Genomic DNA, 60,627 nt, shown 5'->3' with positions numbered 1-60,627 from the left:
TTTGAAGTAACGTCTGTATTTTATAAAATAAGATAACGCTAATGTCATGGGGTCGATTCCCATAATGACCATTTTTTGTTTCTTTATTTTTAATAACAAATACAATGTGAGTGTTTAGTTTAAAATATTATTTGCACTTATGGTAGGAATTGATTTTAAAAATTATAGAACTTGTTTACCTTAGTAAGTATCACATTTAATAAAACTGGGTGGCTACTATAAATAGCTGAAAAGTGTCTAACATCACATTTAATTTGTAACTGGAATCTGATCCAAGTTCAGTTAAACTGAATGTAATATTCGACTGTTCTATTTTCAAAATGTGATTTGTTCATGTTTAGTCTTGAAGATACTCATACATAGCCAATAACTATAAGAGGCAAACATGTTGATGTATTCGGTGTATAAAGTAAAAATAGTGTTGATAACCTAGGTTTTTAAAAGGTATATGCGTCATTTGGAGACGAATTTTTTGTATCTTATTTTTTTTAACGAAAATTGTAAGCATGAATCGCACTTCAACTTTTATCAATTGGAGTTTATTATAGAGCACGCTACTTTCTCTTTGTACCCAATGGTAGCGATTAATTTCTTATGGTTTTATGAAGAGCATGTAAAATGTAATATATACTTTTAATAGAAATGTACAATATTAAAAAACTGTTAATTGCATGTTTAGTAGATTAATGAAATATAACTTATATAAAAAAATGTTATAATATAAAATTTGGAAATATTTCTATGGATTTTATGCCATTTTTTACTAGCTATTAAAAATAATTTTTAATACAAAAAAAGGCATATTTTTTTTTGTTAATAAAATTCAATAGAGTTCTCTATGTCATTGTATATTTATATATGTATAAGTATTACTAGACTTACAATTTAAATGTCAACCGCAAGAGTGGCATATGTTTTCTTTTACTTATAGCCTACTAATTTAAATCATATATAATATTTGCAATAATATATATTTCAACTTTTTGAATAAATATTTATAAAATAGTGCAGAAAAAAATATATTTATCTTCCGAAAAAAAAATAAATTCAAAGTGTGTTTATATAACCTCGATTGGATAAACTCACATCAACCTATTTATAAACGTATGTTGCTTCATGCGCTTATTTCTACAACTTAAAGGCCCAGAGCATAATATTTGCTTGGGCAGGACTGATCGCTTGTATTTTGGATTTTGCCCTAGAATAGAGAATATTAGTCCCCACATTTCACAAATATCTTATGTCTTATAAAGAAGGAAATAAAGGTGACCGCAGTAATTTACTCAATTGATTTTGTCACTGCCTGCAATATTACAAGTCTTGGCCGAGATCAAACTAAGTTATAGGACATCTGGGACAAATTCGCACGCGTATCTGGTGTATGACAATGTAGTTGAAGCTGCTGCACGCAGTAAAATTAAATCCACCACAGCACACGTAGATGTAGCAGAGACACAGTAAAATTAGCAGAGACTCACTAGAATGAGCGGCGACACAGTAAAAAAAAAAGTAAAAGTAGCAGCGAGACAGTAAAAGTAGCAGAAAATAAAGTAAAGATCTCCTTTCAGATCTTGCGATCTATGAGGCTGATGATGTATAGGTCATCTGTTTCTGTAGCCCACAGTTAACGAGAGTGTCATGTGACCAGCACAACGACGAACTGCCTTTACTTTTCCCCAACTAATGTCAGGTACCCATTAGAGCTGGGTGGATTTAGAGGCGCTCTAAGGATCCCGAAATGAAAAATCCCAGTTTTCACCAGGATTCGAACTCGGGACCTTTCGGCTCGGCACAGAAATGATTTTTATTGTAAAAAGTTTAAATGTAATTTTGTGTGGATATATGACTGTCGAGGAACCATTTAACATTTTGTTTTTTTAGTACTTTAATACTTAGGTCATGGAGCCTCTGAGCCTTGTCTAAATACATAACAGTTTCTTGAGCTCCTTTGTTTATAATCAAATCAGGAAGTAAGGCCTTTATCTAGTGAATAATAAAAACAACAACACAAGATTATAATATTAACAAAAAAAACTTAATGAGTGCCAGCAACAAGCATAAACACAAAACATGAAACAAGTAGTATCGACGTGCAGGGATTTTATCACTGGGTAATTTACACCAGATCAGGTATTACTTCGGTAAACTTCCTGCTCCACTCTTTCCCGTCAGCGGCAATGTTTAGCAGATATAACAAGAGTGACGCACATTGTCCAGCCAGCTTTTGTTTGGACGACCCTTTCTTTGACCTCAATATAAAGCATCATAAATCAATTGATTTGCATCGCTCATGTTTGTGTGTCTATAAAGGTTCAATTAAAAACTTTTTTTTTTCACAGTGACTATTCGTCGAACGATAAACCTTAGCCAAAGAATCGTGTGACACAATGTGTCAAAATAGTGTCATCGATACATCATTAAGGATTTTCTACAAACTACAGTTCTAGATCAACTCAAACACAGTCGATTCTGAATGCAGTATCGTTTTAATTTATAGAGATATCCTACTCTCTGAAACAAATTTTTATTTCGGGATCTTTGGGCGCCTCTGAGTCCACACAAATCGAATGGGTACCTGACACTAATTTGGAGAAAAGTAAAGACGCTTGGTCGTTGTGCTGGCCACATGACATCCTTGTTAACCGTCGGCCTCAGAAATAGATGACCTTTACTTCATCTGCCCTATAGATCGCAAGGTCGTAAAGGGGAACTTAACTTACTTTTTTCTTTACCGCTTGAACCATATACTAGTCTTATAATCAAAGTTACATTAACAATAAGATAGCCAAGGCCATTTAGTTTAAGGGACAAAAAAAAAAAGGTTTTACTACATTTGAATATATGTGTTTGAACAATATGTGCTCTGTGTTCAGAATAATTTAAAACAACTTGTGAAATGAGTTAGTGCAAGAAGAACATTAGGCTACTGTCGACACGACATCACACAAGGAATGACGCCATCAGAGGAAAGTTTTGGTGTCGAACCAGATGGCCCTCACAGAGACCCCATTGTTTAGCCCCAATGTTTTTGCCAGCTCTCAAGACTGCCAACGAATTATTTAGTCCCGAGATCATGCACCAACACATGCTAGGGATACAGGACAAGTGGAAGGTCACAGCACATAAGCATGGATTGACGTAGTGTAAAGGAATTCCTTTACAATATCTTACACTTCTTCTCAACTCACATCTTGCTACAGAACGCTCACCTCATCTCCCCCGCCACGCCTCTTTTGTATACGTGAGGTACCGGTATATAGATCTATGTCGTCCTCGTGTTTCACTTTCGAACATTTTCTGTGTTGAAACATATCTGTAGTTCCTCCATCTATATAATGGTATGGACTACGCAACTAAATATATCCAGTTGTAAAGACTAATATTTCAGAGTTAAGGATCCACGATTAGAATAACCTTAATAAGTCAAACCTACTGGTCTCAATTTACCACGTGACTGTTTTAGTTTTTTTTTATTCATTTCTCAATAAATTTTAACAAAGCTGATATCAGCTCACTCTTACTGTCTGTCTGTCTGTCTGTCTGTCTGGCCAAAAATTTGTACACGTTATTTCTCTGACACAATCTAGCAATTTGAGCTGAAATTTTGCATAACTATTTCTTTTACGGTACTTTTACCTGACAACACAAGAATTAATTGAAAAATTAAGCATTGTTAATGAATTACGTTGGTTGGTATCTCAATGAAGGGAAAGAAATAGTACTTGATTGAAGTGGTAGTATAAGGTGAATTAGCCCCCTTTATATTAGACTGCCGTCTTAGGGAACACAAACATGAAATAGAAACGATAGATAAGTACCGTATACAATCTTCCATGTTCATAGATTCTTCGCAAGTAGAGTGATTACCGCGTTGGCTTGAGGAGCTCGCGAAGGCTTGAGCTACGAGTTCAAATTCAAGTCGTTTGTTTTTTTTTTATCTGTTCCAGATTTATCACATGACTGAGTCAAACTAATTGATACAAATACGCTTTATATAAGCTTTTTTTTTTTTTTTTTTTTTTTTAAAGTATTTTAAAAATATTTTTATTTTTAAAGGAAGAAAGGTAAAAAATAAATACATAATAATAATAATAATAATATTAATAGTGGCAGTTGCAACCTGCATATTTTGTTTACACTTCTAATGCAGTCAAAGCCGTTGTCTGCTGGAGGGTCTATTAAGTTGTCGTCTTCTGTAGCTGTCTTCGGCAAAGGTTTTTCTTTGTGCTTCAAATGTGTGAGCGCTCTTTAAACATAAGTATTAACAATATAGGGAAGTGCTACGTTCACAAAATAAAATGTGTTATTAATATATGAAACCAATTATTTTCATGCATATTTAGCCGTTTACAAACATGCCAACGTAAAACAATTATTATTTAGCAAAGGAGCGTACCACTTCCAGACCCTACGGTCGATGGGGCAGGTGATGGAAAGCCTGAATGTTTCTATGGTCAAAAAATTTCAGGTACCTATTTCAGTTGCAAGATTTGGAAGGTCATCCGTACAGGTCACAACGTGGATCAGAAGCGATGGATGAGAAAGATGCTAGGAGGGAGCCAACTGAGATTTTGTCACCAAGTCTCACACAACAGGGGCGCTCCCCCCCCCTACCCGCGCCCCCCAAAGCGAAGTGCTGACAGAATGTCGTGTGAGATTCGAGGGACAGATCCTTAGGCAAATCGAAACCCATTCCCCGAAGACTGCTATAACATGGAGACTGAGAAGAGGAGAATGAAAACATGGCGCCTAAAATCCGTAAGCACTGAGACGATTGCTTGTTAGCGAACACTGAGGAAAAAGCTTGCCGCCCTGTGCGTCGACAAGCGCGGGGGGGGGGGGGGGGGTAGAACTCAGTCTAAGGTGCGCCCTAAAAATCTTGGAATTAAAAATCTCAGTTTTCAACAGGATTCGAACCCGTCGATTTGGGCACAAAAAAAAAAATCAGCTTTCAACAGGTTTTGTCTTCCATTTATTTTTGAACGTAGCGATGCATGGTGCTGTCTGAGCTCATGAGTTGTTTTTTTTTTAAATACCTAGAATCTGGGTTTTTTAAAACACATGCATGTAGGCGCCATATAAAACGTACTCTACAACCTGACACACAAGTAACAAACACAATGAGAAACATGTGACTCGAGATAACACAATGTTTTTGTTTTATGGTCTCTTGTTGAATTCTTTGGTCTTCTATACATGGTATACACGTTAAGTATTGCTATCTGCACATTTGTTGTATATACAGACGTGAAGAAGCAGAACACACATCTTTCGTGTTGACACATTAATTGAATAACAAACAAATTTGAGCATGAAGGGGGTACAACAGCAATGAACATTATGGAACAATAATATTTGAACGAAATCTTTTTTTTTTTTCATTTCCTGTTAACTTAGACACTTCTACAATCACTCGAGGACTTAGGCCTACGAATAGGGTACACAAGCTATAGTTTGGGATCCCTTCTTTCTAGGGGTCTTCCAAAGTTAAATACATATTAGGAATAACTATAATAATGATTGGAAGGTAAAGGTGAATTATTTCACTATCTATATATTTCTTCAATGTATATTAGTTTAAGTCAGAGTTTAACCTTCTAAGTATCCGAAAATCATATTAGGCATTGAGAAACAATATTTGGATTTACAAAGGGCGCCATATCTCAAATAGCTCCAGGCTTTATCAAGCTTAAGTCCGGAACTGTCAACAGTGATAAGTGACTGGTGTAAAGTTTGTTATCGAATGGAAAAATTTTTGGATCTAAATTGCATTTCCGGAAGAAACTCAGATATATAGGTTAAGTTCTACCGAGTTACGAAATATAAATCTCCGCCAATAAGTCAAGGCGATAATTGTTAACTTAAACAAGTTGAATAAACTTTGCAATAGAATTGCTTTGTCATTAATATTATACATTATTCATATATGTAGCCTATAAAATAAACATTATTAGCTACTTTGTTTTTCTTATCAAGTTGGTTTCAATGAACAGGTCATCTTGTGCTTTATGTTCAAACCACTAAGCGTTTATACACCAATAATATTTGTGTCATCATTTCTCTCTAGAGTCTATAGTTACATGTTCTTATTCAAAACATTGAAATTACCGGTACGTTAGATTTTGTGGATTTTCTTTAATCCGTTTCTTGATTTTTCTGTAAGTTTTAGAATTAAAACAAGCGTGTACAAATTATCTTAGGTGTAGTTTTGTTCACTATTAATACTTAGATTGGTTTTATATTGAGTTGCTTACTAAGAATTATGAAATGACACACTTATGAATAGGCCTACATAAAGCAATGATCTAGTTGGCCTTCTAAGCTGTCAATGAATAATATCTCGCGTTCTTATTTATATATGCTGGGCTTAAACATAAACAAATAAATGTATATTATTAATGATGTCAGATACAATAAGCTAAGGAAATTATAAAGTCATTAGGATTACATGTGACTTCATGTTTCAGTCATGAATTACATAAAAATAACTTAATTTAAGTCATTAAATCAACATCTGATTTGAAGTGCTAGTCCATTAGTGTACACGCACATAGTTCAACAAGTAAACATAAGTTTAAAATCAGACTTTGCTATTAAGCCTGTAAGATGATTATTGCCAAAGATCTTTGGTTGAAATTTTAAAAAAAATTCTTATTAGTAACGATACAGCATCTCAGTTATAAATCATTATCGAAGGTGGTTTGCAAACATGTACACATTCATTTTTGTTCTCTTCATTCCATTCTACAGTTCATAATAGTTCCTTAAAGTTCAAGTTCACATCCACAAAATAAGGGAGCGAATTACATCTCCTATCTCTTCCTCTTTGTTATGGGAGGTTTCAATTCCAAGTGCTGTCTTGAACAACAGCACTAGACTTTGAAGGGGCATAAGTTAGAACATCCACCACCAACAGAAATTGAATCATGTTAAGCAGCATCTTGAACACCTAACATATTTCCACAATGATGTGGTTAATTTGTTTTTGTGGCGAAGTTATAAGAACAGACGCGATATGATATAGCCATATGGGAAAGTAGCTATCATGGACATATTTTAGGCTCATGTTTACAACTAGTGTTATCATTATAATTGCATTTTAAGTCAATACATATCAACACCCCAAAAAAACAATATTATACATAAACACAACTCAAGAAAAAAATATTAAATGAAACACAAAGAGACGCACATAAAGTTATGTAAATGGAAGGTAAATCATGCAAAAAGAACCTTGAAATGGCATATTTAAAATTTCTGGGGAAAAAGGGTGGAGGTCATTTATAAAACCACACTGCAACTAACTTACAAGAAACATGAACTACAATATACACAGAAGAAAGACAGTAGCATTGGGAAGATTGTTGTTTTCATAACATTCCCGTAAACAATTAGACTATAATATGAAACAATAGGTAGGGCCCACTATGCATTGTATTAAACATAGAGACATTGAGACACTCAAGAAGACGTCTAGATAATAATATCTGTGGGCAAAACCATTACCAGTTAGGAAGTATACTAACAATATTCTTACCAATTTTTTTAAAACGTCGACCACACGATCTCAGCATGTAAATGTTAACATTGTATATGTTTTCATTTGAAATAATAACCTTAGAATATTTATCACAGGAATTGCATCTCAGTTACGAGCGAACTTAGATTGAAAATGGATGCATACTTCCGGTAAAAGCGCGAGGATTAAATTCCAGAACAATTACAAGCCATTCTGAAAACGTAAGAAATGTTTTAATTATTTTTCCTTATTTAATTGAACAGATAATCGAGATATAAATCATTATGTCTGAACTTATCAAGAAGCCTTGGATTACAGCTTTTTATTGCAAAACGTAAAATCTATAATATTTTTTAATCGTCAAGCTTGGCTGAAGATTTGTTTTAGAAATTATGTTAATGACTTATCAATTAGCCAACATCGTCTGACTAAATTATCATTTCCTTGGCCATCGTAACCATTTCCAGGGCCATCGTTACCATTTCATAGGGCTATCACTAACATTTTGTGAGCTATCCTTTCCATTTGGTAGGCTGTTAGATATTCATTATTTCAGGCCTATCCACACTATTGGAAATAAATGACCACTGTTTGCAGTTCCACATTAAATAACGAATGTTTGTGAAGAAAGTAGTATTAAAGAAATAAAGGGAAAGGATGAAGTCAGGGTCAAGAAAATCGCGAATAATTAAATGTAATATTTAATATTGTTCTTTTAATTATGTTTCTTATTATGTAATACAATTGATCTTCAAAAGTAGTAAGAAAAATGATTAACATAAACATTTATCTCTCACGTTGTGAGTTTTCAATGAAGCAGCATGAATTTCTTTCTCATTATAGTCTTGAAAAAAATATTTTGCTAGCTTCGTCAATGTGTTGGATCAGTTTGGCCCCACAAATAGGCCTACACTTTGCAGATCAGTTCTTTCTTATGTCTTTATTTCATTTTATCCTTATCCCGTGTTCGAGCTGTTCAACCCTTGTTAATGTCTTTCCAAAGTTTCTTCTGCCAAACTTTTATTCTTTCTCCTGTTACAGTTCCTTGTAGGAAGGTCTTCGAAAATCTAATGATCTCATTTTGGTGCTTGAGCGTTTAAGTCTAATTTTTCGGTAGGGGTCCAAGAAGCATGGGCTATTAATAGAGTGCTCATAACCAGAAAGTATATTTTTGTCATTCCAAGACCTTGATTAATTCGACCTACTGTTATGAGTCTAAAAGAAACCACACACAAAAAAAAAACAACAACAACAACCATTTATTGAAGTGATCCCATCTAAACGACTTCAGTAATACTTTGAATTCTATGACGTAGCCGCTGAATGAACTCTTTAGGTTGTGTCTGTTGTATTTATGTGTTTGTTTCTGTTGTGTTGTCTTTATATGAGAAAAGAGTCCTTGTAATCACAACAAATTTCCGTAAGGATCAATAAAGCAGTCTTAGTCTTAATGAACGTCAGTAATTTATGAGGTAAAATACCGAAAGTTATAGTTTTCATATAAACAGGTATCAGATGAAATGCTTCAATGTTCATTACGAGTGCCTTGAAACTAAATTAGTCCATTCGAATCAACTATCAGGTCAAGATTGTAGACGAACATCTAGTGAATAACTACGAGAATATTTCTTACTTGATACTTAACTTTGACTTTATAACGCTAGTTGGAATAAAATCTTCACATTTACTATAAGCACAATTCCCTAATATATAGACACACAAACACGCACACATGATGAATTATTTGTTTAAAAACTCCAGCACAAATGTTCTTTCTTTGAAGAATATTAATGTCAAAAGAAGAAAAAAATATGTACAAATCTAGAGTTTCGATTTTTTTCAGAGGAATCCATGGGCCCAAGAAATAAGGCAGTGTCTTCAAGTCAAGTAAGAATTTTAAGGATATTGCTAAGTTTGTACGTAGCTATGAGGCAATAAAGCAAATGCAATTTATAATATAATTTGACAGCTAAAATGTATCTTTAAACTATCCATTATCTTCCACTATGATATCAGAATATTGCTTGTTGGTAGAGTTTAGTTGACTGCCTTTGACTAGTGCCACACTTGTGGAGTTTCTTTCTTCGGGGCTGGAGAAATCGGGGCGGCGATGCAGCTTTCCGCTGATGAATGTATAAAGTGAACGTCTGGGCTTCTTCAAAGGGATTCCCAAAGGGTGTTGCGAAATATCGTCCTTGAGGTGTTTGTTTGAGCTTCTGAGAACTAGAAGAGATTGCTCGATGATGATGTTGTCCAAGCGAGACAACTGTACAGACGGCTGGGAAGGCAGCAAGACTGCCGTCTGGTTAGCTTCTTTGGCAGCGATCTCTTGCTGCTGCTGCTGAAGCTTGACGACGATCTTCCTTGTTTGCTCCTGCGTCTTGACGATGTTGTCGAAGTAGCTCTGGTACATGTGGTGCGACCGCTGAGGGCGCTTGCGAGTCTGGCGTGGCTGCGGACTAGGCGGCTGTGGAGTGTTCAGTTCGTCAGTGGAGCTGTAAGGAGTGACGGCAGTGTTGATCTGCACCACCTCACTGAATGTCACTGCAGGAACTTTGGTCTCCATGTGTTCCTTGTAGGAATCAGATTCGTCCTCACACTGAAGCTGAAACGTACATAAAAGACACATATGTATAAGTAGGAAGAAGATTAAATTAGAAGAAAAAACTATTTTTGTAGAATTGAGCGACAAATAGACCATAAATGATTCTAAAACTTTACTTCGTCTGTGACTTCTTAGTTAGGAATGAAACTAAATATACCGGTAATAAAATAAAAAAAAAACAAAAAAAAAAACAACAATGGCACACCGGTACCGAGTGATTCACATTTAATCTAAACATTCATAGAAGTGAGAAGTAGTCATTTTAGTGATTTAATCATTTTTAGTAATTTAATCATTTTTAGTGATCTAATCATGTATTTGCAAAGTTCAGCGAATACAAATGTGAAGTTAAGTGCTGATACAATGAATGATACATACCTATCACATATATACAGCACTATGAAAAAATTATGATAGAAACTATGTATTAATCATTGCGAAATAGTGGACAGTCCAGAGCAGGGCACGAGCTCTGCGCACTCAAATTCAACTAATTCGGCCATGAAGGACAAGGGGAAAACTTTGCATTGCCATCCAGATTCCTGATCTGCAGTGTTCACTAGTATAGCAGTTTTCTTGACAGAGGTCACATATGCCACCCAGACCCGAGCGCACGTCACAACACTTGACTCACACTTCACAGACAATCTTAAAGGCGCCAACACTAAAGTGACGTTTTTAGGGAGTACAAACTTAGTCAAACATAGATATTTGTTGAATTATTTGGAAGCTATTATGTAGTCTTTATATTGAATAGAAATGGGCTACTCCAACCGAGACCAATAGTATGCCTCAACACTGACCTACAACATCGCAACCTGTGGGCAGTGGAGACCAATAGCTCATTGCAACGTCGTACAGAGCTGTGACGTGGCAAAAAGCTATTGGTTTAAGCTGCCCACAGGTTGCGACGTTGCAGGTTATTGGTCAGGCCTACTCTTACGATTGGTCTCTCTCTTACCCGATCCAGCCTATAGTAGACGGATACACATGCCTTTACCTGTTGTAATTTTTCCTGTATGGACTTTTTGATGGACTCTCTCCTGGCAAACTCTTCGACGATCAAGGTCTCCTTGCGCCGACGGTTGACCTCCCGATAGCACATGATGGCGCAGACGCCGAGGATGACAGCCACCACGGACAGGCTCACAACTATGGTCACCGTCTGGCTGTCGTCCTCTCCGATATTCTCCACCGCAGCGGGGCTGCGCTGCTCCGGCGTCGTCGAATTGGAATAGACATCCGGTGGCATTGTTTCTTTTCACGAATCGAGGATCCAGACTTTTTTTTTGTTGCCTATGTGTAAAGTTTAATTTGGAGTTGCTAATTTTGGTATTTTTTTAAAGGTTGTTTTTTTTTTTATCTTCAAAAGAGAGACCAATTAGTACTACGGCAAGTTGACAGGCCTCAAAGTCAGAGGCCAAACTCTTTAGAAGGAATCATGCTCCAAAGTCATTATCACACACTGTATTTCAATGTCGCTGAAAAGAATAACAAATCATATTGTCAAACAAGGTGTTCTAGGGCTATTAGTTTTAAGCATGACAAGATATAGAAAGAGAAGGTCAATAATATGTTTCTAATGTACATTAACCCTTATACATTTTTATATCTATCTATCTATTTATCTATATTATAAAGTAGAATGTGAGGGGTATGTATGTATGTATGTATGTATGTTACTTATAGACATCAAAACCGCTTGACCAATCTTGATAAAACTAGGCAGGAATGTTCCTTGGGTACCAACTTAGACCGTAGTGTATGTATTGTAGCCCTAAAACAAACTTAAGACCCTCAAAAAAAAATAAAGTTGTCCGACTCTATTACAGCTATAGTATTTTATGGATCTAGGCCATGTCTACAATGTTGACATGAGAAAAGATAGAAAGGATTTAGACCTAGATCTAATTTTAAGAAATACACTTTGCGCAGATAGTTTTTTACTTTGACACATGAAAATACAAAAGAAGATCCATTGATTTCATTATATAATAAAATTAACCTTCAATTTTGTGTTTCAAAAGCATTTTTTACATTAATTAGTTCCTTATATCTGTGATTACAGATTTCCTGACGAACATTCTTTCATTAGACAATTCCGTAATGAATCGCGTACTAAATATTAATTCGTTTAATTGTTTACTTTATAATCCCATCCCTAGATCTAAAACTCTAATTCAACTCTAAGATGATAAAACTTCTCTTCGAACAGATAGTTTTATACTTTAACACATAGACATATTAATTAAAGTCCATTCATTTCATATTTTGATCAAATAAACATTCAAATTTGGTTTTCTAAAGCTACATTCGTTTACGAAAGCTGCGAAGCCGAGTTAAAGGCCTAGATCTATATTCATTCATGAATCGCGTACTAAAAATTATTTCGTTTAATTGTTCACTTTATAATCCCATTCATTTAACAAAGCTATCGCTCTTTTCGTTTTTACTAGATATGAATGTATCGGCTTCGGATAAACCCATTTTCACAAAACTAATTTTATTTTCGTAGCGAAAGAGAAATAATGTGAAAGGATCATTAGCTAAGTTTTACATACATCTAAATCCAATCCACTACATTAGTAAACACAAACTTAGACCCGCAGGCCGCGGGTAATGCCAGGCTAGTATATATATATATATATATATATATATATATATATATATATATATATATATATATATACTAGACATATGTTTACCCGCGACCCGCGGGTCTTTATTTGCGCATTACTTTCGATATAGTCACTGAGAGTGTTTTGTAAACAATTAAACGAAATAATAATGTAATAAGTAAAGCGAATGTGTCAATGTAAAAATAGTGTGAATGAAGCTATCAAATCAAAATAGCTAATAGGCTTAATTAAATCCATTTTTTTTTTTCAAATTAAAACATTTGCTTGTAGGCCTACATATATTTGATTAAAATTTGAGATGAATAGACTAAATTTTGTATGTTCATGTGTATAAAGTATAAAGTAGATCTTGAGGTAGACGTAGATCTAAATCTACACTAATTTAGAGTTCTGTGCTGCGCATGCGTGAACTTTTTTTCATGAATGAATATAGGCCTATCTCAACACGGCTACGCAGCTTTAGCGAACAGCGAACGAATGTATTAGAAATGCTTTAGAAAAACAAATTTGAATGTTAATTTGATTAAAATATCAAATGAATGGACAATAATTAGTATGTTTATGTGTTAAAGCATAAAACTATCTTTGCGAAAAGAAGTTTTATCATCTTAGAGTTCAGTAAGAGTTTTAGACCTAGGCCTAGGAATAGACTCAGACCTCAGAAGAGAGATGTGTAACCATTTGGTAATGTCTAATGAAAGAATGTTCGCCAGGAAATCTGTAGATATCAGGAACTAATTTATGTAAAAAATGCTTTTGGATAATCTAGTGGATTGGATTTAGATGTATGTTAAACGTAGCTAATGATCCTTTCACGTTATTTCGGTTTCGCTACGAAAATAAAATTAGTTTTGAGAAAATGGGTTTACCCGAAGGAAGTCGATACATTCTTATCTATTAAAAACGAAAAGAGCGATAGCTTTGTTAAATGAATGGGATTATAAAGTGAACAATTAAACGAAATAATGTTTAGTACGCGATTCATGAATGAATATAGATCTAGGCCTATCTCAACTCGGCTTCGCAGCTTTCGTAAACGAATGTAGCTTTAGAAAACCAAATTTGAATGTTTATTTGATCAAAATTTGAATTGAATGGACTTTAATTAATATGTTTATGTGTTAAAGTATAAAACTATCTGTTCGAAGAGAAGTTTTATCATCTTAGAGTTGAATTAGAGTTTTAGATCTAGGGATGGGATTATAAAGTAAACAATTAAACGAATTAATATTTAGTACGCGATTCATTACGGAATTGTCTAATGAAAGAATGTTCGTCAGGAAATCTGTAATCACAGATATCAGGAACTAATTAATGTAAAAAATGCTTTTGAAACACAAAATTGAAGGTTAATTTTATTATATAATGAAATCAATGGATCTTCTTTTGTCTTTTCATGTGTCAAAGTAAAAAACTATCTGCGCAAAGTGTATTTCTTAAAATTAGATGTAGGTCTAAATCCTTTCTATCTTTTCTCATGTCAACATTGTAGACATGGCCTAGATCCATAAAATACTATAGCTGTAATAGAGTCGGACAGCTTTATTTTTTTTTGAGGGTCTTAAGTTTGTTTTAGGGCTACAATACATACACTACGGTCTAAGTTGGTACCCAAGGAACATTCCTGCCTAGTTTTATCAAGATTGGTCAAGCGGTTTTGATGTCTATAAGTAACATACATACATACATACATACATACCCCTCACATTCTACTTTATAATATAGATATATATATATATATATATATATAGTAGCCAGATTTAACCCGGGGTCTGAGGGCCTTAGTTTAGGTATTACTGATGTACTGGATTGGATGTAGATCTGTCAAACAAGGCGAATGTTCCCTTAACATTTTTAAAAATATATTTTGACACGAAAATGAAAGAAGAGTGCGAAAATGAGTTTACCAGTTTAACCGACACATTGATATCAAACATAAAATACTGTGAAAATGAGTTTACCAGTTTAACCGACACATTGATATCAAATATAAAAAACTGTGAAAATGAGTTTACCAGTTTAACCGACACATTGATATCAAACATAAAATACTGTGAAAATGAGTTTACCAGTTTAACCGACACATTGATATCAAATATAAAATACTGTGAAAATGAGTTTACCAGTTTAACCGACTCATTGATATCAAATATAAAATACTGTGAAAATGGACTTACACAATTTGTTAAGTTTATTTCTTTAATACAGACAATTTTTATTTTTTTATTTTTAGGGCCCCCGTTTGTGTCAGGGACATTTAGCATTATATACATTATCATTCATTTACAATAATGTTTTCCTCTACTATAATTAAATTTCTTTTCTACTGTATATATCTAAGTTTCGACGGCGTTCATGTGTAGAATATGTCAATTAGGAAAAGTTATAACTTAGTTATAAGCGATAAAAATCGCGATAACAGGCAGATGTTTTTCTAGCTTCGAACATTCTTATGTGTATGAATATAAAGAACGTAATATTATTATAATAATATGTATCTGTGTGTGTGTGTATGAATGATTTTACAATTTGGAAAGAACTTTAACAGATAAAAGACAAAAAGTACCGAATCACAGGAGATTTAATATCTTAGATCTGAATGTTTACTGCCCTTGTTTAGGTTGATACAAAGCTCTGGGGAGGTGGGGGACGAAATAACCTAGGGTTGATTTAAATAACCTAGTCAGGGAAGACCTGCCAGGCTTCAGTGGTTTTTCGACTATGGAGCACTAAACGAGAGTTATGTGTCTACACTGGACAATCACAGTAACCCTGGATTTTATGGTTAAGAAAGCTTCAGACTTCTCAATTTTATAGAATTATATATTGGATTGTCACTGTGCAAAAAGTAGTTTTTTTATGCGTATGCTATAGACCTAAAATACTATTGCGTATGCTTAGGGTTTATGTGTTGTACATAAGTGTGTGTGTGTGTGTGTGTGACTATGTAAGAGTAGTGAATTTAGATTACATCACACGAAGATTAATCCGTTGGCTCTGCACAAGTTTGGAACCAGTCTTTTAAAATAAAATAATTTAATGTGGTCAACACAATTAACGACTCGGAGCGCGTGTATTGATACAGTGTCCCTTCACTGTTGGCTGCGTGATGGTCGTTACCTTCGATAAACTCTAGTAGGGAATCGGAGCCGATGACGCCATTATCCAGTTGATCGTTGGGAAGGTTTTTATCCCGTCTCAGGGTTCCCAGCCGTACGGCCATTGACCGATTTAGGGCGACCGAACTACGTAGATGGCACACCGCACCTCGTCCCTGGGTCCCACTCGCTATAAAGTGGCCGAAGGCAGCGCTAACCATGGGGAGTTTTTGTCTCATATTCCTATACTGTAACCGTCACTTTCCGTGCGAGGACCGCCACTCCAGCCAAAGGGACACTGATGTCGGCCCCCTTTGTGGATCGTTTTGGACTAGGTTGCTGGCTTTTGTTCAATTCCGACCCCAAGTGAGATTTTTAAAGGCGCTCACCCAAGTTACCATTCTCGTGCCTTATTCGCTCCCCATTCTTATTCATCTAGTTCCACTCCTGGACATTTCCACGGAAGCGCCACGCCAAGGCAACGGGGGCTGAGTCCTCCGTAAGTCGTCACCAGTTATTAATTACGAAATATCTCAAAAATATCATTTTATTTTAAAGTACGAAGAGTCTTATGGAATTTTAATTTTCTTTACTAATGGACGCACAGACGGACAGACCACACAAAAAAACATAGCCCCATTTCCTCTTTTATCACTTATAAATTTCATCCATCCGTATATATATATGTAATTAAACAGATATCGGCATTCTAATTTTAGACAATGCCTACACTGCTGCCTCTATTAGCCTACTTACTATCTTATAACATGTACGTCACTCGTTTGAAATTGTATAGGTCATACCCCTTCCCATAGTTACATCATCTTTATTTTTTTAAAACTATTTTGTAGATCTCCCCTGTTTCTACTGTAACCTTGTAAGTCTCCGACCATGTCCTCTGACGTCTGCGCCTGTCTCCAAGGTCTTTGTGTGTGTCAACTCCAGCAGACGACAGTCACGGAAATTGTTCGCTTACGTTCTGTCCCGTCATTATTCTATTTTCTTAATTGGGCCATAAGCAGAGAAGATGAAATAACTCTGTCGTGTTCTTGTCTGCATTAACGGAGGGGCGATTACCTCCCTGGCTACCGGTAATGATTGTTTTTAAATTAACAACACAGTGGGGAAAAAATGGCACACAGAGAAGGTAACCGGACATTTAATAGGTAAAATATGAAAAATATATTTTTAAAATAAATCATATTTTGAGTGAAATAGCGTCAATTATTTTGAATCAATCGTTTAATCAATTTTAAATGCATCTAGAATCTAGACTAACAATAATAAATATATAAGATTGAATTTTTTTTCCATTTAGCGCTACTTTCATATCAATAAAAAGTGTGATATTGTCAAATCACTTTTGTGGACCAGTTTTTGTGGGGTTTTTTTTTGGTGGGGGGTGGGGAGATATCTGGGGAATATATAATAGTTATGGACAATAAATAATTATGCAAAATTTCAACTTGATCCGAGAATGGAAAGTGGGAGAAATAGCGTGGAAAATATTCTAATTGGATAGACGAATGAGTTAATATAAGATTTGTAAAAAGAGAGATTTAGATCTTGAAAGAGGCACTCCAGTTACTTGCTTAGGATTTAAACCTCTCCTTCTTTGTGTAGTCTACATTGCCTTGGGCAACATGGTTCTATATAAAACAAAACCAACAACTTTGCGTTAGTTCCCCCACCCCTAAAGGTTGAACACATTGTAACACAATTTCTCATTCGAAAGTCTACGGACAAGCTTTATTTAATTATGCATGCGCTGTGACCTTTGCAAAACGGTCAAGGCTGAAGTTTACAGGGGTTCCCCTCTTCGTCCTTTGAAAACTGTTTTCGTTCACTGCCACGACGACTTCTTTCCGTCGAAACAGGTTCAAGGACGCTTGCTGTACTATACACTATACTATACATTAACAGAGATAATATCTTGGATCAAACACAATTGTTGATTTTTTATTTAAGTCTAAATGTAAACATTGGTTAGTGGAACAGGAAGTCTACGTTACGGCTAATGCCTGAAAATCGCTTGAGTATACCTTCAAGTTCAGTGCTTTTGTCGTTTGGTATTTTCCACTAGATCTATGTACTTTGGATAAACTTTTAAAAAATGTAATTTCTGATGAATTGTTAGACTAAAAATGGCTCTATTTTAATTGAATATCTCATAACTTTCAAAGAAACAATAGGACTGGATAATAATTTAAAATAAAGGTTTGCTATGCCACCGCCTTGTTTTATAAACATGAACCCTTGTTGACCTTTTAAAAATGACTATTTTATTTTTCAATATCGCACTTAAATATGATCCTCGAAAGAAAGCTTTTGTTATAATTGGAATTTTAAAAAAGATTGTATAAATGATTACTACATAATTTAACTTCATACGCACAAATACATATACATGCATATTGTTTTTGTTAACATCGAGGCGCTTTTTACTTTCATATTATATACAATTCACAGAAAACAAGCAAAATATAGAAAATACTTAAAAAAACAACAACAACGTATACAATGGAAAGAACTGCACATTTACGGCTATATGGCGCAATACTGTAAGATTTATTTCCTTTTTCTATATAAAAGAAAATTAATTAATACCACTACTTAATTGGCTACTTTTTTTTTCTTTTTATTGATTCGTGTTTTGTAAGAGGCAATGACTGCGAGTGTAAAGGTTCAACTTAATCCCTGAAGTGGGAGAACTAACGTGTACAAAATGTGTACCAGACTGACGTTGTGAGTTGATAGAAGCTTTGTAAAAATGTAATTTTGGGACTCTTTTTTTTTTTTTAAAAAAAAAGCTTATATTGATTCAATCAGTCTCTCTGTCTATCTGTCTGTTTTTTTTACATACTTTTTCTCCTATTTCCCATTCTCGAATAAAGTGAATCAATAGAAACAAAAAAATATTACCAATTAGTTATTGTTGGTGCTTTATTATTGTGTTCGATATCGAAATAAGGGGAATAAATGCTACTTAAAAAGAGATGAGGATGTATGTATTGATTTAATCCCCTCAATACATTTTGACACGTATGTCTCCTACTTCCCATTCTCGGATGACGTTAAAATTTTGCATAATTATTCATAGTCGATGACAATAGACGAAGCAATCCTAAAAATTGACCAATTAGTTAAACAATTAGTACTAATTAATTAATTTTGTTTTAGAAAGCTAAAAAGGGAGCTAAACCCTGCCATTTTTAGATTAATAGCAGTAATTAGCGGTTCTTTCCCATATAAAGCTCTGGGTTGTTGTTTTTTTCAAGTAATCTTTTTTTATTGCTTGTTTCCATTCCAATTATCTAGAAACAGATTTTGGGTATATAAAAAAAAAAAGAAAAAAAACTAGACAAAAAAAAACTGTTTTACAACTTCAATTTTTGGCTTACTAAGTAAATCTTTCTTAGGCCATTGGAAATCCATAATGCAAAATTATCTCGCGAGTCCATCCAGTGGCAAATTTGATCTCGAGGCCAGGCCACGTAGAGAGAAAGAGAGAGAGAGAGAACACAAATGCACAGGAACACATTAGTTGACCTACACGCGCAGCACACTGCATTGAAATCAGCGTGTCGGTTACAGCAAGGACACAACACATGACAAGTCGGTTAGTTCTAGAAAATGAATGCGATGAGACGACACGAAAAGTCGTAAAGTCACCCCCCCCCCCGAAATACTTTAGATAGCGATACAATCATTATAAGCAGACGTCTGTTAGCCCCGCCCAACGTTGTAGGTAGCTACATACGTTTATGGTTGGTTACCGTAAGTCTGTTTCGTTTTCTTTAGCAGTCACAACAAGGGAAACAATTCTAAACAAAACAATACCACTGGTGTCTCCAACATATATACATCTCTAAAGCATGTCCTGGTTTGGGTCTAGAGTGAACGGAAGAACGTAATAACCTCTAACCTTTTTTTGTTTCGAAGTTTGTAAAAGACGCTAGATCTTTGAGTTGATTGGACGACTATATATTAAGACCACATTAAAAAAAAAAGTATTTCTATATATGACAACGCTATGATGAACCGAGACCAACCGATATTGTAGGCCTGGCTGCAGATTTGTGACGAGGCAACGAGCTATTGGTCTAAAGTACCCCACAGGTTGTGACGTCGCAGGTCAGTTCTGAGGCTACTATAACGATTGGTATCGGTCGAGACCAATAAACTCATTCCCTTACCAAGCCCTTAGCAGCTTAATTCTGTGCTGTTTGCTATCATGTCAAGACGCCTTATGTCTTAACATGTACAAAAAAGAAGGTCCCATATTTGTCTGGTAATGACTGCTTGAGATGTCTAGTAACCTGGACTCAACATCATGGCTTCTCATAAACTTTCAATGCAGTAAGTGAAGAGGTTACATAATGGACACACCTTATGGCACTACTAGGTGAAATTAAAAGGGATAAAGAAGGCACAATGACACTTGAAATCTATTCTATCCAAACCGTTGATCTCATGAATTAAAACAATAATGTTTGACAGCTCATTAGAAGAGTCAAGGACGAAAAACATTTCAGAACGTGCAGGTTGCGAAGGATTGAAGTAATCTCGTACAAAACACGTGCATTCTCGTTCTTCTATATATCTGTTCCGATAGGATAAGTAAAGGAGAAACAAAGTTACGATAAGTCCAGTTTGAGAAACATTGACTTTGGAACTAGCACCAAGTAAAGAAGTCCGAACTTAAAAGACACAAGTATGTTATCTCAGGTCGTCTCCCGAACTTAAAAGACACAAGTATGTTGTCTCAGGTCGTCTCAGCGCTTAAGTTGTTAACATTGATCGTCTCCTAATTTGTTTTCGAAGTGTCCTTTCTATTCTCCTGTTGCTCTATCTTTATTGTTATAAAGGTTTTCTTTGTTAAACTTATTGGAACTATATAACTATGTCTATGAATATGATCGTTTTTATAATGAAGTTTAAATTATAGTCCTTAAATAGAGTAAATGAAGTCCAATCATTATATATAAACCTCTTTTTTTTTGTAACGATGTCTGTTTAGTTAATAATATCCTTATAAACCTTCCATTAGCATAATTCTTATTCTATGTTGTTAAGGTCACGGGTGTAATCAAGTACCTAATGGTGTTTACTATTCTCTCATAATTAAACTGATACAATGTTACTAGACTTAATACTAATATGAATAAGTCAACAGATGTTAACAGTATCTCAAAACACTATGAATTTTGTTGCGATACGAATACCAATTCATTATGGCCTTTTTTTTTTACATTCTTAGGTATGCTACAGATGTTGGAATAGCATCTAAAATAACCCGGATCAGCTAAACTATTAGACCGTGACCAGGACAGTTTTCAACATGCCATTAAGCAGCTTAAAAGGCTGGTTACACATAAAATATCTCTCTTTGTGGTCTTTTACGTCTAGAGAGACGATCTTTTACCTTCGTCAATATTTGAGAGACATGCACTGTCACAAGTGGCATTTAGAAACACCAGAGATTGCAACGTTTTCCGCCTTTTGGCCCGAATCCTCCAAGGCGTCAAATGCTGATAATAGTGCGAATGTCCTGGACTCTGGTCTCGGCAAGACTGCCTCGTTTTTTATTTTATTTGGCAATATAAATATTAACATAGGGATTTTACAAAGGTCTTTGGTAGCAGAGCGGGGTCTAGGGACCTTTGGATTAAAAAAAAAATGCTTGACTTTTGGAAGCATGCAAAGTAGAGCACTGGCAGTACACATATACACCCCCGAAGTCAGAAGAATAAGTAACTAAAGATAACTTTAAGTTTTGAATTTAAATATGTTAAAAATACGTTGCCGCCTTTAAAAGTGTATTCTATCCGGTAAGAAGGACGAATGTCATCGAGCTGTGCATGAAATGTTCCGTACTTATGACTTCGTACTGTCCACAATGGTGTACATAACAGGGCTAATAACATCCTGGTCTGGTAAGGAAGGCGGTTAGGATTAAGTGTAGATTCACAGTCTATTATTATCTTAAACATCTCTGGTTTAAAATGAACTGACACTAGATATTATCTTAAGCCATTTGTTTAGTTTTCAAGAAAAAAAAATATACAAGGTGTTGATGGTCTATTTTGTTGATGATTCTATATGTTAATGGTGCATGCGAGTTCATAGAAGACACAACAACAGAATGAATCAAGAATATACTTGATAACGCAGGCTGATAACTTCAACAATTTAATGAACAATAAAAAGGGCACAGTCCTCTGTCGTCGCTAGCCTAGCGTCGTCCTCTAAGGCGTCTTGTCCGTTACTCTCTCTAGTTCGTAATCCTACTTTTTAATCACTCGTCACATCACTTAGGAAAAACCCGATTAACCTCAACTTCTACGCATCTTGTGTCATTACAAAGGAAACTGGGGGGGGGGGGGGGGGGGGAGGGGGTATGGCCATACGGCCATTTGGGAAAATGATAACAATTAGGTCGTTATCCACAGGCGGCCTTTGAGGGTAACGAACAGGAGCGACCGCCAAAAGTCACGTGTCTGAAAGGGCCTTGAGATATTGAGATTCCATTGTCACTATCTGCACGCTTTCAGATGCAATACGCTTTAGACTGTGAAATACAGTGTGGATAACATTTGAAAACAGTACTCCTGAACATGGAGTTAATATTTTACAAGCTTTCCAGGCATTTATAACCATGAAACATGATATTTTAAGTTGAGAGTTAGGTTTAAACCCCGCATATGACCCTAGCCCACTGCCTCACGTACCGCTAAGGCCGCCTCTACATTATCCAACTTTAAATAACGATGTTTACGACAAACACGAAACCACGCCCATCACGTGGAACAAATTTATGCGCCGGATTGTATAGGTAATGCATGGGCCGATTTCGACACCCAGGCCGCCCCTGCAAGAAAGGATAGAATTGGTTCTTTGACATAGTCATGTTGCCGGTACATAGTTGACATGGGTAGACACCCAAAAGATGGCTGAAATACAATTTGATTGAACGTAAAGTCAACTTTCATAAATATGATTCTTAACAATGGTGTGGCTGGCGAGTAAAAAAAAAGGACCTGACTCCCTAAGTGTGTAGTCGTGAGTCCAAATCCAAGTGAATAAAGTGACTTCGAGCTTCTGCATCTTTAGAGCGTCCTGAAAATCAATGCAATCTAATGGGTTCCAGTCAAAAAAAGAAAGTAAAAGTCTCCTTTCCGACCTTGCAATCTATGAAGCACGAAGATGATGTGAAGGTCATCTTTTTCTGTTGCACATGGTTAATGACCAATCGCATTTCCTTTTTCCCAACTAATGTCAGGTACCTATTACAGCTGGGCGGATTCAGAAGCGCCCTAAAGATCCTGAAATTAAATATTCCAGTCATCACCAGGATTCGAACCCAGCCAGGACCCCTTGGTTTGAAAGCCAAGCGCTACTCAGCCCCCACGCCTCCTAATGGGAACCTGACGTTAGGAAAATTAAGCTTTTGCTGGCTACTTGGTAAACAGTGGGCCATAAAGACAGATGAGCGCGTTACTTCATCTGCCCGTCGGTCCGAAAAATCTAGGACGAGGGTGGCTTCTTTATATAGCTGGAAACCTTTTTTTTTTAAAGTGACTCTTCGTGTCATATGTGAAAGAATCCAATACTTTGAATGAAGGAGCAGTACAGCTTCTGAATCAAAACAAACCAAGATTGCAACTAGGATTATCTTTTGACATTTCAAAGATACATTCTGGATAAATGGATTAAGTTGTTTATACGAAAGGTGAATATATAGGACACAGATCACGAGATTCATAAACCCATCCAAATTTAGGTCAAGTGCGGTAACAGGAACAAGAGAAGTGATTTTTTTTTTTTTAAACCATTTAGCGCAGAAATTTACATCGTACCGGTAGTTATAAGTTGGTCAGGCGAGGCAGAGACATCATACACAAGCTAGGGCTGACATAAAGCACAGACGAAAAATAGAAAACCTTAATCTATCAAACAGCAGACGTTGGTTTCATCTTTGTAAGATGTAGCAAAGTAAGTAGGTCATAGATAGGTCTGCTCTCCCGAGGACACGAAAACAATGCTATTTTGATCTACACATATATTTGTTAGATAATCTTCAACAATCGGGGTTTAATTTATTTTTCATCACTGAGACATTGTGCGCCTATACATCGTTTTTGTTGCCATGTGATTTAATTGCAGTTCATCAGTAAGGTCACTGTGGCTATCTTTGAACTAGCAAAATATTTAAAAATATCCTTTTTTTAAAAAAATAACAAAGCTTATGTTGAATAATGGGGAGAGGACCGTCAAATTGCTGCCATATCTTTCAATATTGCAAGAAGTATCTCCCCTAATTATATATAAAACAAAATTATTAAATTACCACTTAATGATTAACTTTAAAAAAAAAAAATTGATTCGTGTATTATCTTCGACGATGAATAATTGTGCAAAATTTCATCTTGATCCGAGAATGGAAAAAGGGAGAAAAATGAGTATAGAATCCACCCAGACAAACAGACAGACAGACAGAGTTGAGTTAAGCTTTGTAAAATGAAAGCGCTACTATTCAAACATGTCATAGAAAGAAAAGATCGAGGGCCGAGCCTAAATTGTTGGCGTTGTGTTTAGAAGGTAAAAGATTTGAACCCTGTTGTGAAGATTGTTTCTATACCTTGGAATACAATTTTGGTTGATTAGAATTACATATTAAACTCTTGGCTTATTATTTGATTGAGACTTCTGTTGAACCACATCTACTTCGTTAGTAAGTAGGAATTGAAAGAAAGTTTCGAAAGTACCATCTTCCTAGTTTTTGTGACAATTTTTAAAGAGATTTTGTTTCAAGGATGTAAGGGTCAACCTAAGGGAAATGTTTTCAGCTATTAGGAACAAAGTTTTAGTGACAGGCCAATTTGGTCTGACAAATAAATAAATACACAAATTACGATGACAATTGACAAAATCGTCAGTTCGAACCGAATTAGTTTGTTACAGTTTGACGGCAGGTACTTTCAACCTAGGAGAGGACTCTACGAGACGATACACTGCTGTAAAGATAACAAAAAGATATACCAGAGAAATAGAAGATTCAGTCTTGAGTTTTGACCACTCTTATGATATATATATATTTACAAACTCTTCACATCTTTAGACGAAACATGAGATCCAGATAATGATATACCGCACTTTTACGAAAGTCGTGTGATGCAATAACAACTACCAGGAGAGCCACAATTATTCCTGTATAATATCAACGTACTTCTTGGAGATGGATCAATACAAGTTATTAACAATGATGTGGTGTATGTTAGCCACATCAGACATATCAAACAAAATATTTAAAAAATACAAGTGAAAGAACCGCTAAATTACTGCCATAAATATAAGTTATTTACAATGATGTGGTGTATGTTAGCCACATCAGACATATCAAACAAAATATTTAAAAAATACAAGTGAAAGAACCGCTAAATTACTGCCATAAATATAAGTTATTTACAATGATGTGGTGTATTTTAGCCACATCAGACATATAAAACAAAATATTAAAAAATATGTGAAAGAAACGCTAAATTACTGCCATAAATATAATACTGCAAGAATTATCTCGTTTATCTATATGCAACAAAATATATTTGTTACCACTAATTAATTTACAAATATATTAACTTTTTATTAATCATATGATATCATCGACAATGAATGATTGTGCAAAGTTTCAACTTGCTCCGACAATGGGAAGTGGGAGAAGTGTACAAGATTGGTACCAGACAGACAGAGTAAATAAGCTTTCTAAAAAAAAAAAAAATGCACTAAATTTGAACATTACCCCCTAACACTAACGAGTCAGAATTACTGTGGGTTACAATGTTTTCAGCGGCCCACGAAAGGGGAATAGCCGCTATTAGTTTTGTGTGGTCTGTCTGTCCGTCCGTAGCGTTTAAATCATGTATTATGTAGTATCATGTCGTTAGTCAGCCTAACAATACAATGATCTCGGCAAAACTTTCGAGACTTTGTTTTGTATGTCAGAGACAGCCTTGTAGTTGTTGACAAGTTTTTAATTCATAGCTTCTGATATTCTTGCTGAAAATATTGAAAGCTGAGTGGACCACTTTTGTTTGTGTTTCCACACTATCTTCGCAACCCTGTTTTTGTCGATGTTAGGGTTAGCTCTAGCTGCCTGAAGGATTTCCATTGCATCTAATTTGGAAGTAGCAAAAAGAAAGCGTGTGAGACGACAATAGATGCCATACAGATATTTTAATACATAGTTTTGATAATGTCAAATGTCAGGTACCCATTAGAGCTGGGTGGACTAGGAGACGCCCAAGGATCCGGAAATTAAAAATCCCAGTCTTCACCAGGATTCGAACCCGGGGCGCTTTACCTCTCAGCCAACGCATCACTATTAACTCTTTTATTTTTCTTTCCAGAATATCCTCGAATGTTTTGAAAGACCATTTGCATTTACAAGTAGTTGTTGTTTTTTTTTAAGCGAATGAAACGTGATATTGAGAAAGAGAAATATTTAGACGAGAGAAAGAGAGAGAGAGAGAGAGAGAGAGAAAGAGAGGAGGGGGGTAGATAGAAGGGTTAAGTGCTCTAGTTATCCGGGCAAACATATGAGAGTCAAGATCAAACTAAATATGCATAACCATTGACCCAGTTACTTTAAATAAACAATCTGAACAATCCACATAGAAGACTTACTCATAACTCTTGAGTTTACTGTACATGATATTTTGTGCAATAACAAGAATAACTAGGCTATATAAAAACTCTGTTTTGGCCATAATCTTTATTAAGTAAATCTCCTGCGTTATAAATGTTCTTAAATATTGACTGCTAGTGAGTTTTGAAAAGCTCAATCTATTATGTCTAGACATTTTTGTGTTGGGGAATTCCTAAACTACACAGACTAGAACGCTTCAATGATTGCAGACCCCCCCCCCCCCACCCTAATATGACTTTGCTTGCCTCTACTAAAGGTCCGCTTTTAATGTTTTGGGTGAAACGGAGGTCAAGTGAAGTGGTCAATAGAGTATCAGAGAACGAATGGGAATAGGTGACTGAATGTGTTTAACAGAGAGAGAGAGAGAGAGAGAAAGAGAGAGAGAGAGAGAGAGAGAGAGAGAGAAGGAGGTAGACTTGAAATGGTGCGACTTCGATCAACTACTAACTCCTGTAGGCCTATAATTAAATGTCGTTTTTTTCTGAATGATTTCACGTCGCACGAGCAGGATTAAAATAGTATTTAACTCTTTCTCTCCGTAATTATTTTTCTAGTTTCCATAGAGTTATTCATTTTGCTCATTTGTATTTCACTATCCTATTATGATAAAACTCTAATAACTTTTTTGTTTGTTATCAGAAAATGTTATATTTGGTATCGAATTATAGGGGAACACATTCTCTCTTTACACAACATAAATTAAAGTTTATAAATCCAAAAATCAATTTAGTTTAATAAATACAAATCAACGTTGGCATCGTCAAGTAGGAGAGAAAGAGTTAATGGTGATGATATACTTAAGGTCAGGTCACAAGTTAGCGGAAATGTAGACTGCACTAAAAACACCCCTTACGTATCTAGAAAAAAAAAAAGGTTCCCTTTTTAGATCTTGCGATCTATAGGGCAGATTATCTGTTTCTTTGACCAATGGTTAACGAGGGTGTCATGTGGCCAGCACAACGACCAACCGCCTTTACTTTCCCCAACTAAAGTCAGGTACCCATTAGAGTTGGGCGGACTCAGGGGCGCCCTAAAATTCCAGAAATTAAAAGTCCCAGTCTTCACGGATATTCAAACCCAGGACCCGAGGTTCGGAAGCCAAGTGCTTGACCACTTAGCTCCCGGCCCACTCCTTACGTACTTATAAGAGGAAAAAAAAAACAACGAAAAAAACACTGAATAATAGACTTTATTCCCAAACATGACATATTACCATTCTTATCTTATCTTATCTTATATAATACAGGCGTTACTTCAAAAAAGAAGATGATTACGTCCTACTCGTCATGCATTCAGTCATGCATATAAACCAATGACTTAAAGTCACTGGTTTTCCTGGCTAGCTCAGGCAACACATTCCATGCTCTAAGTGGAATAACTCTACATTTACATCCATATTTCTCAATATTGTAAGAATTTTTTCCCTTAGTCAATATCAAACAAAAATTTATTCATTACCACTGTTTAATTAACTGTTTGGTTATTTTTTAAAAATGATTCATGTGTTGCTTTTGACAATGGAATACTCAGAAAGACAAAAAGATAGAGGCACATTTATTATTCCAAGCGCTAGAACATATTCATACAAGTTCTCCTTCTTACCTAGTGCCATTATAGAACGGAAAGGGTTGCCTGAATCAGCAGAAAATGAGAAAAACCAAATACTTAGCAGAATTTAACATGCATGACTAGATTGACACATGAGGTGCGTAGGACGTAATTATCTTCTTTTTTTAAAGTAACGTCTGTAATATATAAGAAAAGATAAGATAATAACTAATTGTGCAAAGTTTCCACTTGATCCGAGAATGGGAAGTGGGAGAAATAACGTCTGCAGACAGTCAGAGAGTTGATATAAGCTTTGTAATTAGAGGCTTTAATAATAGAATATGAAACAGTAAAAACAGTTCATGGTAAAGAAGCAATACCTTCAATCAGTGATACTGTTGTGGGAAAAGAAACACAATCTAGAAACAATCTTTACTTTGCAACTGAAGTAAAATCTTTGCCAAGATTCTAAAGAACAAGAACAAAGCATAAGAAAACTTGGCCCCAGTTTCGTCTCAGGACAGGCAAAGGAAGCACAGATAGCATCTTTTGATACATGTATCGAGCTGATTAAAAGTGATCTACAAAGAACCAAAGTGAATTAATCTAACTATGCGGAATTATTTATATAACAAGCAAAATACAAGCAATACTTTAAAAAAAAGCTTATATTAAGTAAATCAATTAGTTTGGATCAGTCATGTAATAAAAGTCAGTCTTCTCAAACTTTTGTGGTAACCACTCTGCTAGCGAAGAGTCTATGAACATGGAAGATTGTATAGCTATCTATTGTTTCTATTTCCTGTTTGTGTTCACTCAGACAAGCTAATATTAAGGGGACTCGATCAGCTTTTACTACCATTTCAGTCAAGTACTATTTCTTTCTATTGTTTGAGATACCTAACAAAATAATTTATTACAAATAGTTAATTAACTATTTGGTTAATTTTTTAAATTGATTCTTGTGTTGTCAGGTCAAAGAAATAATTGTGCAAAATATCAGTTTGAGCATAGGAGATAATTATTTTGTCAAGATAAGGGCCGCAATTGGTGGCCCATGTTAGAATTTTTCAAACTTCAATATAAATGCACCTAATAAATTTCTATAAATCTAAATTATTAAAAGCATGTCATATTTGTGAATAAAAAAGGGAAACTGTACATGTAATATCATTACCTTTTATTTTCTTATATTTAATATGAATAGTTTGTAAAAATAAAAATAAATGTGAAGGCCCCATAAGAGGGTGAGAGCCTATAATGTAATGCACCGTCCTAATCCGGCTCTCACGTTACATTATCTCCGTTATCAATGACTACGGAAACTCTTCAAAGACATGATAACATAAGAATTTTCGAGGAAATCTCTATACTTCAGAGAAAAGTAATTAAAAACTTAAGTTTGACTTGATTTTCTGGGAAGAGTGGCTAAGTATGCTTGAACTTGGCTAGTCTTGGCTACCTACGAAGGGGGCTCGAGGTTCAACACTCGACTCTAGCAGAGTTGTGTTTGCTGAGCGCCTAAAGGCAGCACGGAAACCCTTCTCTCAGATACCTCTCCCCCCACTGGTCCACAAATGAGATTGGACCACAGCGCTCTGAGCATGCTATAAGCATGAAAGTAGCGCTATATAAAAGCTATAATTATTATAAAACAAATTCAAATAGATAGAAGAGAGGCTGAATTTTTTGGGGTCAGTCAGCTGTGCATTGAGGGTATTTCACAACTTTCACTGTGGATTTATTATTGCAATTCATTTATATTTTGACTTCACATCTGAAGCATATCAGCACTGGTGGCGAAAAGCTGACAGGCGTCAGTAGTTTTAAATGTCTTGGAGCTATTTTCTCAGATGAAGGAACCAAACCAGAACTGTCCAGAATTGCAGAGTCTTGCAACACTCAAAAAAAAAATCTGGATTCTGGACAGATAAAGGCATAGCCCTTGAAACTAAAATAAGACTGATGCGCTCCCTGGTCATGGCCATATTCTTATATGCATGCGAATCATGAACGCTGGATGCAGATCTTGAACGCTGGATGCAGATCTTGAACGCTGGAACTAAGATGCTACAGAAAGATTCAAGGTGTCGCTTACAAAAATTCGCATCACGAATGAAGTAATTAGAAATAGGATTAATACAGCAATTGGACCCACGATAGCCTACTGACCACTGTCATAAAAAAACGTAAATTAAAACTCTATGGCCACTTTCCATTGTCCTCGGGGCTTACAAGGACCTTCCTTCAGGGAAGTACCAGGAAGAATAAGAAGAGGAAGAGGAAGCAATAAGCAATGGGAAAGATAGCAACAACGAATAGACAGGCCTATCATTGAACGAAATACTATCGAGTCAAAGGACAGAGAGGAATGGAGAAAGATGGTTGACAGATCTTATGTGGTGCCTCGACCAACTAATGAATGGGTGTAGGTGAAGGTGATCTTGGCTTCAGAACCGAGGACTCTTGGGTTTGAATCCTGGTGAAGGGATTTCAGACTTCGGAGTGTTAAGAGCGCCCCTGAGTCCTACCAGCTCAAATGGGTGCCTGACATCCGTTGGGGAAAATTAAGTCAGCTGCCAGTTGTTTTGCCCACACAACTCCCTTGTTAGCCGTCGGCCATAGAGTCAGATGACCTTTGCGTCATTAGCTCCCATAGATCGCAAGGTCTGCAAGGGGTACTTTAACTTAACTTTGCCTAATCACTGCACCAACAGGGGTCACACAATATATCAGCGTCAAGAAAAAAAATACACAGGCTTCTGTTGGCTGTTGCAATTATCACTCTTTATAATTAACTAGCTATGTTTTTTGTTAATACCAGGCTTTCCTCGGGATTTTTTGTATGGTTCTGTTGTTGTTTTGTTATATAATAAAGAGTAGCTATGATGTTTTAATAGTTAAAACATATATTAAAAACATTCTCATTATATATCTGCCGTTGTGGTGAATAGGTATAAGAATAGATGTTTAAGCAACAAGAATTCAACTCACAAAGGGTACCGTATAAGAGAAAAAAAAAAATTAAAGTGGTAACAACTCAATCCGTGTTAAGAATAACCCAACCTACGCTCTGTATGTTTCATTGTCGTGTACTGATAGATGTACACAAATGTTTCTTGAGTAATTTAATGCTTGCAGATGAACAAAATATCAATGTACGTAAACAAAGACCCGGGAAAACTACAAAACATCGATCGTCTTCGTACTATTCAACTTGATTACTGTTGAAATGAAGCAGCACGATAGTCAAGAGTTACGAAACATAAATGTCCATACCTTTTTTATTCTATTACATATTTGTATATGTATTTTGCATTATCATTATTATTGAAAGGAAACACAACAGAGGTATTAACAGTTAACGAGCAGGGTGTCATGTGGCCAGCAGAATGACCAACCGCCTTTACTTTCCACAACCAACCATTACAGTTGGGGGCCCTAAGAATCTCGAGATTCAAAATACCAGTCCTTACTGAGATTCGAACCCATGACCCCAGTTTCGGAAGCCAAGCGCTTAACCTCTCATCCACCGCGGCCCCTACGTGATAATTTGTTGCTGCGTTTATATGCATGTATATATATTTATGTTATTTAAAGAAGTCAGCACTGTTTGACTAATCTTAATGAAACTTTGCTTTACTGGTTGTTAAAAAAATCATTAGCATTTGTATAGTAAAATCAATCCTTATTAAAAGATCATTTCTATATTGTTGTACATGTGTTTTCTGCTAGCCAGTGCTAGGTATAAACAAATACAGTTGTTGTTTTAAAAGAGGTGTGGGGGCAAATATTGAATGTAACTGATGTCAAAAGGTTCTCAAACATGAATTCCTCTTGTATTTTTCTCTTTTTTTTTTATATAACATACACATGTAGATAATCAAGCAATAGTTTCTTTCAAAAATTCAACAAGATTAACATACATGCTTTTCAATATTTTCTTTAAAGCAAGAAATTTAAATTCCTGGACAAAATGTGTTAATGGTCGTGAACATGTAAGGCATGTAGTGATAATAGCTTTATTTTATTGTTAGTATTAGTTTATACTAAATGCTATTAGGCATTTCTGTGGTAAATAAATCTTCGTATTTGTAGCAGGTTAAGTTAGATCATAGTGTACGCCAGGGAGCTTCGTTTAGATTAGAGCAGAAGTCCTCTTTACGAAATAAAATAATTTAATCCTCTAAGAAGAAGTCTCAAAGAGTTTGAATATACACAATTATCACACAATAAAACAGCCTCATTTTGATTGAAAAGTTTATTTAACAATAATTTAGCAATAATTTTAAACAATACTTAAACAATAAGATAAGCTGTCCTATAAATATCGCAGTAAGAAGAGATTCCCGCAAGAACTTTTTTTTTCAATGTGTCTACATCACGTGATCAAGACATCCCTATTTCTGCGTCCTTGACCTACAGAGAACATACTAACTCCCTAGTAAATGAAGTTCTTCCTATCTTCCCCTCTCTATTTATTTTCTAGACGACTGAATCTAAAAAAACTTACAGAGAGAACGTCATTTGTATGTAATTAATTCATAACATTTGTAGGTGGGCTCGTGAATTTAACTAGTTGCCTGCTCTGAAATAAGTAGCTTCTATTCTTTTTGTAGGTAGATTTTGTTTAATGCCAACAACTGACACCATTATCTCTCCTCCCCATTCTTAAGAAATAGATTCTATTACTTCCAGAAAACAAAAGTATATCAGCATTCCGTGATTCTTATTACTGTACTTACTGATACTATCTAGTCAAAGTGACTTCTACACAAACATTATTGTTACAACATTCTAATTTAAGTCTAGTCAGCTCTAGAAGCAAATAATACTTTATAAATATAATCAGGTTTTTTTTTTTTTTTTGAGGGGGGGGGGGAGGGGGCGATGGAATTGAAAAAAATGGAAAGGGAGAAATATTTTTTAAAAAAATAATTTTTATATTGACTCAGAAATAATGCGTGGATGAAAAAATCTACAAATGACCGAATACGATCCTACAAGATGACTCCTATCGACACCCGCAGGCAATCACTGAATACTTCAATAAAATTTAGATTACTCTTGTCTTTTGGGGGAGCGGTGGATTTAAGCTTTTGGGTTTCGAACCTTTGATCTTGAATTCTAATCTCGGTGAAGACTGGGATTTTCAATTTCGGGATTATAGGGCGTCCACCCAACTCTAATGGGTACCTGATTTTAGTTGGGGGAAAGTAAAGGCGGTTGGTAATTGTGCTGGCCACATGGCACCCTGCTCGTTAACAGTTGATCAAAGAAACAGATGACCTAAACATCATCTGCCCTACAGCTATAGCCTTTTTGACTTCTGTCCTGTTTTTTTAATTGACTTGAGCTTACATTAAGGTTGTTAAAAATGATATATTAATGTAATTATTGTTATTGACTAAGTGTATAACCAATACCAACTAACAATGATGCAAGGCAGACATTTGATTGAAAGAGGAAACATGGAAGAGGCTGGTCATCAGCGAAACAGGGGCTATTGGAATGACACTGGAGCAGTCGAAGAAAGCTCTCATCTCAGAACCCAGTCCAGTGGAGATGTATGTTTGCGAACCTATGCTCTACTTCAGCGGTTCTCAACCTTTTATGCTCGGCGACCCCTTTTTACAATCCCCCATTCAGCAAAAGAATAAACAATAACATTCCAAATTTTCGATGGTCTTAAGCGACCCTGGCAAATAGTCAATCGACCCCCAAGGAGGTCGCGATCCACAGGTTGAGAACCCCTGCTTTACTTGGTAAAAAAAAAAAAAAACGGGGGGCGCTAAACAGTAATAAGTCAAGCTTAGAAAAAAAAAATTTTCAATCGATTCGGAACCGCAATTTTTCACGAGAGGTGTCTCCTTAGCCCCTCTCTTCTGCAATAGACGTACACTGCAAGGGCACTCGCGTGCACTGCGCCTGCGTTTTTTGCCACTGTCCTAAATCACGTCGAAGAGTTGCCCAAGTTAAGTTGTAAATAGTGTATGAATATAGACCTGGTCCTTGTCTCTGTTATCACACGGTTCATTCTTTCCCTAGTTCTTCGTATCACTTCTAGCACGCGGCTATCACGTGCTAGTTAAATTTAGCCTCGTTTCAAATGTATGGCGCTAGTGGAGATACAGAACAAAACAAAACAAAATAAAAAGCAAAGCCACGTATTCTACCAGTGCTACTACACACACACGTAACACGCACACGCATTTACAGAGATACACACACACACACAGTCGTTATTTGTTAATCCCGACAGCACAATAACAAACAGCTGCGACTTTCCCATAATTCATAATTATCCTTTTTGTACGTAGATCTTTCTAATTGTAAACATGAGTCTAAACCCACATAATTTGCAAGCTTGGCAGAAATAGTTTATTAAAAAAAAAGCAATTTATGAAAAAAACAAAACCCAGGGCAAGTAAAATAAAAAAAAACTAGACTTATAACACATTTACTCACATTTGTACGTACGGTGAAATCCTTTTCTACTCTCTCTCTCTCTCTAGTTCTCCTAGTGTGTAGTCCTCCAGGTCTTGTGATGTTGAATATCTGACACCGTTATCTCCTCATGAATTCATTCATGCTGCAGTCAGACCTCTAGATCTAAATATATTATATGTAGATTTGTTGTGTTGTTTTTTTTCTTCCGACCTACCCGCCTCCTCGCTCAATGCATTGAAGCAAGTAGTGTGGTGGGTCGATGTAAATAGAATAGATCCAGCCCATTAGAAACTGGGTCACCTCAACTCAATCTCATGTTTTGCAATGCGGAATAGAAACGCGAAGACTGATACGTGATAAATGAATGCCCTTTTCATTCTAAGAGTTGCATACTTTTGTAGAGGCCACGCTATCCATGTAGTGCATGTTAATCACATGCAAACAGTTGAAACATGATTGTTACATGTCCTACTAAGGCACGATAGAAACGATACTAAAAAAAAAAACAATCACTATCACTTTCAAATCGTGTTCCTGTTCTACTACTAAAAGGTGTACAAAAAAAAAATAATCCAAAACACAAAAACTTATGATTGAAACACAATAAGCAAACAATCTCGGACACAGATCCAAAGACTTATTAATTTCTATTTTGAGGCCGCTGTTACAGACACGTGAGGGGGAGGGGGAGAAAAAAATAAAGAGGGGGGGGAGGGGGGAAGTTAAATTCTAATCCCTCGTCCTCCGCCTACAACACATGTTCGCGAGACGGCAGCTGACCTACAAACCGCATTGTTGGAGTATACAACGTACGCTCTCTCCCCTCCTCCCGCCTTTTATTTTCGTTTTCTCTTACTGTACACATAAACTCCTCCCACTGCTTAACTCTCTCCCCCCCCCCTTTTTTTTAAACCCACTGCTCTCTCCCCTCCGGAAAAGGGGGGCGGGGGTGTTCCTGTAAGTTACATGTTTATGGTTTCTAATGGCCCCATCATACAAACACAACAGAATCGCAATTTGGCCGTGTCTGAAGTAGGAACGCTGGTAACAAGGGAGGTGGGGGGTGAAAGGAGGGGTAAATAAAATAATAACAAGCACAATATTTAAGAAATACTAAAAACAACAACAACAACAACAACAACAAATAATGCCCCCATAATGAGAAGAACTCCCCATTTAGAGCGGTGTATATAACTCACTACTGTAAGATTGATTTCCCTTTTAGATATAAAAACATAATTAAAAACCAAATATTTATTAAAATAAATTGTTTTTGTGTTGTTGATGGATTCATGTTTACCTAGAAACAATGTATACAGTTTTAACTAGATCCGAGTATGGAAAGTGGAAGAAATAACGGCTTTAAAAAACATGTACCAAACAGACAAGAGTGAGTTCATATAAACCAAACATATGTTGCTTTACTGTTATGTAATCGTCTGATGTGGCTGGGTTTTTCGTGTTTTTTTTTTTTTTTTTTCTTTCCAGTTTTTTTTTTTTTTTTTGGCCGTAGGGAATGGTGGAGAAATTTATGTTTAACCTTAGACAACCAACGGTGTTAAAGTTTTTTAATCAAAATATCAACAGCAACAACAACAAAATAAGACATTTAATAGTTTATTAATTTAATAATTTAATACAGTTTATTCAACTTTTTTATTCAGTTTATTTAGTCACAAGGAGTGAAGAATGAAGACGCTGGAAGAATGTTTTTGTTAAACATCATGGGGAGTTTTCAAAATTCAGTCAATCAGAGTGATCTGCTCTTTGTTTACTTTTTTGAACTTTCAGATCGAGTTTAATTTTTAAGTGATAGGGATACATGAGGGGGGGGGGCAATAAAATGGAACTGGAAGTGAAACAAAGATAATAAAAAGATTTGAAATAGACAAAATGTTTAAGGCACAATATTGAAGGATCACATCTGCTAACGAAATAATATATTTACTTTGATACTACTAGCGGAATGTATTTTATTGTATGCATAAAAAAATGTAGCCTATAGGTAATCAATAAACCAGATACACCAAAAAAGATTCATCGATTCATCGATATGCCACCATTTATGGAAATTGCCCACACGAACGTTTTACACTGTTTTTTTAAACAACCATTTAAAATATTTTTTTTGAGTAAAACTAAACATGGCGTAATGATGTTGTAGTGGTAAGCGTTGATAGCGACAGAAGAGAACACGTGATCTTGAGTGTTGCAGACAGTGAAAGAGGATTGACATTTCATACATAAAATAAAGTCTGACAGCTTGTTGCAGGCTAGTATGTAAAGCTCAGATGTAACTTTCTGATCTCCATCGCTGATTAAAAGCGTAAAGACTCCCACTTCCGATTGAAATTTCAGGAAGCTTGTTAGTTTCAGGCGTTCATTGATTTATTTTAAGAAAGCTTGTTAGTTTCAGGCGTTCATTGATTTATTTTAAGAAAGCTTGTTAGTTTCAGGCGTTCCTTAGTTGAATTTCAAGAAGTTTGTTAGTTTCAGACGTTTGTTGATTAAATTTCAGGAAGCTTGTCGGTTTCAGGTGTTCCTTGGTTGAATTTCAGGAAGCTTGTTAGTTTAAGGAGTTCGTTGATTGAATTTCAGGAAGCTTGTTAGTTTCAGGTGTTCCTTGATTGAATTTCAGGAAGCTTGTTAGTTTCAGGCGTTCATTGATTTATTTTAAGAAAGCTTGTTAGTTTCAGGCGTTTTTTGGTTTAATTTCAGGAAGCTTGATAGTTTCAGGCGTTCGTTGATTAAATTTCAGGAAGCTTGTCAGTTTCAGGCGTTCCTTGGTTGAATTTCAGGAAGCTTGTTAGTTTAAGGAGTTCGTTGATTGAATTTCAGGAAGCTTGTTAGTTTAAGGAGTTCGTTGATTGAATTTCAGGAAGCTTGTTAGTTTCAGGTGTTCCTTGATTGAATTTCAGGAAGCTTGTTAGTTTCAGGCGTTCCTTGATTTATTTTAAGGAAGCTTGTTAGTTTCAGGCGTTCCTTGATTTATTTTAAGGAAGCTTATTAGTTTCAGGCGTTTCTTAATTGAATTTCAGTAAGTTTGTAAGTTTCAGGCGTTCGTTGATTGAATTTCAGGAAGCTTGTTAGTTTCAGGCGTTCCTTGGTTGAATTTCAGGAAGCTTGTTAGTTTCAGGCGTTCCTTGATTTATTTTAAGGAAGCTTGTTAGTTTCAGGCGTTCCTTGGTTTAATTTCAGGAAGCTTATTAGTTTCAGGCGTTTCTTGATTGAATTTCAGTAAGTTTGTTAGTTTCAGGCGTTCGTTGATTGAATTTCAGGAAGCTTGTTAGTTTCAGGCGTTCATTGATTGAAGTTCAGGAAGCTTGTTAGTTTAAGGAGTTCGTTGATTTATTTTAAGGAAGCTTGTTAGTTTCAGGCGTTCCTTGGTTTAATTTCAGGAAGCTTATTAGTTTCAGGCGTTTCTTGATTGAATTTCAGTAAGTTTGTTAGTTTCAGGCGTTCGTTGATTGAATTTCAGGAAGCTTGTTAGTTTCAGGCGTTCCTTGGTTGAATTTCAGGAAGCTTGTTAGTTTAAGGAGTTCGTTGATTGAATTTCAGGAAGCTTGTTAGTTTCAGGTGTTCCTTGATTGAATTTCAGGAAGCTTGTTAGTTTCAGGCGTTCCTTGATTTATTTTAAGGAAGCTTGTTAGTTTCAGGCGTTCCTTGATTTATTTTAAGGAAGCTTGTTAGTTTCAGGCGTTCCTTGATTTATTTTAAGGAAGCTTGTTAGTTTCAGGCGTTCCTTGATTTATTTTCAGGAAGCTTATTAGTTTCAGGCGTTTCTTGATTGAATTTCAGTAAGTTTGTTAGTTTCAGGCGTTCGTTGATTGAATTTCAGGAAGCTTGTTAGTTTCAGGCGTTCCTTGGTTGAATTTCAGGAAGCTTGTTAGTTTCAGGCGTTCATTGATTGAAGTTCAGGAAGCTTGTTAGTTTAAGGAGTTCGTTGATTGAATTTCAGGAAGCTTGTTAGTTTCAGGTGTTCCTTGATTGAATTTCAGGAAGCTTGTTAGTTTCAGGCGTTCCTTGATTTATTTTAAGGAAGCTTGTTAGTTTCAGGCGTTCCTTGATTTATTTTAAGAAAGCTTGTTAGTTTCAGGCGTTCCTTGGTTTAATTTCAGGAAGCTTATTAGTTTCAGGCGTTTCTTGATTGAATTTCAGTAAGTTTTTTTTTTAGTTTCAGGCGTTTGTTGATTGAATTTCAGGAAGCTTGTTAGTTTCAGGCGTTCCTTGGTTGAATTTCAGGAAGCTTGTTAGTTTCAGGCGTTCCTTGATTTATTTTTAAGGAAGCTTGTTAGTTTCAGGCGTTCCTTGGTTTAATTTCAGGAAGCTTATTAGTTTCAGGCGTTTCTTGATTTAATTTCAGTAAGTATGTTAGTTTCAGGCGTTCGTTGACTGAATTTCAGGAAGCTTGTTAGTTTCAGGCGTTCCTTGGTTGAATTTCAGGAAGCTTGTTAGTTTCAGGCGTTCCTTGATTTATTTTAAGGAAGCTTGTTAGTTTCAGGCGTTTTTTGGTTTAATTTCAGGAAGCTTATTAGTTTTAGCCGTTTCTTGATTGAATTTCAGGAAGCTTGTTAGTTTCAGGAGTTCGTTGATTGAATTTCAGGAAGCTTGTTAGTTTCAGACGTTCATATATGTCACCTTATGTCGTTTTCTTCGTCACATTATTATATTACATTATTAAACCACTGGGGGGTGGTGGCGAAGGGGGGAACCATGGCGCGAAGAAACTATCTGTGTCTGGGCTCACTATGACTAGTAGGGGCCCACTGTGCCGTTAAAAGAAAGTCGCATTTTTTTTTAGAAGACGTACAAACGCTAAATTTCTAGACACTCTTGACCAATTTTAGAATATATGCATCCTGCTGTTTGGGGTCCCTTAACAAAGAAACAAAAAAAAAAAAACTAAAATAGACGCGAAAAAAAAAAAAGAGCGTGAGATTTAAAACAAACGAATATTCACATTTCATTAAAGAAACACAAATTAGTAAAATCACTAAATTTAAAGACCCTTTAGGGCAGAAGACTGAAAAGTAAAGTAGCAATAATACATAAAGCACTGAACCATAATCTTCAAATACAAAAGCGAAACCTAATAAAATACTCAGAAAGACACAAAGAAAAATAAACATTTCTTGTTCCATATAACAGTATTTTTTAGACCTTGAGATCTAAAGGGCAGATGATATAAAAGTCATCTGTTTCTGTGACCCACGGTTAACGAGGGTGTCATGTGATTAGCACAAAGTCAAAACGGCTTTACTTTTCCCCAACTAATATTAGAGCTGGGTGGACTCAGATGTGCCCTACAGATCCCGTAATTAAAAATCCCAGTCTTCACCATGATTAGAACCCGGGATATCTGATTCATAAGCCAAACGATTTGTCACTCAGCCACCATACCATTTACTTATTTTAATTAATTACTATTTCTTTCTTATTTTTCCCCTCCAAAGTTAAATTTTTTGTATAACAGGAAAAGCTGACAATTTTAAAGTTACCTTTCTTTATTAGAGTTCATATTACAAGACTGTGTAATAACTTATCTTATAAAATACAGACGTTACTTCAAAAAAGAAGATGATTACGTCCTACTCGTGTTCCTAGGTGAATGTAAACTTGCATGTTGAACAATGAGTCAAATTCTGGCTCAGGCAACCCATTCCATGCTCTAATAGCACTGGAGAAGAAGGAGCTTTTGTACAAATTTGTCCTAGCATATGGAATGAAGAATGTGCCTTTTTATTTGTGTCTTTCTGAGTATTTTATTAAATTTTGTTTTTGTATTTGAAGATTATGGTTCAGTGTTTTATGTATAATTGCTAGTTTACTTTTAAGTCTTCTATCCTGTTTCAGTTTCTTTATGTTTTCTGGAGATGAGGTGTCCCAAACAGAGGATGGATATTCTATTATTGGACTAACCAAGGTTATATAACATTTTAGTTTTATGTTCTTATTTCATTTGTTGAGATATTTTTGGGTTGATTTTTTTAATAATTTCATCAATATATGAATTCCATGATAATTTTTCATTTGCTATATAACTTTACCTGGGTATTTGGAGTCTGTATTAACTGGTTTACCACAAAGGAGATAAGTGGTTTTTATTTGTTTTAGTTTTTTTTTGTTACTCTTAATAACTTACATTTTTGCTGGGTGGAAAGACATGCTCCAATTTGATTCCCATTTCTGTAATTCATGTAATTCTCTTTGTAAAATTTCAGTATCTTGTTTTTTTAAATTGTTCTTTATATTATGCAATGGTCTGCAAATAATCTGACTTTTGTTTCTCATGCAATTTGGTAAATCATTTATGTAAATTAGAAATAGTAACTAGTGGACCTAAGACTTCCTTGAGCAGGTGCGGACTGGCTATATGGGCAACTGGGAAATGCCTGGTGGGCCGTTACCTAAATGGGCCGGTGAGGCTGCCGAGTGGGCCACTTTAAATGTCAGTACGTCCAGCAGACGTAAATTGGCCTCGCCTTACTGTTTATAAAATATATCTGCAGACTTGGCTGTGTACTATTAGCCATTGGATATTTGCACTTCCTTGTTAAATTGTGTGTTCTGTTTGACTTGTTTTGGTTGCTGCTTTGAAATAGCCCAAACATCCCACAGGACGGCCAGAGGTGGAGAGTGGGCGGTGGGCAGAGTTCGAACCAGGGACCATCGAGACTACACTGCAGAGTTCATAACACCCGACTATTCAGCCATCATGTGTTATGCTTTATTCTTTCTGTTATATCAGGTAGTACTAATCAGAAGAATGTAATAAACTAATTAATACTTTCAATTTACTGTTGATTTTTTTTTTACTAATTGAGATTTCCTATAGCCTCTAAGTTACTCGCCTTTGCCCCTTCTCCTGTTAGTGAGAACAGTTCCGCCGGACTCAAAATCTGAGCCACACGTGAAGGCCAGGAGTTGGACTGGTTCTGGTTGTCAGAGGCTATTTGAGACGCATGCCATTAGGAAGCATTTTATAGGTAGCAGAGTGCTTACATCCATTATCACTTCCGGCAATGCAACCTTGCGCAACCTTAACCAGTAAGCTTCGTGCAGGAGGGTCTCGTTAGCCATGGCTGGCTACCCACCTAGAAGAAGGAAAACTCTGAATTAAAGAAAAAGGCTTCGGGAGTAAACCCTCAGGAAAAATCAGGAGCTGGCGACCCTAAGGCAGTTTGCAGCACCCAGTGCTACACCCTGGCAGAACCTACGACGCCGCTGACCCCAAACTATATTGGCACTGCCGTTCCTTTGGATACATCAGCTGCGTGGAGAGGGGGGGGGGAACTGATGTGTGGGCGACATCGTTCCGACCACAGCTAATGCCCAGGCATTCATCTCATTTCCATGAGATGATCCATAGTCGCTTCGCGACTGAAGGAGGCCTTAGATGGTCTCAAAGTCTATTTACATATAGAAATACAACACGTTACTGAAACCCACGTTTGCATACATGCATTCAGTTTTATGTATATCATATGCAATCAAGTTTTAGGCCAAATGGCATAGTAATGCCCGGGCCTATATTGACACCCAATCCGCACATGTCTTTGAAATACACCTGGGTTTACTATTATTGGTGTTGATTTAGATTTAGAGCCATTTGTTATTACAGTTTGTTCTCTCCCTATCGAAAAATCCTGAACCGATTGATGTAATACTGTAAGATTTATTTCCCTTTCACAAATAAAATTGATTAATTACTACTACCAATTAATTAATTAATTAAGTGGTCATTTTTTTAAATCGATTCATGCTTTGTTATTGACAATGAATAATTGTGCATAGTTTCAAGTTAATCTGATAATAGCAAGTGGTAGAAACAACGTGTGCAAAATTTGTTCCGGACAGACAGAGTGAGTTGATATAAGCTTTGTAATAGTGACTGAGGAGCCATGTTTGAACGTTTCAGAGAGTAGGACACCTCTATCCATTAAAACGATATTACATTCGATTCGATTGTTTATATAGATTGGGGGGGGGTAAACGAACAATATTTTATCCTCCCCAAGGTCATGAAAAGTGCTCTTTCGCCCTTTGCACCCGGAACAGTCATAAAAGTTTATTGGTATTGCTTTTTTCGTGATTTTACATTTGAGGTTCAAATTATTAGCTTGTGTTAGCGTATGACATAGTCTTATAGTCTGGCAGTGACAAGATAGGCAAGACTACGCAGCGTATGGATTGCAAATCGATGCTGATAAAAACACATATTATGACCAATAGCCAACAGGGCGTTAACATGGATTTCAATCTGGCAAGTTTCATAAGCTTTAGATACCTAGGAGCTATTTGTTCAGACGAAAGAACTAAACCTGAACTACTGGCTAGAATTGCACAATCCACAGCAGTACTTGAAAAGCTCAAAATCAATGTAGAAAGACAAAGGCCTAGTCCTTGGCACTAAAATCAGAATGATGCTCTCTCTGGTCGTAGATTCTTATATGCTTGCGAAAGGTGGTCACTAACTGCAGAGCTAGAGAGGAGGATCCTAGCAACGGGATTGAAATGCCATAGAAAGATACTAGGTGCCACATACAAAGCACACATAACAAATGAGTAGATTCGAAAAAAAAAAGGATCACAACTGGGCTCCACGATGACTTGCTGCCCACTGTCCCCCCCCCCAAAAAAAAAACAACGCAAACTAAAACTTTATGGTCGAGGTCCTCAGGGGGCGCAAAGACCTTCCTACAGGGAACAGTACCAGGAAAAAGAAAAAGAGGTAGACAGAGAAAGCAGAAGACAACGTAAAAGAATGGACGGGCCTGCTATTGAAGGAAATTTCTACCCAAGGTTAAAGACAGAGTAATGGAGAAAAACGGTCAACAGATCATGTGTGGTGCCTAAACTGTTTTCAGAGTTAGGTTTAGGTGAAAGTGAGGTCAATTTATGTTATAAATTTATGTTTTTTTTATTTATTATGTTTCTTAAAAATTTATTCTTGTAACATTTCGCTAACGTTAGCAGGATACATATGTTCGTTTTGATATCGTTAGGAACAGTCACAAACATAAATATAGCTACACTCAAACTTTACTAAACCAGATTTGGAGGGCTTAAAGTTCTCTGACCTACTAAATCTTATATGACCTACGTTAGGCCAGCACTTAAGAAAAAAATCAATAAACAATTATTATCCCCCCCCCTTCTTTTCAATCTCCTTTTACATCTACATCTAGCTGTTATAGTTGACGGGATAAGCATTTTTAAAAAAAAAAAAAAAAAAAAAAAAAAAAGCTCACCTGTACGTGTTAATGGTCCTAATCCAAATAATCCATAGTTCTTGAACAATTTTATCCCCTTTGAGCAAACAATAATCCGTAAAAAAAAAAAAAGATTATCAGCAGTTATTGTGTATCGTCAGACGGCTTAATGTCAGACGCATTTTCGATCGCATCTAGCATCCTTGGTGTCTTCGAGTCTAGTTTTAAGATTGACCCATCTCTCCCCGCTGGTCTTTGGACCCTTTTAAACTAGACCACGTGTTGTGTTGATCACGAAAGGAGGAGGGGTGGGGCATAAAAAAAAAAAGGGGGGGGGATTATCACAGCGCCTTCATATTGGGGCCAAAGTCCTAGACAAATATCACGTTACGAGCTACAAATCTGGGAAGTCTACTTACCGAGCAGTTCTGATATACAAGATAGAAAAAAAAAAAGACAATAGATCAAGATGGCCCGTCGTTTTAGCTTCTTTTTTATTATCATCATTAAAAAAAATTGATATAGTTTATAAGTATACAAAATATCATATAATCTAAAAGGCGAATTTTATTTCATTTGTCAGCACATATTTTTGTTTCTCTTTGGTTCAAGAGACGACACTTACTTACTCTGTATTGGATGGCAAATCAAGGATGCACGAGACAAGGGCATGATGGTATCTAACCCACCCCCACACTCAGAGAATCAGTGTGCTATTAATAGCTTTAGGTTATCAGCTAAAACAGAGACCAGCGAGATATTCGCCCTCATTACATTATATGCATCTGGTAGCATTGGTAAATGTCGAGTTTCCAGTTTGAAGGTCAAGAAAACACAACACTTCTAGGACAAGGATAATGTCAATGAATGAATGAACCGACAAATCACTTAGGCTAACAGTAGATCTAGATGCCGTAAATGGTGTATTTATTGTCTTCCAAGACAGAAGGAGCCATATATATATATTGATACCCATTGTTAATGTTAAGCAATGAAATTTTTTTTTGCATGTTTCAATGATTCCTATATTTATACTAGCACTACACACCAGCAACGTTCGTTGATTTGTTCCTTTTTTATTCTGACCGGACACCCCCCCCCTTTTTTTTTAAAAAAACGTTTCCAATAAACCAGTATTTTAATGATCCCACTAACTTATCTGGTCTGTGAACAATAGCATCTGGCAAGTTGCATTTGTAAGGCCATCTGTCTTTCTCCATCCATCTTTCTCTCCCCCCCCCACTTCTCTCTCTCCTTCTCTTGCTCTGCATTTCCCCCTCCCCCTCCCTTTTTTTTTAGACCCTTGACTTGAATAAGAACCACTCGTTTTATAACGCTCACCCCCCCCCCCCCCCCGCATATATACTTTTTGCTCATGAATTCTAGTATCACTATTCTCCCCTACCCCCTCGCCCTCCCTCCCACAACAAAAAAAAAGTTTGTCCTACTTACAATCTCTTGACATTTCTTTGGCTTCTCCATTCCATTTCAAAATATTTATATAGCATTGATAAAGATCGAGTTTCCACAGTTTGAAGGTCAAGCAAATCAAGAAAAAAAAAACACTTCTAGGACAAGGATAATTTCAATGTCAATGTCTCTATGGCTTTTCGGCTGGAATCCCCCTTCCATGACGTTTTAAATTTTAGCACCCTGGACATCGTCACGATCTCCCACATTGTGTCAGCATGGAAAGGGACACCACTATTCGCCATTCAGTTGAATCTTTTTACAAGAATTTTTTTTTATATTGCTCGTTATAGATCTAGAGTTCTAGAACAGTGTTTCTCAAACTGTGTTGCGCGAGGCCTGAATAGGCTTCCACGAACTACTGGAATAATTAACTAGTAGGCCACCACGTGCATTAATCTTCCTAAAAAAATAAACAAACTGTTCCACTTGTCTTGTCTATGCCAATGAACAATTGTGCGAAGTTTCAACTTGGTCCGAGAATGGGTGTGGGAGAAATAACGTGCACACACTTTTTACCAGACAGACAGACATACAGACATACAGATAGAATGAGTTGATATAAGCTTTGTAAAATAGGAAGCTTGATAGAGATTGAAATTAATTCTTACTTCCTTAAGTAGACAAACAGTACATTGCAAAGAGCGCCATATTAAAAGACCAATTTTGCCAACTTAGTCCTAAAAATACTTTGAGTTACAAATTTGCCCTTACAAACGAAAGAGCTTTGAAATTTGATTCCAAGAGCTGAAAGGTGTCACACACACAAAGTAGTATGCCCTTATTTTACAATTAAAAACAGTTGAAACTATTGAATTCGAAATTATTCAATTATAGACGTACGTTTTTACCCATTGCTTTCGCATCTTAGTCTGAAGTTACCCCAATGTTTTATGATTAAGATGGATGCCTGGTCATGTGGTATGCATTCCGGACTGTCGTCACGGTAAACTTGCGTTCGATCCCCGTTTGTCGCCTTTCACTCCCGCCTTTCACTGCCGCCCTGCTGGAGGTGAATGTACGTTTGAATTGTACAAGTCAAAGGGAAATAAGCCACACTTGGTCTTATCTATATAAAAGTGCTGTGTTTACTGCTAAAAAAAAAAGACAATGCTTTATTGTTATAGTAAAATAATTTAGTATATAAAACTGTATTTTGCCTTACAATAAGATAGCTCTCTTTGTAATAAACGCTATGTAATGGTTTAATTAGATGTTGCATAGTAAACCCTAATCTGACACTCTTTTTAGTTATGACCTAACCACAACACTATATACTATGTAGCATTGATGATATACAACTACATATGTCCCACAAAAACATAACTATATGCATGTGTTACTAGATTCAGTTCCGATAGTATACAATACTCACGAAATATAACATATGTTATACTTTTAGCTGTCTTAAAGAATTGATATTCATTGCACTATAGCAGACTACAACGGGGAAAATAACAGGCTCTAAGAATAGAGACAGGGCCTGACTTACAACAGTACAAAACTGTGCAGCCGCACAGGGACTTGGCCTTAAACATTTCCGCATTTCAAAAAGAATCAAACTTTGTAACAAAGAAGTACTCGATTTTTTTCTTCATATTTGGAGGCGCGGTGGCTGAGTGGTAAAGCGCTTGACTTCCTAGCAGGGGTCTGGGATTTGAATCCTAGTTAAGACTTGAATTTTTAATTTTGGGATCCTTGGGCGACTGAGGGTCTACCCAGATTTAATGGTTACCTGACATCAGTTGAGGAAAAGAAAATGTGGTTGGTCGTTGTGCTGGCCACTTGACACTCTCGTTAACCGAAGGCCACAGAAACAGATGGCCTTTACATCATCTGCGCCTGAAAGGAGAACTTTTTTTCTTCATAATTAAGACATGCTATTCATTTATTAATATTATACTGAAGTCTAAAGAGGGTTCGGGGACTCGGCAAAAATCCATTCCAAGGCCTTCACTTACTTAGAACCGGCACTAAGTAATGGCAAAGTAGTTAGAAACACTTTCAATGCGGACGACGTAAACTGCAGACGTGTAACCTTTAGGTAAATTCTCCCAGGTAGACAAGTGTACACTATAACGAGGTGAGGAAAATAAAGTCTGCCTTTTGTTTCATAACATTGACGTCATGCGTGCTATAAGGTTAAAGGTCAACTGAACTGAGTGGCAGGGTCTAGACACCGGTAGGGCTCCGACTTGGCAAAGAAATGAAAACACATAAAACACGAAACCACAACTTACAAAGAGGAAACACGTACAATATTTAATATTGCATGATGCATACGAGCATTTTGTGTATATTTATAAGATAAGTTAAACCTACTTACCTAGCTAGTTTCTTAACGAACAGATCTCTACATTAACAATATCGAATATCATACAAACGCTCGTTGAAGGTGAATATTATTCTCAAAATGTTGTGTAGAAGTCTGTTAGTTGCCATTTTTAATAATAAATGATTCGAACCAGCCCATTCAGATTAATAGTCGTTATGTAGAAAATGGTGTTTGATTTAAAACAAGAAAATGCACACACAAAAAAAATAAATAAAAAATAAACAACAACAACAACAAAAACAACAACAAGAAACAAAAAACAAAACTTGTCAAAGAAATGAGACTCCGCCACTAACTAGGCACAACACGCGAAGCTGTCCAAAACCAAACCAACATAAATGTGGTCAGTCATGGTCATTTGTAACCATTCACGAGGAGGAGACATTTTCTTAGAGGTCTTAATGCTGCTGTAAAAGTGTCCAACTTTAAAATGTGTTTAGCTTTCACCTAAGATTCGAACTCGTGATCCTCAATTTTAGATTGAAACGTCTTGATATACTTTATATACCAGCTCGATACGTGATAGAGTGAAACAATTATGTTAAATATAGTTGTATCAATTAGTCTGGACCAGTCATGAAATTTAATTTGTATTAGATCTAGACTAACAATAAAAAGCATTTATATAAAATAAAAGGAGGTGGTGGAGGAACGAGATGAATTAAAACTCATGGCTCAAACCTTCTAGGCCTCTCAGGCCAACACGGTTACCGCTCTGCTAGTGGAGAACCTATAAAGATGGAAAATTGTATAGTTATCTATTGTTCTTATAGTTTCGTCCTTTTTTTTTTTCATGCTGTGTTCACTAAGACTCAGAAGACGACTTATAAAGTGTAGTATTCGTTTAGACAATAGAATACAGGAGAGCCGCTGGTCGCCCACTTTAAAGGTATACGGATGTATACACGGAGAGAGAGTAGAAAGGAAGGGTCCCGAATTGCAGATGCCATTCACAACAGAAGCAGAAAAAGGGTGAAAATGCAACGGCGCTTGGTGACCCAACATGAAACTGGTGCCACTACTGTGGTACTAGTCACCGACTCTCGCTTCAGTCTCCTAGCTATGGGTGGCGGCGGGGGAGGGTCGCCCGTAATAGAAGAGGCATTCGGCGCCGCAGATAACATCCGCCGAGCTATTGGAGCTGTCGTTTTCATGAAGTGGGCGCCCTCACATTGCGGCGTGAGGGGCAATGAAACAAAATTGGCAACTGGGCCTACATTACGATTGTTATGTTTGAGTAGCGCCCTGGGCCTACATTACGATTGTTATGTTTGAGTAGCACCCTGGGCCTACATTACGATTGTTATGTTTGAGTAGCGCCCTGGGCCTACATTACGATTGTTATGTTTGAGTAGCGCCCTGGGCCTACATTACGATTGTTATGTTTGAGTAGCACCCTGGGCCTACATTACGATTGTTATGTTTGAGTAGCGCCCTGGGCCTACATTACGATTGTTATGTTTGAGTAGCGCCCTGGGCCTACATTACGATTGTTATGTTTGAGTAGCGCCCTGGGCCTACATTACGCCTGTTATGTTTGAGTAGCACCCTGGGCCTACATTACGATTGTTATGTTTGAGTAGCGCCCTGGGCCTACATTACGATTGTTATGTTTGAGTAGCACCCTGGGCCTACATTACGATTGTTATGTTTGAGTAGCGCCCTGGGCCTACATTACGCCTGTTAACAGCACAATTCGAATTAAGTTATGTTTATGAAATACATTTTCAGATTGGGCAAACGTCTAAAAAAAGCAACAAGGATTGACATTTTGTTACAATCATATTTTTCATTATGACCGTATTGAAATCGAATCACCCACTAAATTATATAAAATATGTCCTTTTAAATAGTTACTTATTTAAGATCTGAGAAGTGTTTCTGGTCAAGGCTCACATTTAGGTATGCAGGGTTTAACTATTATGAAGACAAGGGCTCACATTACACGTTTTATTTTCTACAAATACATTATACAATGAACTTAAAATTGTAATAATTAATATTGCCAATCCAGTCTATTATTACCAATAACTTTAAATCTTCAAGTTTTAATTACCGGTATGTAGGTCTTTAATTTCAAAAACATTTTCTGGAACTCAAGTCTGTACTTGGAACTCATGTTATAGTAGATGAATATAGTGAAACTAGAGTTGCTGATCTTCAAAAAGTTCGTAAATGTACTAATCAATCGTCTAAGGTCATAATATATTCACCATCAATCGCAAGGGCCTTGATGAAGATTACGGCAGAATACACGAGGGACTGTGGCAGAAGAAGCACCACTGCCATGAAGGAGACAGTCATGAACATCCTTGCAGACTTTCGCTCCTTGGAAGTGATGTGAGAAACTCCCGAGCTTGAAACTTGCTGCCTCCATTTGGCCTTGGACTTGAGCTTCACAAAGAGAGTCGTGCAGCATGTGATGAGAACAATGTAGGTGCTGCAGGGAAGAATCATGTCTGTGACGTAATAGGTAACAGGAAACACTTCCGCTCTTCTGCTATTGAAGTAAATAACGTACACTGTTTTGTTTCGTTCTGGGACATAGTCCAGTCAAAATACGAGATATAAAACTGGGGAAACAGGTACAGAGAGTGTATTATAAATATACTAAAGTTGACCACAAAGTACACCTTGTTTGTAATTAGGGTTTTGACCTCTAGTGGCCATGTCACGCACAGGCACCTCTCCAAAGCGGCATAAGCAGTTATTACTCCACTGACCCTGGTGAAGTATTCGAACAAAAATCCAGTTATAAATCCTATAACCACTTTAGAAACGACCAAATCAACCTCCAAGATGTAAGGGTCCATTATGACAGAGAACACAAGTTCAGATATCAGACCGCCCAGGTCGCTAATGGCCAGTGCAGTCAGAGTAATAACACCATCTTGGTAGCCCAGCTTTCGAAACAGAGGTATGTTTACAATATTAGCCGCAATACCAAAAAGACAGACAAACACTGTAAAGACACAGCCAACTACAAGAATCACAAGGTGTAACATAAGTGGATCCACTGTTAGTTTCGTCTCTATAACACCATCAGTGATGATTTTATTAGCGGAAGACATTTTTTAAAAATTATATTCTTTCAATTCTTTTATATGCAAGTATTAAACAAAAAATGTTAATACACCCTGTAACTGACAGAGAAGACCTAAAGTCAGCTTTAGATATACAACTGTTGTGTGATAAACAGAGATTACACACCTAAGCATTAATTTAATTATTAATTGAATATTTTAAACATGAAAGCTATAAACCGATATTTCTAATTTTATTGCACTGCTTCATTGAACGCAATATTATATATCATACACTTATTCATTTGTGTTTCTCCTGTGTTCTGCAATAGATAATTATAAAGCAACTTATTTGTTTCATTCATACAGATACTATTTAAGTGTAATGACAGACCTCGTGACATCATTGTGACTGTTGGTAAAAGATTCACTTAGTCACCGTGACTACCAACAATATAAAGACGTCATATTGATTAAATATTTTTCTTAAGGAAATAGTAGGCTACTTTTGTAGATATAAGACATTAAAATGATAATAACAATTTCTGTTAGCCTTGGTACATTTTTTCCCCAACAATTTTGAATTTCCATCTAAGAAAAATGTGAGTAGAAGATAAAGAGATAAATACATTTAGAAAGTATACAGCTATAAGAGCTAAATAGTGGGGGGAAAATGCAAGGTTCGACAATCTGTGACATCTCTATTATTCAAAACAGTATTTGGATTCTTTAGTTATCTCCCTCTGCCAATCTGCCGGACTACATCCATCTGTCCATTTTTCTTGAACTTGACTTGGACTTGCTACCTATGAAAGGGGCTCAAGGAGTGAAAGGCAACACGAAAAAAACTTCTCCCAAATACCCCCCCCCCCCCCTCCATGGTCAACAAATGAGATTGGACCATGAGCATGAAAGTAACGCTACATAAAAGCTATAATTAATTATATTTTAATATACACTGTTTCAACTCATAGTAGCAAGGTGAACAGAAAGTTTCTTTTACAGATTTTGAGAACAATGACTGAAAATACATTATTTATTCTTATTGTTATAGGACTTGCTTTTACACTATTCTTCATTTGTGCTACAGATACATTAAATAGCTCTACATTATTATCCATTGTAATAATCATCAAATATTAGATGCTCATATTTTATATTATTTACAAGAGGCATTGTTTTTAATCTTTTTAATCACTGGAAAATAAAAGCTTGGAAATGTTCAATTTTTTGAAGATTCGATAGAAAACAACAACAACTAAATGTCAGTCAACGAGTGCATTGATAGCTGAACTATCCCTTAAAGCTGACAACCACTTGGGATACAATACGAGAGATAGGGCAATTAAAAAAATAAAAAGAGCAAACGATGTTCACTTCAGTGGGGTTCACACCTTTCTACACACCGCCTGCTACATCTTCCTGCAAAGTCTCTACGGTATTCCTAATTTTAGTAATACTTGCTTTAAGGCTGGAAACAAACGCGCAGCAAACTTCTAACATAGAAATAAGTAAAAGTGTTTTCTATAGATCTTTTAAAATATATTTGTTTCTCATAACGTAATGTTTTGTAGGTCACTCTAATTCGTGTAAGCAAGTATTTACTACTAGTCGACATTAGGCCTCTATGTGACCGCATTGTGCTCCGCACTTTTAAAGGACCCGCGCTAATTCTAGGTGTAAATTATTAAATAAAACCATTTCATAACTTATAACAGAATTCCCGCAGCCTCCTGATTTACCAGCAGCTCATTGAAATCTCCTGAAATTACAAAATATACGAAAAAGTCATGGAAATCTCCGGAAATTATTAAAATCTTTTAAAAACTCAAAAAAAAAAAAAAAAAATTTCCTGAAATATATAGAAAAAAATTGTCATTTTGGGGTGTCATTCAAAATGGAAAACGCCAATGCTACGCGCGACGAAAAAAAAAACGTAATTTTGGAATCTGGTGAAAAAAGATTCTCGCACCTCAAACTAATGAAGAGGTCAACAATTCTCGAAGATAGATTGAAACAATAGATATAATGGATATCTAATTGATCTAATTGTTTCGTAAAGGGTCAATCTCTTATTCAAATCCTCAAAAAAAAAATAAAAAATTTCTTTAGTTAAGTGTTCCCTAATGCTACAACAGCCCTGCAGTTCACGCGATAATATTAAAACTTACTTATTAATTGTTGTTTTGAAATATGCCCAACTTATTTGCATACTAAATAGCTTTATTTTCTCTTTAAAAAATTAAACATTATTTTTGGGTAAACGTAGTAGTTAGTAGGATAGAACTTACATAACGTAGCAACACAAATGTAACAAAAAAATTTAACAAAAAATCTAAAACCATTTTCATACATATGTTACAAATGTGGTATTTCTGTATTTCCCCTACTAAAGAGCCTCGCGTGTTTGTTACTATTAAAAGTGAATAGTTGTAAAAATGGTATATTTTTAAGAAAAAACTGTTTGCATAAGTGATTTAAAAAATTAGATTTTTCGCTTTTAGAAAAGAAAAAAGTAGCCGTTGCATCAGAACCTTGAATGGACTAAAATATTAGGATGTCAGATTTTCACTATCTTTTCTAGTTTACGAGATCTAAACGGGACGGACAGACAAACAGACATTTCACACAAAACTAATAGCGTCTTTTCCCCTTTCGGGGGCCGCTAAAAAATGACATTGCCAACCAGCATAAAATGCCCTTAAGTTAATTTCCCCAATATGTGGTTTCTTCTGTGCACTTTTGCCTCGATTCGCCTAACTGCATCCTTAATGCCTCGCATATTCTAGCAGTCACTTCCATTGGGCCGATTAAGACTCTTTTGATTGGGGGAGGGAAAGGAGTTATGGTTTGAATCTATGTATATAACTCTTCATGGCTCAAGAGTATGGACAAGCAGAAGAATTAAAGGAAATATCACTCTTTTATTTCTGCAAGTCTGACGAATAGAGTTAACCTACGAGAAAAAAAAAACAAAGGGGGCGGGGGGAGAACAAGTAGTATTTACCCGTCACAAAATAGCAGGGCCGGACTCAACCGTTGTGGGGCTCTATGCGAAACAGATTAGGCGGCGCCAAGTTTGGGTAGGGATAAGGATAATAAGTGAAAATTAAGAATTTGTATTGGAAATAAATTCGTCCTTGCATTTTATTCATTCATTACTACCAACAGAATTACTTTACGAGCCTTTCTTGTAGCGAAGCCATTCAGTATATCAGTTTTGTTATGAAAGGCTTTGCAATTGAACTGAGCTCTATGTGACATAGCATTAAAAGCCGGTTATACGTTGTTTGCAGCCTTAGGTTTGTCGTGCGCCTCTGCACCATTTGGCATGATCAATTATTTCACTTGGTAATGTTAATGTATCCTTGTTTTCTATTTCTGGGATAATTTTTAATGTTGTACTTAGGACAAAAATACAAGCACCATCAGATAGTATTTGTTTTCAGGCTCACAATCTACTTTTCAAGCCATGACTAAATCAGACTAAAGAACTTCTCAAAAAGCCACAACCTTTGTCGTATGAATTATTTGTCGTGAACCAATTATCAATGAAGCTGTTGTCGGTGAACGATTTGTCGAGTGAAATATTTGTCGAATCAACTAAATATAGCAAACGATTAGTCATGTACCCCCCTAAAGCTAATTGTAGGCTAGACTCAATCATTGTCTTGCCAGGTTGAGCTGGGCATTTGTACCCGACTTTGTTTGACCAGTTCTGTGTTTGTCGTGTAGAGCTGGTCTAAAAGTTCAGCCTCGAATCACGAGACAGCAGATTGCTGAGGGAATAACTTTCATGTTGACGATTATCATTCAAACATTCATGTAGATCTGTACATTTAACATTGTATTTTCTAAGACGGAATAATTTCATTGTACATTATCGCTATATTTATATATATATATATCATGGGGGTAGCTGAACCCCCCCCCCCCGAAATGAAATCCCCCCTGGGGGGGGGTCGGAATTTAGTGACCGATTTTTTGCTTTGATTTTGTTTATTTTAGGTGAGATTTTAATACTAAACCATCACTTGCTCCAGCACAGCTAAGGGTTTTTGAGTTTAAAACCCCTACCAGGGGGTTTTGAGTTTAAAACCCCCTACCAGGGGTTTTAGCAGTTAAATCCCCCTCTTCTATAAAACAAAACAAAACAAAAAAAAAAGCAAACGACAATCCCCTAATTCCAAGAGCACAGTTTAGGAAGATTTTGATTTTAAACCCCCCTCCAAAAATTTACGATAAACCCCCTCTTCAATATCAAAAATGCAAATTACGCACTCAAAATTTGAAGGGGTTTTGAGTTTAACCCCCCCCCTCCCTTTTCAGTAGTGTTTGAAGCTAAAAAAATTCTTCAATATAAAAAAAAAAACTAATTACGCACTCAAAATGTTATGAGCGTGGCCAAATGGGTTTGACTCAGTTTTGAGTTTAAACCCCCCTTCAGCGTGGTTTGTAGGTAAAAAATACCTCTTTAATATTAAAAACAAAGTAAATTATACACTCAAAATTCTATGATTGTAGTAAAAGGGGTTTTGAGTTTAAACTCCCCTCCAGTGGAGTTTGAAGCTAAAACAAATACCTTTTCAAAATAAAAAAAAAGCTAATTACAGACTCTTAAAATCTATGAGCGTAGCCAAAGGGGTTTTCAGTTTTAAACACCCCGCCAGCGGGGTTTTGAAGCTAAAAAATACATCTTCAATGTAAAAAAAAGCAAATTACGCACTCAAAATGTTATGAGCGTCGCCAAAAGGGGTTTTGAGTTTAAACCCCCTTTCAGAGGGGTTTGATGCTAAAAAAATACCTCTTCAATATAAAAAAAGCAAATTACACACTAAAATTATTTGAGCGTAGCCAAGCCAATTGCGTGTTTTGAGTTTAAACCCCTCTCCTACAGATGACTTTTTTTTTTTAAGTTTAAAACCCCTCCAGATGGTTTTGAGTTTATAATCTCCTTACAGAGCGTTTTGAGATGGAAAACCTCTATCTTCATATATTATTCTAAAGCAAACTACAGTTACCATGACCGTAGCTAAATGGGGTTTTGAATGAAAAAAAACACAACCCCCAACAGATGATTTTCACGATAAAACTTCCATTTTCGATATAAAATCTAAAGCAAACTACAGCCACCTAATTCCAAGAGCATATTCAAGAGAGGTTACACATTTCTACTGTGGCGGGCTCCATTAATAAAGTGCAGTGAATAATCATCTGCGAAATTGTAAAAACACTAAATGTGGCTCAACAAAGATGGCTAAGACAGATTTTAGGAGTCAGTTATAGAGATCGTGTCTAAATCAAGGAAATCCTATGCCGAACTGGGAGTCGACCCCTTAGTAAGATTGTGACAGAGCATCGCATGAGGTTTGCGGGACATGTTCTCCGACAAAATGAATTGCGCATAATAAGAGTTGCGATGACATCCTATTAAGTACAACTTGGCGCCACACTTTCATGGAGGTCCTTAGAGCAGGTGGGAAGAGGCTTCAGACATTACCAGTGAGTGATTTTTGTGGAAACAGCTTGACGGCAAATGCGCTGAACGGCGCGGGAGGGTCTAAGTCAGTAGGAATAGCACATTAGGTTTTTGAAATAAAACATTTTAAAGCTGGAAAATGCACTGTAGATACCTCAGAATATGCATTTTGTTGGCTTTCAATACCAGAAATAGTGATTGGCGGCGGGGCTCCGCCCCGCGTTGGGAGAGTTCCTTGCGCTCCCCCAGACCCCCTTGCTAACAATGACGGGAAGTCTACAATTTTTCCACTAACTCCAGGAAGAAATTCTAGGGCACAATAAACGTTTTCCGAAAGAATGAAGGGTCAGAATGTAATAAAGATTATGTACACACACAAGTATATTTTTTGCCGGGGGGGGGGGCGGGGCGGAGGGGGGGGGGGCGAAAAAATCTCCCCAAACCCCCCCCCCCCGAAAAAAAATTCTGGCTACGCCCATGATATATATATATTTATGACAGAGTATGGGATGGGGAGGATGGGAGGGGCCCATCAACATATTCTTGAAACCGGGCTCACGGGTACCTTGCTACGCCACGGATGGGAGGTAACTTTTTTTTAAAAAAAGGTCATGGACTTCTTCATTAATAACTCAAGCTTCATTCATAGATTCGCGCATTGTAAGATTGTTCTTTATTGATTTCTCATCAGCTTTTAACACTATACAACTTCATTTACTCATTGAAAAGATGAAAGCGTTGCAGATTAGTCCATACATAATACTATGGCTAATGAATTTTTTACCCAGAGAGCTCAGAGGGTTAGGGTAAACAATGTTATATCTAATGAACGCATAGTTAACACAGGGGCGCCCCAGGGGGCTGTGACATCGCCATTGTGGTTCATTTTGTACACCAATGATTTTCAATCCGATAGTTCTTGTTGCTCCTTCACAAAATTCGCTGATGATGCCGCTCTTCTTGCCCTGCTCTCAGAGAGCTCAGACGTAAATAAGTATTTCAAAGAAATAGAACACATTGAAAAATACTGTAAAGATAATTTTTTATTATTAAATGTAAAAAAAAAAACCAAAGGGACAAGAAGGAAAATGATATTGTTTCTGTAGCTGAGAGACCTTTAAATACCTTCTTACTATCCTAGACAATAAACTAAATTTTACTGCAAATACTGATTATATCAGCAAAAAAGGGCAGCAAAGATTACGATTACTAAGAAAACTGTCCTCGTTTGGCTATGTTTTATCACGCTCACATCTGCAATATTTTAAGTTTCAATATCACTGCCTGGTATGGCAATCTGAGCATTAAAAATAAAAATAAACTTTATAGAATCCTAAAAGCTGCTGGCAAAATCATTGGCAAAAAACAAACCCCATTTTGGCAGTTGTTTGAGACAAACATCTATAAAAAAGCTAACAAGATCCTCGAAATAAAGAATCACCCTTTGTGTCAGGATTTTGTGATTTTACCATCACAAAAGAGATACAAGACACCGATAGCAAAGACAAACAGACACAAACACTCTCTGGCAATCAAATCATTAAATAAGAACAATCTGGTATAAACTTTGTCACATGTAAATTATGAGTGAGTCTGGTGTGAATGTACACTTTGGTTTCTTATAGTTATAATGTTTTTTGTTTGGTGTAATGCACAAATTGTAAGACAAATTTCCTTACGGATAATAAAGATTATTATTATTATTATGTTAGAAATGAACGAGTAGTCATTCTCTGGCGCTGCCAGGGTCGAGTTTCGCTAAAGAGAAACAAAATTCGTCGTAGTCCCTTTAACAGTTTCCACTGAGGAATTTTCTGGTGATGTTATTATTATTGGTACAAAAAAATTGCATCTAAGGTCACAGTGGTAAAAGTGTCAATGGTTCATTTTAAATACATTTTCCATTTATAAACTAACTCATTGAATAGAATACTGATTCAAATGTTGTTTTAGAAAACAATTTTGTTACGAACTACATTTTAGTTATAAGTTTAAAAAATAACAAACTATTTTTATAGCGCGCTGTTTTGACATGTTCACATTATAGGGGCCTACACTTGACAGTCTAAATAAGAATAAATGAATCGGATACGAACATCATAGTACACCATTAGTAATGGCATTACCCGGTAACAAAAGGCCTACTATTCATGATCATAACATTGGCCTAGGTATAGTAATTTTAAGATTAATCTTGAATCTAGATTTAGATCTAAAACTAGGTCTAAATCTAGCTAGATCTATGTCTAGTTTATGTGACATGTTATTAAATATGATATTAAATTTTATTTTGCCAGGGGAATGTCTGGTCCAAGTAGATCTACTCTAAATCTTTCAAGTCATTTCTAACTTGCTCACTACCTAACTAAAATAGGTCAAAAATTTATTTTTTTCGTGTCGCCAATTTATCTACTTTTGTTAGAAGAATAAATCTTTTTTAGTTTCTCTTTTTTACATGTAACATGTTATTAATTTTGAATACATGGATAAAGTTAATAATTGTTATTTAAAAAAAAATAAGTGTACACTAAATGAATATATGGAGATGCTGTGGTAAAGCTCTTGGAACCAGAAGTCCCGTGTTCGAATCCCGGTGAAGACTCTAGGTAGGACACTTCGAACTGTCTTTGTAACATTGTTATTGTTTTGCTTTTCCTGGTTTAATGCGTATTTTCAGATGATAAACCATAGTCGCGTATTTGTAGGCAACTCTGCCTGTTATACATGTTGATATGGAAATCAAGTAAAGCCTTGTATATTGTGTTTAAAAATAGTTTTTCTTAGTTATGTAACATCCATCCATCCATCCATCCCATGGAGGTCTCTGGCCTACTTCAACTCATCCCTCCATTCAGATATCTCCTGGGCATTTCGTCTCCCCAAGCTTTTGTAGATCTTCCTCTACATCATTAATCCATAGCAATCGGGGTCTGCCTTTGGGTCGCCTGCGTTTTGGTTTTTCCCTGTATACAATTTTCACTCATCTGTTCTCTGACATTTTTTTCAAAGTGACCTGCCCAACGTAGTCAATTCTTTATTTTATTTCTGTCACTATCACTATAGTCTAGTGCCAAACGTCAGATTATTTACAGACGATTGCATAATATACAGAACAATTAAAACAACAAAAAATACTGAAATTGTTTATAGAGTAGGAAGAATTACAGAACTGGGAATCAAACTGGACCATGTCTTTTCACCCAGAAAAAGCCAGTTATTAAGAGGAACAAAAACACTAGAACTTATAAAAACTACTTACTTTCTTCATGGTAAAAAGTTACACGGACTGAAAACTAAAAATATCTAGGTGTGATAATACATGAAAAGTTATCATGGAATCCGCATATTGTTAAAAATAAAATCAAGCAAAACATAAGGGTTTATTAAAATAATTTTTTTACAAATCAAACAAGGACATGAATTTAAAATGCTATTTAACTTGAGCTAGGCCAATATTAAAATATTCATCCTCTGTTTGGGATCCCTCAACTGAAGAAAACATGAAGAAACTTGAACAAATACAAAATAGAGCAGTGAGATTGATAAGAAAAAAACAACTTCCCTTTTCGATATAACATCTAAAGCAAACTACAGTCCCCAGATTCCAAGAGCCCAGGCTCCATTAACAGTAAATAGCATGGAAGTCAACTGCGGAACTAGAAATGCGCTGAAGATACCTCAGAATATGCATTTTTAGCGGCCACAGCAATGGGAAAAGACGCTATTAGTTTTTTGCAAAATGTCTGTCCATCTGTCCGTCCGTCCCGTTTAGATCTCGTAAACTAGAAAAGATATTGAAAATCGGACATCACAATATTTTAGACCATTCAAAATTCTGATGCAACGGCTACTTTTTTTTCTGAAAGCGAAAAATCTAATTTTTAAAATCAGTTATGCAAGCAGTTTTTTTTATGAGAAAAAGCTAATTAGTATGCATTACAAGTTAGACCTAATTTAAATAGAATAGTAATCTTGTAAACTTCATTTTTGAAAATTTTTTTTATTGCGGATTTTTTTTTTTTTTTTTTTTTTTTTTTTTTTTTTTTCCGAGGATTCGAATAAGAGATTGAGCATTTTCAAGACAATTAGATCAATTATAAGACATCAGTTAGGCCAGGGGAGGCGCGGTGGCTGAGCGGTAAAGCGCTTGGCTTCCGAACCGGGGGTCCCGGGTTCGAATCCTGGTGAAGACTGGGATTTTCAACTTTGGAATCTTTTTGCGCCTCTTAGTCCACTCAGCTCTAATGGGTACCTGACATTAGTTGGGGAAGAGTAACGGCGGTTAGTCGTTGTGCTGGCTACATGAAACCCTCATTAACCGTAGGCCACAAAAACAGATGAACTTTACATCATCTGACCTATAGACCACAAGGTCTGAAAGGGGAACTAGTTAGGCCAGGTTCACATCTAACTTTACATTCACTTTCACCTATCCTTTGATCTGCGGGACCGTTGGGGCACTACACAAGATCTGTTAACCTTCTTTCTCCATTCTTATCTCTCATTTGTCTTTGATATAATTTTATTCGGATGTTCTTTCTGAA

The 60,627-nt window shown here is 36.1% G+C and overlaps 1 protein-coding gene across 3 annotated transcripts; it reads right to left on the bottom strand.

Annotated features, from left to right (window-relative positions):
* Nucleotides 1-5,136: 5,136 nt before the first annotated feature.
* On the bottom strand, nt 5,137-44,051 carry LOC106054108 (uncharacterized). Of its 3 annotated transcripts, XM_013209840.2 has the most exons (4): nt 43,816-44,051; nt 34,583-34,726; nt 11,125-11,605; nt 5,137-10,124 (listed from the first exon to the last, which is right to left on the bottom strand). In XM_013209840.2, the coding sequence occupies exons 3-4, from the start codon at nt 11,374-11,376 to the stop codon at nt 9,507-9,509; spliced, it is 870 nt and encodes a 289-aa protein (XP_013065294.2). In that variant the 5' UTR covers nt 11,377-11,605; nt 34,583-34,726; nt 43,816-44,051; the 3' UTR covers nt 5,137-9,506. The 3 variants fall into 3 exon arrangements, with proteins under 3 accessions (XP_013065294.2, XP_013065295.2, XP_055882526.1); XM_013209841.2 differs by lacking the exon at nt 34,583-34,726; XM_056026551.1 differs by lacking the exon at nt 43,816-44,051 and having other exon boundaries at nt 34,583-35,248.
* Nucleotides 44,052-60,627: the final 16,576 nt, after the last annotated feature.

This window comes from Biomphalaria glabrata, chromosome 4, assembly GCF_947242115.1.
Source record: "Biomphalaria glabrata chromosome 4, xgBioGlab47.1, whole genome shotgun sequence".
Classification (NCBI taxonomy): domain Eukaryota; kingdom Metazoa; phylum Mollusca; class Gastropoda; family Planorbidae; genus Biomphalaria; species Biomphalaria glabrata.
The sequence above is the reverse complement of the archived record's forward strand: the minus strand, read 5'-3'. Positions and strand labels throughout refer to the sequence as shown.

What these genes read in the sequence shown, in the direction of transcription:
- LOC106054108 (XM_013209840.2), bottom strand. Translation starts at nt 11,376, where the DNA reads ATGCCACCGGATGTCTATTCCAATTCGACGACGCCGGAGCAGCGCAGC. An exon ending in TACAGGAAAAATTACAACAG is followed by an intron (nt 10,125 to 11,124) that starts GTAAAGGCATGT and finishes TGTACGTTTCAG; the next exon opens with CTTCAGTGTGAGGACGAATC.